The sequence below is a fragment of the Manacus vitellinus genome, unplaced genomic scaffold (genome assembly GCF_001715985.3).
Source record: "Manacus vitellinus isolate BGI_N305 unplaced genomic scaffold, ASM171598v3 scaffold_34_pilon, whole genome shotgun sequence".
NCBI classification, from domain to species: domain Eukaryota; kingdom Metazoa; phylum Chordata; class Aves; order Passeriformes; family Pipridae; genus Manacus; species Manacus vitellinus.
In genome coordinates, this window is record NW_021940488.1 from 2280470 (window position 1) to 2352558 (window position 72089).

At 37.4% G+C, this 72089-nt stretch overlaps 1 long non-coding RNA gene across 1 annotated transcript; it reads right to left on the reverse strand.

Moving 5' to 3' along the window:
* Positions 1 to 21115: 21115 nt before the first annotated feature.
* LOC108640469 lies at positions 21116 to 25133 on the reverse strand. Its single transcript, XR_001921203.1, has 3 exons — positions 25053 to 25133; positions 23248 to 23309; positions 21116 to 21126 (listed from the first exon to the last, which is right to left on the reverse strand). It is a non-coding gene; the product is annotated as an uncharacterized LOC108640469 (long non-coding RNA).
* Positions 25134 to 72089: the final 46956 nt, after the last annotated feature.

The window sequence follows — 72089 nt, forward strand, 5'->3', positions numbered from 1 at the left end:
TCAGTTCTTTAAAATAGAGTATCATCCTTCTTTTCTGTGTTAATACAGATGATGGTTCTAGATTACCTTAATACTGAATAACCATGTGGATTTGGTCATTTTGGTTGCATTTTGTGGGATTAGAAGGTCTGAGGAAACCCCATGCCCCTGTATTCAGTTATTGTGGCTTGAGATCCTGCAGATTCTTCTGCCGGTCAAATGCATCAAAATTTTTTTGTCACACTTTTCTAGATAGTGCATGAAAAGATAGGAAGTGTTTTTCCATTTCATTATAATGTTTTTATACTAACACTTCAATGAAACATAACATTTAAACATTGAGTTTTCTCCTGTGTGATAACAAGTATGTATACAGTTTTCACTCAGAGGAAAGTGTTTATCCCCGATTTACTCCTGATTTTGTCCTTCTTAAAACAGACAACATAAACATTTTGTTTGGGGAAAAGCCTAGAGATTTTCATATCCCATATTACTGCTCTCTGCCTTCTGATTAGTCCTGTGAACCAGTCCTCTGTGACCTACAGGTTTCTAGATCTCACCAGTAGTACTAAAATATAGCAAAATCAAGTTTGATGACAAATGAAAAAAAAAGAACCTGATTTAATAGCAGGGAAATCTTGACCAACTCTTTCTTTGTCCTAGCAATCACTTAATGTTACACAGCACTGCAAGGCACTGATCCTTTTGACCTTTCTCATTCTGAAGCAGAAAATATTTAGATCTTCATTGCATTTCCTGTCCAGATAATGACTGTCCATTTTATTTAATTGTATTATTTCAGACTACACTACCGTGCACATTTGTATATTTAGTGTGGCGTCCCTGAATCATCCATGACCGAGAAGTGTGAGGTCAGTTGCTGCAAAAATATTTGTCTTGAACATCTGGGAGCTGGGAAATCTGTGTCTGTGTTTTATTTGCTCTTTAAGGAGTTTCTGTTTATTTCCTGTGTTTAATGGTTACTGTACTTGACCTCATTATTGATAACACAGCCATGTTTGCAGTGATACCATTTTCATTCAAGCACAGATTTAAAATGTTCTTTTTCTCTTCAAATGAAAACAGTATTAAGGTCCATACAGATCATATATACATAAGCACATATATTCACATATATGCAGTAAATTCATATTTACTGAATGAGTGTATTGTATATCCAGAACACTGAGAGAAGTTTTACTGTAAAGGCAAAAATTGACACTATTTAAAATGAAAGGAAGGTCAGCATTGCACAGATTTTGTTTTCACTACTTCTAGTGTAAGGCGTTTGAACCCAGTCTACAGAAGTGGAAAGACTTTTACTTTTTTTAAATTCTAGTGTTTGTGATTAGATTAAGTCTGCCCAGTTTTCACTGATATAGCCATGTTTCACCAGGACACATCTAACATTGTAGTTCAAGCTTTAGGTATTTTCAGACATGTTCAGAGACACAATTTCCTGGGATAGAAATAACTTCATATTTCACAAAAAAGGGCAAAAATTGGTAGCAGGGAAGCCAATGAAAAATTCCTGTAAACTTCTCTGGGGACAGCATTTCAATCAGGGAAACTGTCTACAGTTATTTGGCCTTCCAATCGCAACTTGTATTCAGGGTTAATGTCACTTTTTTTTTTATCCCAGTAATAACTTAGGGAATCAATGTAGTTCCAAAAAATACATTAAAGTTCATGCATCACATTGATATTGAATGCTGCACAAGCAGTAGTCTTTGAAAAACTCCATTTTAGGAGTAGCAGTTGCTCTTCCATTGGACACTAATCAGCCTAGAAACATCAGAAGGCTCTGTAAGAGTCCCAGTGCTCTGGCAGTGCCCGTCATCAACTTCTTCACAATCCACGGGTATTGTTCCAGCTACCCCTTTAGGGAACTTTTTAAAGTGCTGCCCAGAAACTGTTGATATTTTCTGCTATGGGTGGCAGTGGGCTCAGGAACTGGCCACAGTATGAGAAATAAGAGCACATTGCAAGAGACTCTGGCTCTCTTGTCTTAGTCTGCCTCACAGTTTCCATGTTTTCGTGTGATGAATTAGAAGATTGAAAAGTAGCTGCTGAAGAGAGGGTGAAGGAGGATACAGAGTACTGTCTGCACAGTGTACTATTTCTGTGGGTAATGCTTTGTTTATAAAGTTGTTTGTCTAGAACTCTTTATTTAAATAAAACTAAACAAAACTTTCCAAAATATATGGGGCCTAATACTTTATTATTCTGCCAAGGGCATGTAAAACATATTGTAAGGCTGATGTAATCCTTCTGTAACTTACATGTACAATTACATCTTCCACCCAGTCAACAAACCACACCACTTTTAAATGAGCATCCTATTAGTATGTAATGCTATAATATAACATAAAGAACTGCCATTAGTCCATATTTTCACACTTAGATACGTAGAAATTCTTTCAGCTGGGAACGAGTACTACACCAAATGTTATCTTGCAAGCAAAATTCAATCAAGGATAGATTTAGAAATAATGTGAAAAAATATTTGAGACTTGTCTCTCACCCAGTACTTGGCGGATTGCAAATTAGGATTTTGTTACAAACTGAACAGAATATTGTGTGTATATCTGCTGGTTGAGAATTATGCCAGCTCCTCCAAAGTTAAGAATCACTGAAGAAAAATGTTCAGTATCCTCTACTGGCATATGTGTATTTGTCTCTCATCACCTCTTGAAATGTCTAAATTGTGAACAGTTTTGTTTTTCAATCCCTGTTTAGTAACTAGTTTCCACAACTCTGGCAGTCAATTTTGTAGCTAAATTGAGATCACTGGCAAAGTAGAAAGGAAAGAATTATTAAAAAGCTTGGCCTTTACCTTTAACTAAACACAGGCTCATAAACCTGTGATTAGGTGTCCTTCTGGTAGGATACAGAGTAATGCCCTTGAAAGTGAGGCAATTTATGGCAGCTGTACTGAACCCTACCAGTAAGGATTTGGTCTTTATTAAATCTGTTTCTCATCTTACGTTGGTAAGATTGTTGTGCAAACGTTCATTAGAACTATCTACAGTTTAGAAAAAGTAAAACACAAAATGCATTCAGAAATTTTTGGAAACATGGTGTGCTTCTTGGGGCTGTCCTGTGCAGAAACAGGAGTTGAACTTGATAATCCTTGTGAGTTCCTTCCAACTCAGGATATTCTATGAAATATGCCACTTGGAGTTTCAGAGCACATCTGAAATGTCTGCAAAAGTACCAGATTTGGAGCTTGTGTCTATGTGGCAGCTCTCTGAAAAGATCAGTGTCAACCTCTGAATATCTTTGTGGCATTTGCATCACTTTGAGGATACACAATGAGCAAAAAGTCTCAGGCTTGTGTGTGATGGAGGACCAGGTGCCAGGGAAGTTCCCCAGCTTCCTTGTGTAAGGGACTGAGTAGGCTGTGTTTCTGCAGAGGTCCTTTAGCAATCTGAGTAAGGCCTTATGGCCAAGCTGTTATATCCTTCTGCATGCTATTTCAGACACAGTCTATATGGCTACAGATCTTTTTCTGTGAAGACTGTAGCATCAGTTGTTATATCAGAAGATTCCTACAGCAGCTGCAACAAAATATGGAAAGTCTTGCAAAAACATATGTTGTTATTGTCTCCTTTTTTTCCTGAGATGAAAGTATACTTCAGCAAAATACAAGTATAGCATGTAGTAATTGGAATGGGATCAAGGGAAATATTTAAGAGTGTTCATATCTGGTATTCTGTTTCAGGCTTAACACAAATTTTCTTTTAAAATGTTTATGTGATTGCAGTTGGTATCAGATGACATGGTAAATATAACCCATAGTTTAAAAATAATATTTAGGAAGAGACTGAAAAAAAATAACTAAAGGAAACAGGATTGTAAGTATGTGAGCCAAAAGTTGAAACACTTTTTCAAGTATCACCTATAACAAGATTAATTGATGCTACATCTCCAAATGATGTCATTCTCTCTGTCATGTGTCAAAAAAGTACAGAATGTAAAGTATTCTAGAAATGGTAGGTGTTGCAAGAATTGCAATACCTGCTTAAAGATAACTATGTGGGGGCAGATTCACTAATTCTCACTAAAACAATCATACTTGCATTCATAATACCTTGGCATGTTACTGGTGCTTTGTGAAAAGCAATGCTTCCAGTAAAGTTTTTGCAATATTTTAAAGACAGAGTCTTGATAAGAGCTGGGGATGCATAATGGTTGGAGGGTTTAGTGGAATATATCTTGCCTTGAATTAAAGTTTCTGGGGTAAAGCTGACAGGAGAACCATATTTTTTCTATTTATTCTTTGACTAGTGCAGCGAAAATGTCATTAACCAAATGAACCTGCACTGTCTCTACACAGGGACATGGTCCAAGATTTTCTGAGCAGTTACTGAAGGAGAAGAGATGGTAGAAAAAGGTAGATTTGAAAGCCAATATCTATAGTATTTTTATTATTTTTTTTTTTGCACAAGGAGGCAAGCATCATCTCCAGTGCAATAGGAGAGTACTGTTACTATGCTCTTACTCAAACTCACGGGTAAAGTTGTCATAGGCTTCCTTTTCCCTAAAAAGACCCTTAAGGGTCATTTTGTTAGTTCCCTAGCCCTTTGGTCACTCAGAGAAAGTGTAGAAAATGCTGAGAAAAATAATTATGAGCAAAATAATTGCTCCTTAGATAGTCCTGTGGGCTTTGTTTCACCTAAAGCTCTTGTGGTGAACTTTTTGAGGGTTTAACATGTCCAGACAAATGCAGACTCTGAGCTACAGTGTGAGACCATGTGGAAAGATATCCATGCAGGATCCATCAGGGATCCTGCAACTGCTAGAACTGGTGGGTAGTACTGTAATTCCTTCCCATTTTTCCACTTATAGATTGCAAACCACGAATAATAGGAAGCTCATATGCACACACGTACAACAGGAACACTCCTGTGTCAAAGGCTACACTTATTTATTAATTCTTCACTTACCCATCTGAATTAAAATGGAAAGAAAATCCAACATGCGTTAGTATGTGAGGAGAATTTCACTTTATATAAAACTATTTGGAACAGTTTATATCCACTCATTCTGGAATCTGCGACCTGATCCATTTGTACACAATTCATCTGTATTTAGCTTGGACACAGCATGAGTGTGAAACATCTTGCAGGCTGCATATAATCATGACATCATCTAAGATTTCATTTTGGTTCAGATGCAACATTGCTGTGTCCTCTCTGGAGCCAGGGCAGGTTGAATACAATTCACTACATGACTGTCTAGTGTTTAATGCTGCAAGGCTTGTCCCATGGTAGTACTAGTGAGGATCTGAATGTTCTATTCCCTCCCCTGATCTGGCAGGAAAAGCACTGCAGACCTTATCTGGTCCAAGTAATTACACATGTTTTGCTAGGCAATAGTGAATCCCATTTCATTTGTGCGTAATTATTAGGACAGAGAATATTAAATGTGAAGAAATCAGTTATTTAACCAGCTGTGAAAATATGTCAAGAATAAAACTAAAGAAACAAATATTTTGGATGTGTGTCTTAGTCCATATGAGTTATTGCTGTGACAATCAACCTCCATGATGGGTGGATATTATTTTTTTAAGTATAGGAAAGTGCAATGTGGACTCCAGCGTGTGTATAACTTTTCTGAACAAGTTGTATCTGTAATGCTGGGGCCTGAAGAACTGGCCCTGAGCCTAAGATGAATTCTCCAAGCTAATATTATATTTTACCTACTACTATATGTAGCCATATATCTGCTTATTAACCAAGATGTTATATAATCCTTAGTAATGCTTTAAGAATACACATTTATGCTTGTTAGCACAGCATGTTATCAATAATTAGTAAGGCCTGTATGTGTTATAAATACATCTTTCTTTTCAGCCAAGGCCGTGAAAAACAATAAGGTCTCACATGGCCGGAGCTGGTTCATATTTGAGATATCAGCATAACCATAAGTTATGTATTTAGTGATTACTCAAGGCCATTTTCATTATTTTTTAAGGAATTTTATTTCTGAGCAATTATATGTCTGATATTTATAATTAGGGTCAAATAAAAATGCATTTCTGATGTCCACATTTGACATTGAGTGATGTACATATCACTCTCTAACACTGTCACAGGAATTGAGGTTCTGAACCAACCACCAGCTTGTCTTCATTCATTTGAGCATTCAACTGCAGTGCTGAGCTGTTTTCTGATCTGGATTATGATACAAGGACATAAATACCACCTTTCATATCAAACTATTTTCTTTGAGAATGAGAAGATGAAAACCAAACTTGTGCACCCCAAAGGAAATTGGAGTTTTGCACACAAAACCTCAGATCACCAGAATCAAGTCAGTATTACAAAGTGCTTGCCTGTTTCTGCTTTACATTAACCTTAAAACAGTGGTTTCTGGAAAACAATTATGATGGATCTCATTCTGTCTTCAGCTCTGAACCATCTGCACATTTCCAGAAACAGGCATTTGTTTATTATACTGATGCATGATTGCATCACAGAATAATTTAAATCTGTGCCATTGTTTCCGTTCTAACCTCTTATTTACAGTAGCTTCCAAAAGCAGATGTAAAACTTTGAGTTGAAATTTGCTGAAGAGTTAGCGGTTGAAAAAAGGCACTTTTCTCTACAGGAACACCTTTAGAAATTGTTGATATGCTCTAGCTCTGCAACACTTTTCATCAAATGAATTTTGATGTCCTGGGTAATAGATACATTTTTTTTCTCTACTCCTCAGCTTCCCTGGATAAGGGTCTGGAATCCTGTCATTAAATTTCCCATACAAGAAGAATAATGTAAAAGAACGTGTAGCCTAATCTCCTACTGTTTGCTTAAATATAATACAGTTTTCATGCTTCCACTTTATATGGACAAATTTAACCTAAAGCATTTAACCTAAATTTAACCTAACCAATTTTATTGGTGTTAATATACATTGAGAGCATGTGGCAATTACAGAATTTTCCATAAAAGCATCAAGTGGCTTCCATACTTCATGTGACCATACAGGCCCCATTGCTGGGGGTCTTGCCCAGCAGGCACCCCCAGCAAATGGTCTCATTGTGGTTTCCCCTGTTAAAATGCTGCCTCCTGTAATTGCTTGCCCATAGCATTACGTCTGCTAATAACAGATGAGAAGAAAGCATGTGGTGTTTTATACGCAGAAATCATAAGCAGTAGTGATTCCTGCCACGGAAACTGGACCAGGGAGGTGTAAGCTGGTGGGACAATGCCACACACATGCAAGAACAAGAGAAAGAAAGCTGAAATCACCTGACTGGGATTCCTTCGTAACAGTGCTGCTGTCTGCACAAACAGTTCTTTCTTAAAGGCATTTTTACCCTCTCCTCCAACAGCTTTGGTGCTTCATATAGGCCTTGCTATTTCACTGTGGGAAAGAATATTTGTGTTCCACTTCTTCCTTTGGCACCTCCAAACTGTCTTTTTTGTGTTGGGCACAATCCATGCAAAAAATGAAGACGCAGTCACAATCCTAACACTCTTGGGTCCCTAGGGAGTCTGGCCCTTGCACCAGTTTCACTTTCTTGGTTTCCCAAACCTTGCCTAGGATGTGTTTGTAGATGGTGGCCAGTGCACACCTAAATCTGGCAGGTATATCTGAGAGGCTGACTGTACCACATTAACAGACCATGATGATGATGTTTGTTCCTTTCACCTGGGCATAAGGAAACACTGTATTTGGACAGTCAGTCCCTACCTAAGTGCCAAAAGAGCCCTTCATGTGACAAAGTGAACTGACCTCATAATATCCTTTAAAGACATCCCCAGTACTCTGCACCTTGGGCTGGTGGGGCCAGACACAGTGCTGCTGAGAGACCCTGGTGTCCCCTGCCTGTCCCTCCCTGATTGGACTGGGACACATGGACATTGCAAAACAGAACCAGGGTGGAAAGGAAAGAGGTGTTGCTCTCTGCTGGACTTGGACGCCAATATGGAAATTAAATCTGGAAGTCACATTATGTCCCTCTGTGTCCCAGTAATGATTGTAACTAGGCAGCTGCAGTGGGACCCAGGCAGCGTGGAGGCAGTTCCCAAAGAAACCCCACATGGCTTTTAAACTGGTCCATATGTAATCTGTTAGCACTGGAAGGCGTGAAAAAGGCTCCCATCTGAAAGGAGCCATGGTGAACTCCAGCTGGATCTGTGGTTTTGCTCAGAGCTGATGGAGACTTTAATGGGAGTACTGACAGATGCTTTATTTAAACTGGGGTAATCAAGAGCTACTGAGGCACATGGTCAGGTAGACCACAGCACATCAGATGGGTGCTGTGGTGCAAAAAATAATATGACCTATCAAATCCCATGCTTTGTCTTAGTGTGTTTGCAAGTTGCCCTTCTCGTACACTTCTAAATCTCTATACCTTGAGATTTCTTTACATGAGGGTCTCAAATAAGGAAAAGGTTACATTAGTACCCATAGTAACCTTATCCTTCATCTTACAGCAGTTTCAAGAAAGTTGTAAGTAACATTCATTTTTGTCCGTTAAAGGTCTTTGTAATTTAAATGGATATTAAAACAGATTATTTACCATCTTATTGCTCTTCCACATCATTGTAGTGATTATAATTCAGGCTATTTTATTGTTATTACTCTTTTAAACAAATGTATCACACCAAAGAATCTGAAATATGGTCTTTTCTTTGCCAAAAGCTACCCACTTGTTTTCCTGCAGATTCTCAGACAGCTGTTAACACTCTATAGTCTTTTGGAGGAACATGCATTCATGCCACCATTTACATCCCTTTTGGCTTTGAGGCTTATTTTCTTTCACTGTATCCTGCAGGGAAGATCACCATGAATTCCTCTGTGAAGCTGCTCTACAAAACACGTCTCTCTGCCTGCAAGCCAAAGAAAGCAGCTTGCCCACTGGATTCCTTGCTATATGCAGAGTTACTACATTTTTGTTTGGCTATTCTAGCTATTTGAGCTAATTTTGCACTTTTGGACAGGATGAAACAGCTGCCACCTGCCAGGAATCAGGGGGGATCCTTCACTAGATAACATCACTAGCCTCAAAACTTCAGTGGGAAACTATTAGCAATGTGACTCCTTAGCTCAGTGTCTGGAGGGTAGGAAGAAATTTAAACCCACTTTCTTTTCAGTATTGCTTATTGATCTACTAAGGTGCCCTTTCTTAACTGTGCAGCCCATTTCACAGCACCTAGTTCTCCTCCCTCATTCTTTATAAAACATTAAGGTGACTGGAAGGGCTTTATGAAACTCCCACTAGAAATATGGGTCCTAGAAGGTAAAATTCTCCTTATTTAGATGATCTACCCACTCACCTAGTCCCTGATACACCACTGCTTTTGTTGCATAACTTGTATTAGGTGTGAGCAGGATGAAGATGATGTTTTTGATTCTTTTCTTGCAATTCTGTGTTGTCAGAGTTCTCTGATTGGATATAATGTCATGAAAATTTAAAGAAAGTGTCTATGACTGGGATTACCCCAAGTAAAATCTTTGAATTGAGCAATAAGAACATCGCGGAATTTATATTTTAGTTAACATTTGAGATTGTTCTATTTTTTTATATTCTGTTATCTGCTTTTGTAGGCCCAGTAACAATAACTCCACATTACTTCTGATATATCACGATACCCTGCTGCTGATTGAGGAAGCAGTTGAGAGAACTTCCAGCTCCAAGCAGATCAAAAAACCCAGTTGAAATTGGAGAGCTTGTTGTGAAATACGTTTCAAATTAGGAAGCTAGAACAGCAAGGAAGAAATTAGTTAAACAGCTCTGTATATATTGATTTTTAACAAAAAAATGCAAATCCTGAAAAAGTAATATTTAACTCTGTATGTGTGTATATATATGCATATTAGCATTTGGTTACGATTCATTTGCTGCAGTCTGTCATTAATTTATTCAATGTACCTTTTCATTAAGACCTGTTCATCTTTAGACAGTTTTCTCCCTCTCTACCATGCCTCATTCCCAGGATGGTGTCCCTCAGAGAGAGGATGGATGATTTTCCTCACTATTTTCATTACATCACTTTTTAGTATATTGATTAGGGATGCATCTGCCACTTGTGAAGAAAGCATTTCATCTGAAAGAGATTTCTTTGGCATAATAGCATTAGCGTGATGGCAAAGAGCTGTGAGATGGTATAAAGCTGATTCCATATGTATCATTACATGTTGAGGAGGGTATCCTAGCACCACAGTGTTAAAAAGTATAATTCTGAGGGACTGTAATAGATCCAGACATTCATTAACAACATAACATCTGTGGCTTGTAGTTGCTATAAAAGCCAAAGTAAATTAAAAATGTGTGACTCTAGGTGCTATGGTTAAGATTTTAAACAAGTTTTGCTTTAATTGTCAGTGATGAGTTTTATCATATCCTTGGTTCAATAAAACTGCATATGTCATATTTCTAGTGTATTAATCTATTTCAACCTCACTTTGCTTCAGCTGGAAAAAGTAGCTTCATCTTAAGTGCCTTTGCTAGTCTTTCTTCCCCACACATGCAAAAAAAAGTTAAAAGAACATTCACAACCTTAGATCTGCAAGAGAGGCTTCATGGACTCTTTTATTGCAGAATATTTGACAGTTGGATGTGAGGGTACAAATGCACCCTATGGTGCAAAGAAGGTCCAGCATAAAATTTTGCCAAAGGCTCTGTTCGTAATATACTAACACAACAGCAAAAAAGAGAAAAATAAACAAATCACTGCCTTAACTTAGCTTAAAAAAAAAAAAAAGAAAACAAACCCAAACCCTGTTTACTCACATCTGTATCTTATGGTTGGAATCCAGAGTGGAAGCAGAAATGTTGAAATATCATGTGAGTGGCTGTCACTTAGAAAGAGAAAGGCTTATTTCCAGTACATCTGGGTCCTTGGGCTAAACCCAATACATTTTGTTCCTCTCTGCCTAGTATGGCTAAGTGTGTCAGGCTACACAGCTCTCTTTCCTGTTCCACCAAGAGAGCACAGATCATTAACTTTATGAGCTAGAGCAGATGAAAGGTGATGTTTTAGCCTTGCTGACCTCGGTAGGGAAACTAATTTAACCTCTGGTTTTGCAAACAGGTTGGGCTTCATTCATTTTAATTTTGGTGATTCATTTATTATGTACTGCTGTGGCAGGCAAAACAACAAAAGCAGCAAAATGTTCTTTTTTTATGAGAAGACGTGTGACGAAGAGTGGCGTATCCTGCAGGAAGGGTGTGTGCCTACACAATTTTCTCCACCATCTGCAGTTGAACAAATGTGTCAGGATCTGCTCTGAAGAGGTTTGGGATGCTATGGTTTGTGCTAGGGGTGAGTCTAGTCTTCACAAAATGCACCAAGACATACAACTGCATGTCAAGCAATGTGAGCTCATCTAAGTGTTGAAATACAAACCAAAGCTAGTTTGAACGCAGTAAAAGTAAAATCTTTTCCAGTTCAGCTTCTAACCTGCATGACACAGCTGTCAGGGATAACAGAGAACTGGATGTGTGCACTATTGCCTGTTTATTTACATAGATCTGCATCACATAATTTATTAAACGGGTACTGGAAATAACAGTGTTGTATAACTGTTCATCTATATTCTATTGGCAGTGATTCCTCATTTTTACGATTTACCATTTTGTTTTCCCACTGCTTATGCTTCTGCTGTGAAAATGACTATATTTGCAAAATTAACAATTAAATTTTATGGGAACTGAAAAATGCTTTGAGGATTAAGCGGAGAATATGAAGGTCTGGGAGAGCAGAGTCATGTGATGGCTCCTAGAGTAACCCTATTTTATGTCTGACCTCTGATTCATTCTGTGCCAGCACCATTTGCTTACATCTCATTGATGCCTTTGCATTTCCAGTATCCAATTTATAACTGTTACAGTTGCTTTCCATTCAAACACCTCACATCTAGTAGTGGTGTCATAAAGACCTGTATTATCTCACTCCACAGGTTAAGTATGTCTCAGTTTCCAGTGACTGCCTAATTAAACTCTGGTCTTGGAACCTCATTTATGATTTGAAACTGAAGCATGGGAATTCATGATGCTGGCCAATCTATGGATTTGAAGAACACTGAATAAAAATCCCAACATACTGTTTCAGTTCTCTGTCTGGGTTTTTTTATTTGTTTGTTGTGTTTCAATTTATTTTGAGAAAGAGACGTTGTTAAGTATTTCCTCCCTCAATGTCAATATTTGAAACTTAAGCCCCTTGCTACTAGAAAGTGCATGCAAAGGAGCCCTCGTACTTTCACAAAATCAGAATCACAGAATCCTTTATGTTGGAAAAGACTTCCAAGATTATTGAGTCCAACCTTTGACAAATCACCTGGTCAACTAGACCAGAGCTGCAATATTGCTAATTTCAGGAAAGTGGTAATCTTGGGTACATAACTCGTTTTCCTTAAAAGCTGCAATTATAATGTGAAACATCCAGTTGCATTTCTTCTTGGTCAGTTTCATATCTGAAATGCAGCAGAAGCATTACAAAACTGAATTAAAGGAAGCAGATAAAGCACTAGTAAGAAAAAAAATCAACCTCAAAAAGTAATAATCCTACGCTGAAATATGGAAACCTTTTTTTGATTTTTTTTGGTTGATGGAAAGAATAATTTGACCTATTTGGTTGCTTAAGGAGGAACTATGTACATAGCTGAGGATCATCTGGAGTGTGTAGGTGGTTCCTGTCAGAGATGACACTTAAAGGCAGACAGAGGGTTTTTGCAGATGTGAATGGGAGGCAGAGGAAGGAGGGTTATTCATAGGACGTGAAGGTTACCAAAGTAAGGCCTCTTGTCCCTACTGAGTCAGGTTTCACAAAGTGGGCCAGCTGCTCCATTAACTGTATTAGCTATCTATAGCCAAACATATACTGCCATCAGCAGAGGAGAAACTAGAGAAAGGAATGCAATGAATGCTAAAACCCTTTGTTGGGAACAACTTTACTTATCAGTTTGCATCTATGGCGGATGAAAATCCGGATTATTTCCATTATTCACTACTTCCTCTTTGTACATATTTCATTACAGTATTTCTTACTCATAGTCTGTCTCAGGTTCGGGTTTTTAATGTTGCATTGTTTTGGTGTTGAATGCCTTTTTTTGAAATCTAAAATAACTCTTTTCTTTGGACTTCAGCGGAGTCCCGTGAAATCATTTCCACCAGTGTTTGATTTGATTAAGGCTTATTTCTTTGGAAGATTAAACATCTGACAAATTTAAATTAACTGCTCATTTGGTGCTTATCCGCAGATAGCCCAGTTTTGCATTGTGGTTCCTTCACACAAATTATGGACAGGGTAATTCTCCAGTGTATCATCACATGTATGTTAAGCACTGTTTTTTCAGAAATGCTCTACTGTTATCCTACATGAGCTTGCTCCTCTGCCATTGCGTAAGAAAAAAGAAGAGAATACAAAATATGCTGAAGAAAAACTGGCTGCATGTATGTGACCATGAAGTTTGTCTCACCAGAACATGTTAAGGCAATGCCTTTCTGTGCTCAGAAGTCTCCCATATGCTCTGTCCCCTCTAGGTAAAACATAGCATTTAGAAGGGTCTCTGGGATTTCCACTCTTCTTGATAAGTATTCAGCTGACATTTTCACAGGGCCCACAGGGCTTACAACTATCATAGAATCACCATAGAAAGGCCTGGGTTGGAAGGGTCCTTAAACGTCATGCAGTTCCAATCCCCCTGCCATGGGCAGGGACACCTTCCACTAGAGCAGGTTGCTCAGAGCTCCATCCAACCAAGCGTTGAACACTTCCAGAGATGGGGCAGCCACAGCTTCTCTGGGTAACCTGCTCCAGTACCTCACCATGCTCACAAGGAAGAATTTCTTCCTAATATCTAACCTAAGTTTACTCTCTTTCAGTTTGAACCCATTCCTCTTGTTCTGTCACTACATGTCCTTGTAAAATTGTCTCTTTCCAACTTCCTTGTAGGCTCCCTTCAGGTACTGGAAGGCCACAATTAGGTCACCCCAAAGCCTTCTCTTTTCCAGGCTGAACAATACCTATTCTCTCAGCCTTTCCTCACAGGTGCTCCATCCCTCTGATCAACCCAATGGCCTCCTCTGGACTCACTCCAACAGCTCCATGTCCTTCCTGTGCTGGGGACCCCAGAGCTGGACACAGTATTCCAGGTGGGGTCTCACCAGAGCAGAGCAGAGGGGTAGAATTCCTTCCCTCCCCTGCCGCCCATGGTGCTTTGGATGCAGCCCAGGATGCAATTGGCTTTCTGAGCTGCCAGTGCACGTGGTGGAGTTATGTCCAGCCTCTCACCCACCACAGTCCAACTGTGCTGATAAGAAGGACTCATTTTACTAGCCACCCTCACCCAGTTTGGCATCATAAAATAACCTTTCAAAACCACCAGACTGTTCAGAGGGACTGCTGGAGCCCTGACGAGAGTCAGTAATGTGCCTCACAAGCATATAATAAAAGAGCGTGACTGCTGGGTGAGATCTTGGAAATGTGGGGCTGCCACAGGCAGAAATCCCATCATCCAGGTCCATGCATCCAGTTATATTCAAGGTACAGGTGAGTAGACTTAGAATTGATCTGGGTGCTTGCACCTCACATCTGAATGTTTTAGAGAACTTCCAGACATCATTGGGAGAGATGCCAGTGGACAAATTAAGAGAATGATGAGTGTGAACTTCAGGTGTTTTTTATAGTTAATCATATGAGTGATTATAAGAAACAGTCTAAGTCACTATCAAAACTTTTTGGAGAGATGGCAACTGGTTAAGAGTGTTTATTAAGGTTTTTTCTGTATAATTCTCACAAAAATGAGAAATATTCAAATCCACCTGAATGTAACAGAGGCATGTTTGAAATTCTCAACTTTCAATATGGACTTTGGAAGAAAAAGTAACAACTTCTCAATAATAATTTAGATCCAGATTAATGCAGTATCTGTGATTGCACCTTAATACGTTTTCAGAGATTTTTAATTGTTGAATGTTGGTAGAGCATAGTTACACATCACTGGTTCTTCTCAGGCAACCTCTATGGCTTCTCTGCATCTTACCAAGGGGAAGTATTTGGATCCTTGATAGCTTTTTACCCTTCTGACTCTCAGGCAGGAAAAATAGGCAACTTGCATCAGCCTTCAGAAGTCACTGATGTTGGGTGATCTTGGATCACAACCACTTTTATTTGTGTCATGCCCACTTGAATAAAAACATCTGGCTGATGAGTATATTTAACACAAACACACTTCTAAATAAATATGTAAATACACAAGTACAAAAGAGTCTTTCACAACAGATGTATGCAAGTAACATAGAATCACAGAATGGTTTGGGTTGGAAGGCCATCTGATTCCAACCCCATACCATGGGTAGGGGCACCAGACCAGGTTACTCAAAGCCCCGTCCAGCCTGGCCTTGAACACCTCCAGAGATGGGGCAGCCACAGCTTCTCTGGGCAACCTGTGCCAGTGCCTCACAGTCAAGAATTTCTTCTGTATATCTAACCTAAATTTCCCGTTTCAGTTTGAACCCATTCCCCCTTGACCTGTCACTACAGTTCCTGATGAAGCTCCCTCTCCGGCTTCCTTGTAGGTCCCTTCACAGACTGAAATGTTGCCCTATGGTATTTTAAACACTAGCAATGCTGTGTTCCGGGGTTCTGTTTTAGTTTGATTTTTACTGTTGCATATTTGTTACAGTTCTTTTTAAATAAAGAATATATAATAAGGTTGTGATCATTCTTTGACTTGAAGTGGTTTAATACAGACAGCTTGCAATCTGACAGTGTCATTTTATGCATAAAGTTATACAGTGTCAGTGCTTAATTGTCCCATGACCCTTACTGGGCAATGTGGGAAACTGTGAAGCTTAGATTGGATATTAGGAAAAACTTCTTCACTGAAAGGATTGTCAAGCATTGGAACAGGTTGCCCAGGACATGTGAATGTGCCACTTAGGGACATGTTTTAGTGGTGGACTCAGCAGTGCTGGGGTGATGGTTGAACTTGATGATCTTAAAAGTCTTTTCCAATGTTAGTTGTTCTGTGATTCTATCTGCCCAAGGCAGTGGGTTGCCCTTTTGAATTCAGGGTAGAAAGTATAAAGGTTTGATATGATTCTTACCACCTTAGGGCCTCATTCCATAAATCCATAAATTTTGCTTCCCCAAAAAACCCTTTACTTCTAAACTGGATAGTGAGCTCTGCTGTACGTTTCTGATGCGTTAGAGAAACAAGAGATTAATACGGTGGTCTTGAGACACTAAAGACCTTGAAAGTAAAGAGCAGGACAATGAAACAGAGTTGAACTTTTACAGAAATGCAACGAAGACCAAACTGAGGTCTTTGCAGCATTGTGAGCAAAGCAACACCAGAGTCCTTAAATGCTACCAATACCATGGAAGACTTAAGCAGAGAATATTAAAGACAGACATTTACTTAGAATGGTAAAACTGAGAGAGAATCTGTCTGCACCCTTTCACCATAGCTAAAACTGACACAAAAAAAATAAAAAAAGAACCCATTCAAACAGAATTTATAATAATTTTTCTTCTTTGCAAGTTTGTGTGAATGAAAATAGTATGTGTGGAGATACTTGAATTCACGTTGACCAAAGGACTCTGTTTCATAGAAAAAAATCACCCACTTTATGTTAGAAACATCACATATACTAAAAAAACCTCCAAAATATAAAAAAACCCCAAAATCCCAAACCAACTTGCTTCCTTTTCTTGTACTAGTGATGGTGGTCACAAATTAAAACCACACATTTCCTTTTAACAGCAGTTGAGGGGAGTTCATTTGGGAAAGTTTCTAAGTCTTCCTGAATTCTGAGGTAATATTTTCAATTTTTAATATAATTATATTTTGGTCTTTATGAGAAATACTGCCAGCATTTGTAACCGGAAGTGTGTTTCAGCCAGGAAACTTTAGAAACCTTGAAATTTCCCAGTACTCTATTGAAATAATATGTAATATTTTTCTTTGTGTTGTTTCTTATTCTTCTAAAAAGTTGAAAGTCATGCTGAGTTTGGGATCCAAATATAACAAATTTATGCTACTCAAAGAGCAAAAAAGACCAAAATACAGTTATTGCATCCAGGAAATAAGAATTTCTCCCCATCAGGTTATGTATTTTGAACTATTTGTGCATTAATTTGTTTTCAGTGATGTACAGTTCATATTATGATTTATTGACCACATAAGTTTAATGTGGATTTAAACCTCACTGTTTTTTTTTATTATCTTCAGTAATATCCTGTGCTTGTGCCTGTCTCTGAACACACTTCAGAGTTTCAGGATTTAGAGATCCATGAGGGTAGTGCATTTCCTTCTTGCAAGCAGGAGAAACTTTGTGATGTCAGTTTGGTGATTGATGTGAACTTCTGCGCCATAGATACACCTTCACCAACTGGCATTTATCAGTTCTGGTGTGGGATTCTGATTACATTCAAACCAAGTTAAACTTGGCTAATCTTACAGAATCACAGAATTATTAGGGTTGGAAGGGACCTCTGGAGATCACCTAGTCCAACCTCCCTGACAAGGAAGTATTACCTAATAATAAAAAATGGTCTTACAATAATTAATCTCATAAGACCCTTGAAGTAAAATGGTGGCCCAACTGAATTTGGTGGTAAAACTGTGAGTGAAACCAATAGTTGAAAGAGATGAAAGAAAAAGTAGAAATCTCATTAACTGGAAACATGTAAAATTTGGTTCCAGTCTGAATGTGCTCCAGGAAAATCCCACAGTGCTGCCTGTGGTGTCTTTGCTCAACCAAGTGTCTGGAAATGCTGGGATCATCAGCCTTCTTTCCAAGCACTGTGTCAGAGCTCTGTAACAGGAAAGTTGGGGAATGACTGCAGAACTGAATATCCCACACATACTGATAGAGAAAATCAGCCGCTTTCCACAAATGGATACAAAGCTTCATGGAAACACTTCCTGAATGTTTGCACTTCACACAGCAAGTCAGGATTCCTAGTCATATTTGTTTTTCACTAACTAAAAGACTAGGTCTTCAGGTTGGACATTAGGAAGGATTTCTTCATGGAAAGATTTGTTAAACATTGGAATGGACTGACCAGGGAGGTACCCATGGACTGCCCATGGAGTCACCATCCCTAGAGGTGTTCAAGAGATGACTGGATGTGGCACTGAGTGCTCTGGTTTAGATGACAAGGTGATGATCAGTCAAAGTTAGACTCGATGATCTTGAAGGTCTTTTCCAACCTAAATGATTCTGTGATAATGCACCAAGAACCTCAAGCAAAGGTTCCTGAGGGTCTTACAGTTGTCAAAACAGAACATACTAAACATTAATAGTTTTCATATTTTAAAGAAAGGCAGTTACTGATATATTCACCTTCTAGATTGAAAAATATTTCTTAATTTATTTTTTTTCTTATTTGAGACAGTTGGGTTGTGATGATATATGCATCCAAAATTTGTTGCAGGGTGCATGATTGGAGTTTGCATACTGGAGTCTAGTTTTGGTGAAGGACATGAAGATTTTGTTTGGACCAGTCTGTCATAGATGTGAAGTCAGTGAATAAGAAAAAATCTGGTGTTTAGTGTGGCTAGATTGCTCTCCTTCATCACGTGGTTTAAGCTCAGGATATTATACAGCAGTCATTGTCTGAAAACTGGTTAGAGAGTGTCTTTTGTATTCTATTTTGTATTAAACCATCCCTGTTGGGCAAGGACTTGCTCTTGGGACTCCTAAGAATTGTTATAATATGAATAGTAATATTTCCCATCAAGCATCTTATATTTTCAGTAGTTTAGCTACCTTTGATACAGCAAAAAAATCTTTGTTTATATTACTTTCTGCTGATTAATACCCCAAGCAGCCTTTACTTTTGCAACTTTTAAGGACTTTCCACTGTCAGTAGAACAAAAATGCTTATGGTACAGTTTCCAGTGAAGAGTAAAGGCACATTATAAATATTTTTTAATTCATTATTCAATTAACACGTCATGAAAAGTGATAGCTTCCTTTAAAAGTTTAAATGAAACTGAAATAATTTTTCCCTTCATCTTTTCCCCACTTCTTTTCTCACCTTTTATTCCTCTTCTTTTCCCCAGTATGGAAACGAAAACCGGATACTTCATCTAAATTCAGCTGCTAGGAAGAAGCACTTGAAACTTGTGAAAGTCTGCTCTGGTGAGCTGTGACATTGTAAAGAAAAAAAACACCCCACATATAAGTGTAAAGGAATTTTTATATTGTACACATTTTAAACAAAAATGAGGGTGGTTTCTTCAAGAGGGTAAAAAAGTTCACCTCTTAGTCAAATAATACTGTTTCATTTCTCAGTCATAATGGATGGATATAATGAAAGAAACCAAGAAAATAAAAAGGCTTGAAAACTCTAACTTGGAAGGAAACTTAGGATTCGGGTCAGTGCCACAAATATTTCTGAACAATGCAGTGTACTAAATACCTTTTGTATTGAGAAGAGAGTTTATGCACTTTTAAAAGGCCATAAAATGTGCAACATCATGCAATATATATGTCAATGAAGTGCTAGAGGGATCTGTATTCTTTTCAGTTCTTTTTCTTCCCACTATATCCAGGATAAATTATACTGAGTAAAATAAATTATCTAAGTAAAATCTCGGGATTTTTTCACGATTTCATCTGCTTCGGAGACAAAGAGGATTAGAAAATTTATGGGCTTTCTAAGCAAATAGAGAATACTTCTCTTGAAATAGTCTATAGAAATAGATAAAATATCCATATAAAATATCTTGATAATTTAGCACACCGTAAAAGCAAAGAGAAAGAGAGGAAATATTATCATAATGAACTATTATTTCTCAAGATACAGTTGAGAAACTCTTGTGGTCCACTGGGACACTAATAGAGAAGTATATGACCTTTCCTGAGTTACTCACAGCCCTACTGTCACTACAAAGAATGAGACCAGACTTATGTGAGCATCAGAAGGGAATCATATTGAACTCAGCTTTTCCAAAAGACATTCTTCAGGAAATCTATGGGCATCATTTGGGCTCTAAAGTAAATGTTGTGAACACAACCTTGAATTGTCAGATCATCAATTCTTCAGGACCTGTAGTGGTAGGAAAAGGGGGAATGACTTCAAACTGAAAGAGGAGAATTTCAGGTTTGAAGAAATTCTGGACTATGAGGGTGGTGAGACACTGGAACAGGTTGCCCAGAGAAGCTGTGTCTGCCCCATTCCTAGAAGTGTTCAAGACCAAGTGGGACAGGGCTTTGAGCAATCTAGTCTAGTGGAAGGTGTCCCTGCCCATGGCAGGGGTTGAAACCCAATGGTCTTCCAACCTAAGCTATTCCAGTGATTTTCTAATATAACCATAGTTGAAGGCAAAGCAATAAGTCCAGGTAGGCAGAAAAGTGTGTCCAATTATGTGTATTCTGGAAGAATCATGAAGAAGAACAAGTTTCATTTTCTAAGCATACACAAAGAAGGCTATATGGCCTAAAGTGGGCAAAGCTTCCTATCTCCAAAAAAATGATGGTTTCAAATTAATTTTCAAATAAATGATGCCTGTTTTTCATTCTTATTTAAGTTGCAGCTGTGATTTCTCATGACTGAGTTGTGTGATTTGGTTAAAATCTCATTTTTTGAAGATAAAATGCTTGGCATGAAAAATATCTACATTACCTTGACAGATGTTTTGGAATACTTTTCTGATACTCTTCTTAGGGCACCAGTGGATGCACCTGCCTTTATTTTTCAAATATTTTCTAGAATTTACAAAAATATGAGATTATATAAGGGAAAAACTGTCCATGTGCTGACTAAAATGGAAGAAAAGAACTTTCTGGACAATATTAATGTAGATAAAGTAGGCAGAAGTCTTTAATTAAAGCACTTTAAGTCAGAATACACACAGAAGTGTACTATAATGTACAATACAACATTGGGCTTCTACAATTTTGTAGCTCTAACTAATTGTCATAATTAGTGGATATATATCCAACCCGAAAATTGTCCACCCCCTAGAACCTCCCTCAGGTCTGTCCCTTGGCACACCTTCCTGGAATTGAGTCGGAGGTCTCAGGACCCCTTTCTTCATCATCATCATCATCCTCAAGTCACATTCGATCTTTGGAGCTTCTCCAAGGTCTCCAGGCCTTCTAGGTTGCTTCATCTGCAATGGTATCTTTCCAGGTACATGTCCCAAACAAGAGGTACTCACTAAAATCTTTTCCTTGAAGAGAACATTAAACAAAACTGGAAGAATTTTGAAAATTTGATATGAAGTGTGAGAAAGGAGTTTTAGTTAACTGCTGTTCTCAAGTGTTAGAAACTATATAGCTATATTAAAAGTCTGTATGCTACAAATCTTAAGAATCCTAAGACATCACATACAGTATCTTATAGAGAATACAGAGTATTTCAGGGAAAAATAGAATAAACATTCCCTTATTTCTTATGCCAGCAGAAATTTTTTACATCATTCATTCATTGAGCATTTGAAAAAAAAAAAAGACTGAAATGATTTCTTATTGGCTTCTTTAATTCTGACAGGTTTTGGTGCAAAAACTTTTAATGCAAGTTTTCCATAAAACTAGTGGACCAAATATAGGGACTATGCTAAAAATTTTCGCAAGTGATTACCCAGTTAAGATAGAGATTTGGCATTCTCAAATATTCATCTATTTCACTGACATTTAGGTGAAGAAAATGGGCAGCCTGGAAACCTTAGTATATTACTAGAATTTAATGCATCTCTTCTTTTTTTTCCACCCCAAAAAATTTTAACTTTTTAACACATACAATTTTTGTTTTAATTTTTGTCTGAAAGTTGTATTTGCAATATTTGTCTCTCTGATATTTAATTGTTGTTTTTTCCTGTCATAGATTTTATCACAGGTGAAAACACTTGGACTTAAACATTGTTCGCTGGAATGGATCCTAAGAATGACAAGAAGCAGTTGTTCTATTTTTCTGTATTTGTTGCATGTGGGAGCCAAATCTTTGCCAAAAAAACAGTTTATAAAATAAATATGGAAAAAGCCTGTTTTCCATGCAGATGAATTACATGCATTTTAAAAATATTAAAAGAAATATATCTGATTTTGAGGGTTTTCCTTGTTTTATAACGTATCACTCCATAAATTCACTATTATGAATACATGAATTATGGTCATAATTCAAAAAAGTACAGAAATATAAGGAAATAAAAAAGAAATGTGATTAATTTAAAAATGGAAACATTGAGATTCCTAAAAGTTTGTAAATTGCTACAATTCTTATTAAAGTCACTAGCAGGTTTGAAGTTTAGAATCATAGAACATCCTGAATTGGAAGGGACCCACAAAGGTCATTAAGTTTAAAATGTCAGCCATTTTTTATATTGTACAATGTATATTACATAACTGATCCATAAGCTTCCTCAAGTTTACAATTCTAGCTAGAATTTTTACAAGTAGGTGATTGCTGAGTGTTCATAAAATACTGACAATAAAGAGATGAAGTAATCTTGTCCAGAGAAAAATAAGAGATCTTAAAACCCAATGAAAACAGAAAGAAAAGGGAACAGATGCTAACATAATGGAATGACCAAAAACTTGTAAAGAAGCTTGGAGCCTTTCTGCAGCTAGGTATATAGGAGACAAACTGTCCTCATATCCTTGTATGTGCTTTACTCTACTTTCATCTGGAAAAAAGCATCTCAGTACTTGTGACTTGATTATTTGTAAAATCTTGTTTTCTGGTCAGGCTGGAATTTGCAACAGATATGTTCTTAAGGTTGTGACTCATTAGAGCTTGTTGAGTCAATGGTAATAAACAGGATGCTGCTACAATTGTCCATTTAAAGTGGGTTTTGGTGTGTTTTGTTGTTGCTTTTGTTGTGGTGGGTTTGTTTGTTTGTTTGTTTTTAAAACTCGTTTTTCTTCCTTTCTAAGAAAAGAGATTGAAATATGTTAGAAAAAAAAAAAAGGAGGCAATCGTTTTAATGAAGTCAGGGTTTTTTCCTGCTATGCTGATAGTGATTTGAAAATTTCCATGTCTCTAAACATATTGAATATAAGACAGCTTTAAAAGACAGGGCCACATGTTACTTTTTCAACATTATAATTACTCCCTAACAGTTCTATGAGGTCTTGATATTATTTTGGAATTTTTAATTCCGCTGGCAAAGAAAACACTCCCTATGAAAGTTGTTCAGATCCATTATATTAAGAAGGCTTAACTGACTGAGAAAGAAGGATTGCAGCTCTTTGAACTGGAGGTAAGAGGGGACAGCATTAACAAAATAGTTGCTCACATTTTGAAAGAGTTGTTAATTTTGACTGTATTAAAACCAAAGGGGAAAGTTTCTTACCTCCTGTGGCAGAATGATTGAAATCCATCTGCTTGCACCATCTTTTGTCTGCTGTGTAGGCACTGTAATGTTAATATTTTATTCCACATTATCTGTACCAAGGTATCTTGGTAAATTTTGAGATATTCAGTGATGGTTTGATGCCTATTTTAATAACTCTTTGTGCACCAAGTGTCTTTCTTTTACCTTTCGGGAGTTTTATTTAAGAAGCAGACAATGAGAAATGCCTCACTTTTTCAGAGAAGTGGTTTTAAAATTTAACTAAAATTGAAAAATAAAAAAACCACTATAGCAAAAGCTTCTACTAATGTTCTTCAAACTATAAAGTCCAACCTTTCTCAGAGACTTTGTTCATCAAATTAACTGATGACTGTTGGTATTGTATATTCTTGGAACATGTAATAAGTAAGGTGAGTGTTTAGAAAAGTTTTAAAGCATATGTTCAGATACTTCCTCCTTCTCAGAGGATGAACTGGATATTGCTCAACACTTTTTTGGATTTATTTTTCTTAGAGAAGAACAAGTCTATGATGAAATAAACCCAAGAACAATTAGGACCACACTCTTGAAAAGGGAAGAGCTTGTGCAGCAGAGTTTATTTTTTGTGATTTTGGTTTAGACACAAAATATTCCACAAAAAAATTACTTTTAAAATAGTTTAAAGTTGGACAAAGGACAACTCAACTTTATATTGTGGATCAAGAAAAGATTGTACCTAAATATAACTTGTGTCATAAAATCTCCTCCCTTCATTCTAGTGTGTGTGCAGACTAACAGATCTAACTGCAACTGTGATCTGTAGTTAGTGTAAAGAAATATAATGCGAATGTGACTCAAGAATATTCAGCTCTTGATTGCACTAGAAATAGTTAATTTTAAGGTTTGGCTATTCCAGCAGCTGCAATCCTTATAACTACTGTTAATGTTGAATTTTGCTCCTGCAGTTTCTGAACTACTTTGCATAGAAGTGGAAAACTTTAAGCTCAAGATTTTGTGTATCTGAGGTTTCCAGTGATGGCAATATCATTCAACATTTTGGTGTTTTGAGATAACCTGATTTGATATAAATTGTGAAGACTATATTTTCTGTTATCTTCAGGGCTGTTAGATTTTCCTAGGAATAGGAAGAGTCCAAAACTTAATAAAATGTACTTGAAAGACATAATATTTAAATTATTTTTATGTAGGGCAGGTCCGGCAGAAAAATGGGCAAGAGTACTCATAATATTATGTTTTCATCAGTATTTGACAACACAGGCAAAATTTCATCAAACTTTCAAGTTGTTTATTCAGCTGATAATAATGGCATGTGTATCATGCTCCAGCTTCCCCAAAGATAAACTCTGCTTGGGTACATGCAAAGTTTTTCCCAAATTCCTTTGGGATTTTGACTAAACTACTTAATGCATTCAAATCAGCTCTTCAGCTTCACTCCTTTGAAATTCTAAGTGGCCTACCTTTTAACCTAAACAGAACTGAGGTGGTTAAGTCTCTTAAAGGTTACGTGTTGTTTTTGTAGATACTGGTAGAAACAAGCACTCCAAGTGTCCCCAAACTGCAGCTGCTTGGTAGTCCTCGAGATAACAAACAATAGTGTCCTGTGTGTACTATTTATTTCTTGATTCTACACAGCCTTTTCTTTTCCAGTGGCTCAGGGTAGGTACAGCATAAAAGTCAGAAAGCCAATATAAAAGTAGAATTCCCACAGCCCACTGTCATTTCCAACCTAAGCATGAAGGATGTGCTTGGTCTGTGATTGCTCTGCCAGCATTAAAGAGAGGTGTTGTGATCACCTCCATGCATACCTGGGACACGGTGGTAGTGCACTTTGTAACAGTTCTGGTCTCAAAAAAGGCTGCCCAGAGTATCTTCAGAGCCGTATTTTTGAACTCATGATATGCACACGTGCCAAGAGGGTCCAACACATCTCAGAACAATAGTCTCTGTAAGGCAAATAGCAAGTTTTTTTAATATTACATAATGTCATAAAAATCTCTAATCTGATTTCAATTATGTAAGTATAACTTGATTTTGGAGTGAGATCAGATTTTGACCCAAAATCCAATAGACTGCAATCATTCTTTCTGTTACAGATGAAAATCAAAACCCACGAGCTATAGACACATAAAGTACAGATCTCACTATCTTCTGGATGCTTGTATTTGTATGGATGTTTTAGCCTTTGACAGAAAAGGAAGCAAATAATTTATCTAAACTTTGAGGTCACATGTAGGACACAATTTCCTTCTACTTGAGTGGATCAGTGTACAAATAAGTAAAATCTGAACAGACCAGGAGGAAAAATTCTATGCTGTTTCTGCACTGAGACGTGTGAGTGTACGACTTTTAAACCTCAGGAAATTGTGTTGGGGGGGGGTGGAGGGGGAAGAGTGGCTTTATCTGTTTTTCAATGGTAAACTGCATGAATGCTTTCCAGAGGTCAGATGTAAAAGTTGTAAAACAACTTTTGCTCAGATACTACTGCTTAAAACCAGCGGAAAAATTTGCTAAAGGCAAAACCTACAAATTTGTACTTGAATTTTTAAATGGTAACACAGCAACAAAAGTATCTGAGAATGTCTTAAATGGCAACCTTTTAGAATGGAATGCAGTCTTCTTTCAACTGTTTTATAACGTAAAGTTGCTAAGACTTTATCTCAAAATAGGACAACCTACAGTCTGTTAAATATCCTAGTATGGCCTGATGTGAGCTTTTACTTATAAACAATATAAATACATGAGTTGGCTACAAAATTTTTAGACCCTGTAATCTACACCTTGCCTAATAATACTTGGCTTTGGATCCTTTTTTGATTTCTTTTCTGGTTCTTATTCATACAGAAATATATATACTTTCATAATAGTGATTGGGAAGTTGTTTAACTTAATCCACTGACATATGCACAAAAAACTTTAAGGAAAGTAGTATTATTAAGGTTATTTCCATATAAAACAAATTTTATTATATGAGTACAGTTTTAATTGGTTTCTACACTTTTATCTCTGTTTTATTTTTCACTTTGCATATCCAAAGATCCAACTTCTTCTTACATATATATGTGAGAGAAAAATACATACAGTATTCAAATGTGTGAAAGAATTGCATGTCAAAGGGTAGGATTTCAGTTATTATTCAATATTAGTGGAAATTGATTGTCAATAGCTACTGGGAGATGTTTAATTAGTAAAAAACTAAAGTGAGACAAGAGGAATAGTGAAGGATATGCCTTTTTCATTTTTAAAAGGCAATAGAAGTATTGGAAAGTGTTCTGAAAATTATTGAATTGTAGCACAAGAAGGGATATCAAGGTATCTTCAGGACCATCCCACTGCCTTGACTACAGGTGGGGTTAAGAAGTATTAGTTATCATTTAAAGATATTCCATAACACAAACTTTACATCCTTTCCAGAGAATCTGTTAAATTGCTTCATAATAAGTACTATGAAAATGTTACATTTCCTCTCCTTAGGTCTATATTGAATAACTCTTGCTGCAATATATGTTACACCAAATCCTAATTCCTTTAGACACGGGGGTTACCTTATTCTTTCTCTTCTTGCAATGTCACTTTATATATTTGAAAAAGAGTTGTGATGACCCTCCTCATCACTGAAAACTTTTCTCATGCACCTTTTTCTTGTTTCTCTCTTCATGTCAATGTATTTTTTATTCTGCACTTCGTTTTGCACAGAAATATAGAGACTTTTCCATGCTAATAATGAGAAACATAATTCATATTTCATTTTTTCTTGTAACTTCTTTACAGACCACTGCGTACATGCTCTTTTACACATTTGTTAGCCAGGAAAGGAGAAAAACAACAGTGTTCAATGCCTCTTGTTCTGTGATAGATGTGCTCTTCAGATTTAATTACAGGTGTTTATATAAATATGTGTATAATGGAGTGGTCTGTTCTTAAGAATCTGAAGAACGTGATCTTCACATCATTTGCAAAGCAAAACCAAAGGAAAGGCCTGAATTGGTTCTGCCTCAGCTCTGAGCAGCTGCTCCTTTTCAAAAGGTCAGAGAGGGAGGTCTATGGGTTGGTCAGGTACTGAAATGCGCACAGAGAAGCCAGTGTACTCCTTCATTTAAAACTGAGTTCCTAAATATTGACACCATTTCCAGAGATAGAGCCAGAACACTTAAAATCCTTGAAAGGCAAGAGTTTAGCATTGAAGGAAGAATGCTAATTGAAAACACTGTGTTCACAAGTCTTTCCTCCTACTCTTTCATATTATTTATAATCCCTCTCTAGTCTAAAGTATTTTTCCTCCTTAGAGCAAAACCACTCCTGATGTGGCCTGGCCTTCACCATCGTTTCTATCACTTTTGTTTTTTCAACACTTGTTTAGGCTTGGTCAGTCCTTTCACTTCCATATGTGTTTAATAGAGTTATAACTACCTTCCTGCCTTCTCTGTAGTTTCCTTTTATATTTAATTGTGCTTTAAAAAAAACATTTCTTGTTTTACTATCAGTTCAAAATGTAACCAAAACCTAGAGGGCCACCTACATGGTTTATAGAATATATATATATGTATATTGGCTGTATAGAATTTAACTTTTGGTACTGAATTGCACAGATTTCATCTGAAGTGGGATTCACTTAATGGGAGTTGGGGGAAACAGGAAGCTGAGAGCACTGTGGTTTCTATTGACTCACATTCAACAACAGTGACACAAATTTTGTGTCACTTATTTCTTGCAGTGAAGAACTCTGCTTGACAAAGAATTGAAAAATACCTCCCTGAGGTATATACCTCCAAATCATAGGAAAGAGAGAGATATAATGTGTTATTCATCTCTAGTCTTTTCCTCAAAACTTACACACAGGGATACTGAAGAATTCAAATAGCATGCCACTAATCCTGCTTTAGATATGCCCAAACATCTTCTCTGTCAGCTGAGGCTTGTGTTTTGCGCTTCTGATCCCACATTCTCCTGAATACAGGGCCTTCTGCACAATAGCAAAACTGCAGATTAACTTTACGCATCTGTGGCACAGAAAGAAGAGATGTGTCCCTGAAGCTCACTCCCTTTTGCTCTGTACTAGTTTCTCCAGAAATCTCTAGGCAGCTTATACTAGAACAGTGCTCTCTGGCATCCCTCTGCTGCACAGCATTTGGGTCTGACTGCCAAATTTACTCCAGTTTTGGAGTTTTTCGTATGCGGTTACTCTTGGGAAACCCCAATTAAACAATTGGCATGTAATTTTCTTGGCAATCATGAGCTCTATAATCCGATGCAGACTTCACCACTTTATTCAAAGTGGTGAGCTGTCCTTTATTGGAAATGTAATGCAAAAAACAAGAAGTAACTGTAAAATTTGATTCAGAAATTATATAAAATATTTGTTCATTTCGTTTCAGGGAAGGCGAAGGAGAGATCTGTCTTCCCCCGTTTTGTGGGAATTGGTATTGGAGAGTAGAGCTTATTTTGTCTCTGCTTAACATCACATGAATCATGCTCTTCCTTCCTTCGGGCAATATATCATAATCTCTACAATATTTGTGGAAAAAAAATTTGGAAATGTAGCTATGTTGGCAACTAAGCCTATGAAGTGAGCAGCAACACCAGTGCAGCATGGATATTTTCAAGGTTACACAGAAATTTCTTTTATTATTCTTATACCACTTAGCTACTATGTTTTGTTTTTTTTTTTTCCCCGGCATGCAATTTGTGTACTAAGGAAAGGGAAAGTGCCACAAGAGTTGTTGTATTTTATTTCCTTTTGTTATTGGATTTGGACTCATTGTGGCAGCTAATGTGTCCAATCAAAAGCCATCAAGATGCAACACAGCATTTTATCTTCTTTCAGTGGTTATCTCAAGCTCAGCATTTCTATCTATGTAGGCAGTGTTTTCCTCCCTTCCAATCTACTCCTTTAAACTAATTAATGGACTAACCCATAATTATATGTGCTTCCTATTCCAGTAAAGAGGAAGGAAACTTCCAAATCAGATGGACGTCAATTGGGCTGCCAATTCTGTTGAATAAATGAGTATCTACAGCAGGAAAATCTCTTCTGTAGCCAAAGCATGGATAGGAACTGGTCTTCCTCTCTTTAACGGGCAATCTAAAGGTCAGGAGCCTGTATGGAGACAAACGGTGAATTATGCCTGATGATTACTTTGTGGATTTGAAATGTAATAGAGGAAGTCACTGAAAGCTGCCTGCAAGCTGATTATTACTATTTCATTGCCCCCTGTATCATCGAAAATCAAGAACAGAAAGATATATTTGCCTGGAAAATAATAGTTATAATGGAAAAGAGCTAAAACCTCATTTTCCTACACCGTGAAGTGGATAAATTATTTTCCTTTCTATACAGCATTATATATATAAATTCATAAATATTTACAATAGACAGCAGTCAGAAAATTAAAAAAAAATTGTCATTATATTTGGATTATATACTCATGTAAATCTAGGGGCAACAGTAGAGGAAGTGATCACACTGGTTAGAATATTTAAATAAATTAATGTTCTGAAGCTTTTCCTTGGAAGAATACATTTGTAAAAGTTAATAAGAAAATTCTGTTTTCTGTAAAATAATGTTTAACTACATTTTATTCTGAAATAAAGAAAAAAGACAATTTGGTATCAAGATCTTTCCAGATTTAATCTATATTTATTCACTCTCTAGTCTGTATTAAGCTTTTGTATGAGTTGGCCCCATTAATTTAATTTGTGCTACACTGTGTGGCAGAAATTCTTTTTGACTTTTCACTTCTGCATTAGTTTTATTAGCTCACCAGGGAACCCCAGGAGTTTCAGTACTGCTTTGGGGGAACCATAATTTCAATAATTTACCACACTTTACTTGATGATGCTCTTCTTTGTAACCCCTCTTGTGCCTGAAAAATACTCACAATTTCCACATTTTCCTCACTTCCTGTTCTGATCGTGTAGAGTCCTGCATCCTGGATGCCTGGAACAAGTCACTGAAAAAATGTCTTCAAGTGCTTTTGATTTTCTTTCAAACCTCACTAAGGTTCAGTTGGAACTGCACTGTCATTCACATCAGGAAAATCAAGTACTGTAGGAAGACAAACTGCTATTGACCCAGTAACACCCTTTGTTAAGGGAGTAGTGGCCTTTATGAATGCAAATGAAACAGAAGACTTATGCATAAGATTGTCACAGGTGAATTAATTTTTCTTACCAAAGACCGACCCCTGCTCTTGGGTCACCTTGTAACATCACTTCTGTGCCCACTTCCTCTGGCTGACACTGGGTTTGAAAATGAGTAACAAAATTCCAATAATAAACTTTGTGTTTGAGTTGATGATAAAATGTATAAATGAGATGTACATGGAATGCTTTTCAATCCCTGGGCTTCCCACCCAAATTAAAAGCCAGGCATTCAATTATTTAGTGATTATTAGGAAAGTTCCAAAATATCACTTCTTTCACATGGAAAGGTTGGGAAAAGTGTGATACACATCAATGCTCCTTCTCCCTCACTCTAAATGAGCACTGTGTTTCAAGTTCCAATTCAGCACAGATGAATTTTTATGTTTAAAATACAAACTCCAGCCTTATAGACCAGAAAATTCAAGAAGCTTCCATATTTTGTGTCTATTTAATTATCTCATAATAATGTTGTATGTTTGATTAGTTTCCAGATGCGTGGTTTAAGTGTGCTAATAAAGTCTTCTCAGTTTGTTTTTGAGATGATAAAAAAAGGGGTCATACAGCTTTGAGACCTCTTGCCTTCACTTCGACCTTACAGAGCTCTTCAGTTAAATCTGATATTAAGCCTAAACAATAAACATCAACATGGCTCAGTGGGACATGCTGCTATACTCTGAAAAGGAGAGATGAGGCTCAGGGCTGCTAGAGAAAGCAGTTTCTTTCTGCAGGGGAGAGAGTAAATGAGGTACGGTTGTTTTATAGCTGTGATCTCGATGTACCTGTATTCTTTATGTACTTGGTTTGTATTCTGCTGGTGGGCCAGCTGACTGATTTGATGGGGCAATATCAGTTAGGAATGCAGCTCACTGAGAAGACAACCCTATACAATATTCTTGTCCCTAGAAGTTAAAACTCAGGAGGCTGGAATTTTGTAAGGTATTACTCTACAGGGAAGAAATGCCAGCATGCTAAAAATTTCCCTGTAGTAGAACTCTCAGGGTTCATATTTTGGCTGATCATGAAAGGCCAACAATTTTCAGAAAGAAAAACGAGTTAATAAATCCACTACCCACATTTATCTGTCAGAGTATTTCACAGCCTCTCTGCATGTCTCCCTCTCTGCATGTATTATGTCCTGGGAACTAACACAGGCCAAAGTATTGGGTCTGGCTGAGTGCCCTGGTCTCTCCTCTGAAAGGCTGCACTGTCTGGAGGGCAGAGGGCAATGTAGCACAACCATAGGAGTGGTTTTAACAACTAGGCAATGTTTTCCTGCTCTTTTTCTCTATCCAGAGAGCGCTCACAGTCTGGGGGTGTGTGAAATACAGATTGCAATTACAGTTAGACGCTATTTCCCACGATTTGGGATTTTGTTACCATTCATCATTTTGCATACTTGTTTGGCACTGATGAGCTGTTAATCAAAGGTGAGCTTTTAGTGCTGACGCTTTCAGGCAGTCTTGACACTATAAACATCTGTCTGTGCTTTAACACCTGTGCACTCACAATAACCCAGCACTTGCTGTTGTCCACACAGTGTGATTTATGGGGCTGGTTACAGGATCCTGAGAGCTTTCTGTGGTTCTGACTGGTGGTCCATGTGAGCTCCAGGGCACACCATAGTGCTAGGGTTTGGTTTGCACTTGGGCACTGCAGATAGATTTTCCAAAGCAATTTTCTTCTCTCGTCAGTGGTTTGCCATCCCTCTGGTGCTGTTGGTGCTGCGGAGTAAAGCCTGTTTTTAATGTTCCATGGTATTTGCTGAAGAGCTTGCCTTGCATCCATAGCTAAAGTGGCACCTCCAAACTTCAGACTACAGGACTCAAAAGACATTTGGGCATCCAGAATGTGCTGGTACATCTATATCTGCCTCTGTAGTCTGAGCCCTTGCTGACACACAGTGTTTTGAGATACACTGAAAAACTCGAGCCAGATACATATAAAGTTTTAAGTTAGTTTGCTATTGGTGGTATTTTAAATGGCATACATGGATATTTACAAACGAGGTGACTAATTATAGTGGCAATAAACAGATATTTTGCTACCTACATGCAGCTAGGCATTTCTCCTCGGTTATACTTGCATGGCAGAATCATGCTGGCAACAGGTTGTAGCCTTCTTTGTGAGAAATAGTTGCAGAAAGTCTGTTTTTTGTGATTTCAGCACACTTCAAGGCTCTTAATAATTTAAATTTATTATTTTTTAATTAATTAACCACTGATTTTATTTGGTATTAACAGTCATTTAGTTAGCATAAGAGCTGTGTGTGTGGTAGATTCTAATCTCAACACCCAGGAATTATTATTCACTGGCTTTTGTGAGTCTGTAATTTCTAAGGAATTATAAGATTTATTTTGTTTTATTATAGAAACGGCCATGAATCCTACTTATTTCAGCAAAGTCTGCCAAACTGTTTATATAGTTTATTTTTTGTGTTTTATTTTTTATGATCTGACACTAAGGAAACAATGCTTGAGAGACATTAATATCTAACTGGACTGTAAAACTACAAACTCCTCAGAACAGCCGTGAGAGAAATTCACCTGCTATTTTCTTTTAGGATCTTTGTTTTCCTAGATTTTCCTTTAAAGTTTGTATGACTCACTCCTTCTAAACAAGTAACCTTCTGATTTAGAATCAGAAAGCCAATCTGTCTCTTTCTTGCAAAACTAAAAAATCCAGAGGAGGAAACCAAGTTGAAGTTATTCTGGTAAGACTTGTAAAACCCTCTAAATGAAAGTTCAGTTAGGTGTCACTGAAGACTCTTAGACTGGGACTTGTCTAACATAACTCAGGCATCCAAAGTGAGAAATTTTTCAGCTAATAGAGCATCTTCAACCAGGGGCTGAAGGGCCGGGTATCAGTCCCCATCTGTCTCAGCTTAAATGGAGAATTTGTTTCGACTGTGTTGCCACTGGAATAGAAAGGACTGCCAGCGAGCTGTATTACTCTGCCTCAAGGTAAAACCTGTTCCAAGGAACCACTACCTGCCTTTCATGCTCACTTTGGGGAGAGATTGTGTCTCTGTGTCTTTTGAAGAAGCAGAGAAGACTGCAGAGTGGGTTTTATGGTGCCACTCAAAGACTGAGGCAAAAAAAACATGCAGACTGCAACTGGATAAAAACAAGCCATGTTTATCCCACCAAAGTGTTCTTCTTATCTAGACAGAACGGCTACATGCAGACTGCTGGGTGGGAATGGTCCTTGTCATCTTTTAACTATCAAACTCTGCCCAGAAATCCATTGATTTTTATCAGAGTACAAGCACACACTGACACTATGTTTCAGTTCCCAGGCAGATCGCCAGGCACTCCTGACTTTACTAACCATTGTGAGCAGTGGGAATAGAGGATGTGGGGGAAGGGAAGATGAATCTGTGAGATGTAGGAATGTAGGACTGGTTTAGGAAGCTAGTGTAGACAGGAAAATTCCATTCTTTACATTTCAGTGTACTCTGGTTAGTATTCATATACTAGAAAAACTATCCAAATAGGCTCTATGAAGGTCAGATCAATGTTTTAGTGCATTCAGAGAGCTGGAATTTTGGACAAGAGAGTGTTTGTACACTGCAGTTGCAGCATAACTATGTTAGAGAACAGCTATCCATCCATGAGACAGCTGTCTGCTTTGGGGATCAAGAAGGTTAGGCATGGAGAAATTTCTTTAAGAACTTTAAAAAACTTGAAGGGAAACAGATCAGCTTGTTTCCTTAGATAAGGAGTTTCCTGTTCAGTTTTCAAGAATTTTCAGTAGTGAAGATATTTGGCACTCCTGCATACCAACATTTCTATTGACCATTAGCTCAGAAAACTTAATCCTGATTCTCCTACCTCCAGAATTTTTGCTTTATTCTTTTTTGGGAGGTTAGGCTACAAATGTAAGAAATGTATTATATATTATATAGATATAAAATATATATTATATATTATATATAACATATTATATTTATAAAGCATGTGTTTAACTTACGTATAACTTCAAGGGTTATTTGGATGACACTTTCTAGTCATAAGATTTAGTTTTAGGTGATCCTGTGAGAAGCAGAGAGTGGGACTCAATAGTCCTTATGGATCCCTTCCAACTTGACATATTGTATAATTCTAACTGATCAGCACCTATCCCCGTTCCCAGTGCCATATGAAAATATAACAACATATTAAAAGAGTGTGAATGTATTCTAAATGTGAAGAGGCTAAATAAAACACATTAACAGATACTTAATATGACTGTTAAGTATCTAATGAATTGCTTTTCATCATCAAAATCACTTAAATGGCTAGGAAGTCTAATAGGACATATTTTCATCAAGTTGGAAAAGGGAGAGTGAGAGAATAATTGCTCCATTTCACAGTATTCCAGAACACTACTTGCTTTTCCTTTTTCCATTAACCCATGGGCTTTTTTTTCAGTGGAAGGCCCTGCAAAAGAGCTTCTGATCCTCTGGGGATCTGGTAGAGCAGCTGCTGTCACTGTGTGAGAAAACAATGCACAGGTGCTGGGAGTGTTTTCCAACTGGAAATTTAGAAGCAAATACAGACACCTCCCAAGAGGAATGAAGAATATTAGGGATTTTTTTTTTTTTTAATTCTTATTTCCCTTGCTTCCAGAAGCAATACTACAGAAAAGACTGTCCATGAAGGAAACTTATGTAAAGGATTTTAGTTTTTCTCCCATTTCCCCCCTTTTTGCTTTAATAAATGGTTTTCACACATTAGGTGATGTTAGTTGGGTTTTAGGGGGCTGTAGCTTGATAAAAATTTCCACAAGTGTACAGGCCAGCAGGTGGTGGTTAGCTCAGTCTAAAGGCCCCACCTCTGTTTAGCAGAGCCTATATTTTCTGTATTTTGGAGCACTTTCTGGCTTATTCAAGCATCTAGTTAAAAACTGAAAAAGTGAAGGAAGATATGAGATACAAGTGTGACTGGTACTTAATTGCATTTCTTATAAATGAAATCACTACAATTAAAGAAAATATCAGCATAGCCAACATTAACATCCTGAATAACCTCAGCTCATGTGGGTTACTGACTAAACATAATACCAAAACTCACTCAGATTGGGGAAGGACGTTTTATCTCTTCATAGTGTGTTTCTATTCAAATCCAATATAGAAACAACACAGCTCAGCAACCTGGAAGTCAATCAGTAGTCTGACTTTCAATTTCAGATTCTGGATGAAATCTTATCACTGGCTAATTACTGTCATGTTACTTTCATCTTAGAAAGTATGTGACTGAATACAAGATTTTAGATGTGGCTATTTTTTTTTAGTCATTGTACATAAATTTCGTCATTTCTCTTTGATCCTCCATGAATAATTTTTCTCTTGGCTCATGTGAAATAATGCAGAACAATATCAGTTTGAACAAAGCATTTAAGTGCACCTGAAGACCACTGAAATCAATAACTGCTCAAATACATGAGTTCAGGCAAACACTTTCAGACTTAAAATGAACTTTTGCTGGCATTCAGTTCTATTCCTTTTGGTTTTAGGAAGTTATTAACGATATTCCTAGCATGGGGAAAAGGTGAAAGAGAGACAGAGTTACAAGAAGAAAGGAATGAAATGGGAGTCAGAATTTCCATCCATGAGGTAGTGAAAATAAATAAAGGAAATTCTAAACTGAGGTATCTTTTGTTCAAGTTGCAGGTGAATTAAATACATCACCAATCAATTGAATGAAACAGAATCTTATTGTTCTGCATACAGGCGGCTTCTGTTTTTCCTTCTTTTTTTTCTTTTTAATATTAGCATTGGCTGGAATTTTCTGAATGAAGATAGCCTACTTTCTCCTAGCTACAAGACTGTCAAGTCACAAGACACTAAAGTTTCAAGAGAAATTTTTATTGTATTAGTAATATTAGTGACAGTCCAGATCTTATCACATAACCAAATTTCAACCTGTCTGTAAATGCATGTCCAACCAGCCTGAAAGTGTGTATATCGTTAGTGAATTGTGACCTATATGGTTCCTTTAGAGGTATCTGTAAAAAAAATAGCTTACTATTATAGTAATGTATCCATATATAACTTAAAATCATTTTCAGCTTAAGCATAATGTAATGGATGAGACAAGAAGTATAGTCTCAACTGGTGTGAACATTTGTATGACCTTTATCTAACAAATAAGCATTCTGCCCTCAGTTTTGTTGCTTGTGAAATAATTATTAATTCTTAAACTTTTGCGCAAAATATGTTGAACCATAATAAAAAGTATCCTTTCTATATTACTGAATGCTGTCCTTACCATCCCTGTAGCTGCTGTTAAGGTACCACTACATCTAAAGCAGGTTTTCAGTTAGATTTTGAAAAACTGATTCTGAGATTAGTGCATTCTCTAGTAACTCTCTGCCCAGAGTAGAGGGTAGAACCAGGAGCTTACAACTGTGAGAAACAGATTTTCAACTATGAGTTGAAAAATATTTCCCACTTCGACTACTAAGTAATCCAGTTTAGTTTCTGGGTTTGAAAAAGCCAAGTTTGGGCTTAAAAAACACCATAATATGTACTACAGAAGTATGCCTTTGAATATTAAAAATTCCCTCTGTTACTCTTAATTTTTATAAATACCCATGTAAACCTACATATTAAATATGCACAGACTGATAAGTAAATATGCCATTTTGCATAGTGGGTAATATTTGCATGTTTGTACCTTTTTTCTTGAAATACTCATCTCTCTGGCATTTCCACTGCACCATCTTCCTGCATGTCACAGAAGAGTGTGGACATATACCCAACTGAAATGGTACACCTCCCTTTTAACTTGTGCATCTTGCTGAGTTGGATAATAAGACTGTTTCCTGAGAGACTTGTTTTGAGTTTTGCCATAATTTAAGTTTACAGATGGCAACATTAGATATTTTCTGCCCATACTCCTCTAATTTCAACAGCTTGATTAGCATTGTTCAAACATGCCCAGTGGAGAGAGTACAAGATCATCTGCCTTCCATAAAATTATCAGGTGGACCTGTGGAAGGAATTAATGCTGTATTTTTTCAGAAAATTCATATGTAATTTCCATTCTAAGGGACCGAGTTATTGCAGTGTTTTTGGGGAGAAGGAGGTGAAAGAAGGGCTAGGATGCAAGAAATCCCAAAGTATCTGAGGTATTGAAATATAACGATATACACAGTATGTGACAGATTTCAGTGTCTGTGAGGTTTTGACTGTGCCTTATGCTAGATAGATAAAGCCTTGCTGGCTCTTTGTCAACACAAAGTTGACATTACACCAGTCTGTAATGCACAAGAGAGGAAATCTGGTTTCATGGACTTTGAAAGGTGAACAGGAAGTAAAACTGTTGTGTATCACATATGTCAACAGGCAAAGCATTTTATTGAAGATGGAGGTACACTTGAAATATTTGGCAATTCTTAGATCATTACCAAATCTGGAGGAAGGCAAGAGAAGGTTAATCATAACCGAGTTAAAATAGGTAAGTAAAAAAATTGGCTTGCTTAGAAAATAACTCGGAGTAAAAGTAAATTTGCAACAGTAGTTGTAGATGTTAGGGTCATAACATATCTCATCTCTATTCAAACAAAATAACATCTGTTTAGCAGAAATGTCTAAGGTATATGTTTATTGAGTGATTAGTTTGGAAGTCAGAAAACCTGTTAACTAATCCAAGGGATGCCAAAAGGACAAGCGTGAGAAAATTTGCATGGTAACACTTACAAGTTGTTGTATTTAATTTTCACTATATTTTAAAGAAATGTATTTATATTTTCCTCTCTCTCTTTCTCTCTTCCTATTTGCTGCCACCTGGTCTTTTGTCAGAAATAGCTATTTTGTAACCTGCTAAAAAATGAAGGGTGAAAGGGTGAAAATTCTCTTAACATTGAAATAAAGTTCCAACCAGATCCTATTTATAAAAATATCTTTGCAGAATGGTTATTAGAAAAAAAAAATACATTTCAAGCACAAAATCTCAATAATGACGACAATAAAATACCATTTTGCGCAGTTAAATAACTCAATATCTTCACTTCCCCTTGTTTGGAGTTTAGACCAGGTGTACATTCTAGCCCTATTATGTACAGAAACTGTAGATATAAACATTTTTGAAATTATTTTAAAATGTTCATATACGTGATGAGCTTGCATTGAGCTGGAGTTTGCAGTAGGTGACTTCCAGAGTTCCCTTTGAACCTAAAGTACCATATGATGCTAAGTCTGACTCATTAAAGGTTTAGTAATCAGAAAAGCTTTTATACATTTAGTTGCCTCTCTGGGTGATAAGTGTTCAAAGGTTTTTGGTTTTGTTTTGATTTTATTTTTTATTATTGATTAAAGGAGATTTTATTTTTTAATATCGATTAGGACAGAGAGCTTGCTGCACTTTTCATGGTGTGAAAACTAGAAGAAGAGTGATGTTCTTTTAAGTTTTTTGTAATAATGTTAGAGTTCACTAAGGAGACAGCTAGAAATATCACCAAGTAGAAAATTGCATGGGAAGACTTAAAAAGAGGGGGAAAGCTTATTTTCCCTTGTTGGAAGATAGACTACTGTAGAACAAGCCACATAGGAATCACTGACCTTAGAATCAGCCTGCAAATGTAATGTATTGCTATTGAGTTATTTCTCTATACACAGACTATTTACCTGGAGAGTGTCCCTAGCAAGATAAACATCAGTAGAGCAGTTAAGTCACTAGGGATTATTGTAACTCACACGCTGGAATAAAAACTGTAGTGCTTCAAACTGAAAGAGAAGAAACAGGCTTGTAATCCTGTATGCCAAAGTAATCTTGTTACTTCCACTTTGAACTTCTAGTCTCATTTTTATATAGGAAAAAGCTGTAATTCCTTGGCTAAAAAATGACAACCTCATTTCCAGCACCTATCCAAATCTAAACTAAGTCTTTTTTAGGTTTGATATTCCAAAGAATCCTTTGCTCTGAACTGAAAAGACCTTAAGGGGATGAGATACCAAGAAATATCTCATTATCTGTCTTAAACTACTGACGTCAGATATGATAAAAATTATATCCTGCTGTTCTGCATGCTTGTTATGTGACTAAGTATAGTAATGAAATGAAGTTAGTGCCAAATCTTTAAGTACACACTGACAAAATTCTCTTCTGCTCCAGTTTGCGTGATACTTTGCAGTGGTGCAATAATTCATTGGCAACACAACAGTGTCCAGCTTATTTATTTACATTACCTTGCACTGTCTTTTGTGCCATTACTGTACATAATTAATCAATAACTGTAGTTCTTTTGCCTTTTGATGCTTTTTTTACAATAACTAGGTCTACAGTAATTAGATATGTAACACCACTAGACAAATTAGTTTTGTATTTGAAAGAAATTTTAGTTCTGGAGTTTGCTATAACAACTCTAATATAGCTATCTGCCCCTCTGCTCCGCTCCGGTGAGACCCCAAATTAAATACTGGGGTCCCCAGTACAGGAAGGACCTGTTGGAGTGAGTCCAGAAAAAAGCCATCAAGATGATTGGAGGGATGGAGCATCTCTGCTATGAGGAAAGGCCAAGAGAATTGGGATTGTTCATCCTGGAAAATAGAAGGCTTTGAGGTGACCTAATTGCAGCCTTCCAGTACCTGAAGGGAACCTACCAGAAAGATGGAGAGAGACTATTCGCAAGAACACAGGTTTCCCAGAGAAACTGTGGGTGTCCCATCCCTGGCAGCGTTCAAGGCCAGGTTGGATGGAGCTCTGAGCCACCTGGTCTAGAGAAAAGTGTCCCTGTCAGCAACAAGGGGTTTGGAACTAGAGGATCTGTAAAGATCTTTCCAACTCAGACCATTCTATGATTGCATGATTCTATCCATATTTCTGAAAGCTATTAAGGTTCTAGAGAGGTTTTTATTTCTGAAGATTCCCAAGTATCGGTGAGAAGCATCATGTAAGGATTCTGATATAATTGTATAATGCTGTCAGTACCAGAAAAATTGCTCTTAGGAACTGGCACAAGCAACTTTTTCAATACTTCTCCATTCAGACAAGGCCACAAATCCTTTCTATTTCCTCAAGAGTAAGTAGAATCTCAACAAAATTTTACTAGCAGAGAAACTTAAACCACATAATTCATAATACTAAAGTGAGCTTACATTCTTTGATGATCATTAATGCACAAGGACTACCAGCCACACATGTGCCTCCTCTTTTTCATTTAAAGGTAGCACCCTGGAAGCAACATGTTACACGATAAGCCCTGGAGGTTCTTAGCTGTAGAATGAGCAAATTGCATGGTGGTAAAATCCAATTTTACCTACCATCACCCTACTCACAAGCAGAAACAAACAAATAAGACACAGTGTGGAACAAAATCCATATTTTTACACTGAAGGATAAAGATCTGTAGACTGCAGAGCTGTGAGAAGTCATGTCAGTATAATAATTTTGTAATCCCTCCTATAATCCAAACAAATGAATGTAGAAAGGAGATATCTCACCTGACTGTGAAATAAACTGTAGTTCCTGAGGTCTCTGTGTGTGATGTTCAAGGGTCTAAATTACCTGCAATTGAGGAACATATCATACTACTGCTATTACAGTGAAAGGTGTTTTGCCCATTCCCCAACTAAATGCTTTCCTTTTAAATTGTATAGAAGCAGAGCCTGCATCTTCAGCACACAAAGTGTAGTTCTGGTGTTTTCTAGTGATAAATGTGAGCTATCACCTGCTGCTGTCCTGTGTTTCATCAGAGCAAAGACTGATCACTAACACATAATAATTTAAGTGCTAATGTACTAAGCTCTTATCACACTTTATGCACCCTTCTCTACTTCACAATGCATAATCCTGAATTTACTAGTGTTTTGCTGAAACACTGAGATCTCTGTTCATTTTTTTTATAGTGTCACTCGTGTCTGGTTTGTTTTGATCTTTAAAAGTTCTACCATTGAACAGAGTGCTAGATTATTTGAATGGACTTCCAGGAAAAAATTGAAATCTCTTCAAAAAACTTGCTAATAACAGAATTATAAAGGTCTACTTTATCTAGGTTCAGAAACCTCTTTACAGTTACTGAATTAATAGCAATACAAGAGTAAGCATAATGCTAAAGGTAAGGAACTGAGAGTTTACTGTTTAAGATGGGATTTGTGGGTTTGTACACACACGCTTGCGTATCCATTATGTATGTACATGAAGAGTGTCACCACCAGGGTTTTGCCCAGGTGGAAAGAATGATATCTTGGGAGATAAACTGCTGATAAGAAACTCAGGAGCAGGCTCATTCACTTTGTGATCAAAATGTGTTACTCTGTCAATCTTTCCAAACTAGCCCTGGGATGCAAGTCCACGTAGTTTATTAATAGAACTGTTTGAAAAAATGTTGAGTCAATATCATCAAAACACTCTGTGGGAACCAGTTATTTTTTCTTACTTACTCTTGACAGAAACTAGACAGGTTTCCATGGAAACTTGTCTACCTCACCAACAGTTTGCCTGTCTAAAACCAGACTTCCAGCAATGGGATTAGTCTAAACTGGCTTTTAGGATTCTGAGAGGTTGTGGAACATCATCTCCAGTTTATTTTGAAAAGCCAAGCAAAAATATTACATCAATTGCTGCAAACAACATTTGAGGATTGTTGTCCTAAGAAATTATGAAGTCTTTTCCCAATACGCAACAATTTTTCCACGTCTCAGATTTTCACCCAGAAAAGGAATTTTGTGCCCTGACTACTAGTTTGTTGAAGAGCTACCATGTCTCATACTTCAGATATTGACCTACAAAACATTCCCACTGCTTTTACGAAAGCCACAAGCTAGCAAAAGGAAGTCCTAATAGTCGTCTGAGATGAACTGTAACTCATTGACATGGCATGGCTTCAAAGGTGTCAGTGTGGGGGAAGCACTGACTTGTGGTAAGACAGGTGTAAAGACAGTTTTTACTTAATAGACATGTATATTGTTTTTTATAAGTGCAAGTATTCGCGTGCTGTGAAAGAAAACTAGTCCTTCAGCTGGCTTTTAAAATTTACATGGAGATCAGTTTTTCTGAAAGTTTGAGATTTTTAAGGTTTTTCAAGAAACAAGCACCTGAAGGCAATATTTGACCTTGTTCTAAATTTAGGTTTATTAAAACATTAGAAAATAAATGCAAAGTGTCTTTTCTAAACACAGAAGGAGGTACTGAACTACTGATCCATGTACTAAGAGATGCAGACAAAATAACTTTAAAACCCCCTTAAAAGGAACACATTAAAAAATAAAGACATTTACACTTCATAGTTGTCTCACTCTCATCCTGCCTGATTTAAATTGTATGTTATTTGTTTGAGAGTTCTTTACAAGGAATGTTTTCATCATGTTCTTCCAGATGTAGTCTTTTCTTTACTTCTCATTGCTGAGAGCTGTTGTCACCATTTCAGTCATCCTCCTGTTTTGTAAGCTGGGTGTTTACAGTGTGGTGAGAATATTAAAACCATCGCTTGTGAGGCAAAAAAAGCAAACAGAAAAATCATACTTGCAGCTGTGGAGGAAGCAAAATTATGTCTGAACTTACATATTTTAAACCCTAAGTAACAGCAAAGCGTTGCACATCTTCGTGATACACACGGCCTCATGCGGGAGAGCCAACAATTGTTCAGGAGTAGTAAGGAGTTGTTAAGCAGCCAAACAAGCACAATGCACGTGTCTTTATTCAGCAGACAAATACAACTGAATGTACAAATCTGAACACAGGTGGTTCTTGCCCCGTAGGTGATCTGTTACATCCTGAAGACTTATGTAAAGCTCTGAGCCTTCAAGTCACTGCTCTCACAAAGTACTTTCAAACAAACTCATTTAAATAATCATGATTCATTAGTCCTTACTGGCCTTCTTTGTTTTACTGCTTCCAGTCTTCCCTTTCCCCCTTTTTCTGCAACACAGACATCTTTTCACTAGAAAGGTAGGATTTCTTAAATTTCTGAGTACTTACTCTAACAGGTCTTAGCTGGGCCTACCTGCCATGCTAATATCCTACCCCAATATTTACCTTTACAACCAAAACTAAATAACTAACATTTGATGGGTGTTTCTGTTGCATGTGCTAAAGAACTGACTACTGTCAATTTTATGTGACTATTGCCATTTCTCCCCTTTATAGCTTTAATATTTTACCTATTTTCATTCTTAAACTCATGTAAATGGCATGTGATTCCACTCCTATTTTTCAGCTCTGATCATATGATTTTTTTCAGGGCCCCACCCTTCTGATGTAATTAGATAGAACTTTGCCATTAGATGTTGGTTAAATTCCTTCAACCATTATACCTGAAGGAGCTCTCAGCTTTCTGGTCTCTCTCCTGAGGATCTCACTAAGCACAAAGCCACTGCTTTACTCATTTTTAGATCTGCCTTTGAGAAGAAACAGTTCAATGCCCTTCTCTATCATCACTTATGTTTAATGATAAGGAGATATCCATTTTTTAGGTGGTGACTGATGTTTTTACCTTCCAAATTTTCACATTATTGTTTCCTTACTGCCATAAATTGTCTCCTGTTCTGTTTGTCTCATCTCCTTATTGTGTGCTGAGTAATGAGACTGGATTTCTTGGGGCCAGGTGTTATTTCTTTTACCACATCTAACACAAAACACACCTTTTCCCAAGCCTTTTAACATTTAATATAGTCTGATACCTGACAAAGAGTCCAAAGTCTTGTATGTTATCTCAACTTTTAGTTTATTCATTTGGGACAGTCTACCTAAATGAAGGGGAAGAGAAAATAAGAAGACTCTTCTTACTTTCTAGGATATACGCGTGTGGAAAAGATTGGACGTTCAAAATACTGGTTATAAAATGAGACTGCCTTTGACAAATTGAGTGCCAATGCCCTCAGGAAAACACAAAAATGGAATAATACGTCAGTTATTAGCTGGCAGAAAATCTTAGGTACATTTTTACACCCTTTGTTATTTAACTGTGGAGGCCGTCACTACATGTATAGTGGGCTAGATTATTTCATGTTCTTACCTGTGTGAAATCCTCTGGAGTGGTATCAGGAGCTATATCTATCCAGCAGATTATTCCCTAGATACCTGACATACGCTCACACACTCTGCTTTAGTTTGGGTTGGCAAAAATTTGGGCACTTCTAAATGTTTGCTGTCAGATACAGGTCAGAAATGCTCAGGATCCCCACTCTACATCGTGGGGCAGGTTCTTGATAATAGCCTCATATCTGTGATGTGTTTCCTGATGATTCCTATCCATTGCACTAAGAAGGTACAGAAGTAACAGCTATATTAATGCAACAACTTTCAACGATCAAAAATCAAACTATAATACCAATTCTTCTTTTTCTTCTGGTAGGCTGTATAGCTGTGCTCTTACACAAATGAAAGCATGCAGCCTAAAGGCTGTTATCACATGTTGTGTTTTGGCTTAGAAGAAGAAAACTGACATTTTAATCAGCATTTGATAACCTGTTTGTCAGAGCTATAGTTTTGTTTAACTGTGGCCTATCCAGTTTATAACAATGCATCATACCAAAATCAATTTGCTATTTTAGTACCTTTGGGTTATCAAGTTCTTCATATTAACAAATTTATTGTTCAAAAAGTTGAGTCACAAAGTGGTAAATTAAGGAAAACTTACAGTGTATTATACAGAAAGCTAAAATGAGAAACTAATTTTTCAGTAGAGACCAGACATGGGAAAGACACCAAGAAGGGAAAAAACCCTAAAATCTTGTCCTAACTATTTAATATCACAGTAAAACAACAGTTTTATTTTCTATGGGGAAATTATGCAGATAAATGAGGTGAATTTAAGAATCTCGTGTGTTGTGGCCTGGAAGGGAAAGAGAAAATTCTCTTTTGGGGGGTTTGTTGAGTTTGAAGAGTTAGATTCATTGTTTGTGGCAAATAACCAAAAGTCACACAAATAGATCCATAAGCATTTAACACTTTTGCCAGACAAATCTCTTCTACAAATCTGCATATCTGTGTTTAGAAAACAAAATATTTTATGTACTCTATAATTAATTTCTTACATGTGTGTGTTTCTCAGACTATGCAATAGGAAGCAATTATAAATAAATGTTTTAGAGAAAGCATTCATTTGAATATAGGACTGAAATACAGTTATCTTCACTGTGTGGTTCAATGATTTTCAGGATTTATCTACAGTGGATTTGGTTTGGTGGATATGATATTAGCTGTGGTGGTATCATTGCAACTCTTGATTGACTGGGATAGATTGATAGATAAACTGACACATTTTTGTTCATTGCTTTTGTGTCATACTCTGAATTGTGTTAAATATTACCACATCATTCTGTCACAAAAATTAATTTTCTTTCAAACCTTGTGGTTGGGTACTAATGTTGTAAAGTCTTGCCTCATCTAGACCTTCCTAAACTATTGCAGATGGTGTAGGTAGATTAGGAATGTTGTTAAGATGTAGGTTCATATGTACAACCTGTTGAACAGAAGATTCCTAATGCTGATGGAAAACTGTTTCTCAGCAGTGTGACCACGTAACAAATATCTTTGGGAGTGACCAAATTACTCTTCTTGTTTCAGGCCCCATTAACCTTCGTGCATCTTTGAAAGTATTCACTCCAATACTATTGGTTCATTTTCCAACAGGGTAATTAATCTCCTGGGGAGAAAAAAGAGAATGCTGAAGGATGGCAGGAAAAATATTTAAAAATAGCAACTAGTGGAAACAAAGCAGGGTCATTGCTTTCTCATTAGAATTGTCTTACATCTACCTCTTTTAAAAGAAATATCTATTACAGTCCTTCTTAGAGTGGCTTTGATTTTGCATCATTTTTTATCTGGTCCTGGAACATATATGGATCATGTCACTAGGAGTTTGTTCCTTGATCTGTTTTACCAAGCACCACACTAATATTTGGACTGGCAGAAGAGATAAGGTGATGTTTGCAGGGAAGGTAGATAGGGAAGAAACAATTGGCTCAAGCAGCTGCTTAAACCACAACTGCTGAGATATGAGATATTGGGGTTTGCAGACTTGTAATTAATTCCCTGTTCTGCCACAGATCTTCTTTTTAATTCTTTGCTGAGTTGTTTAGGCTCATACTGACAGTTATTTTAATACATAGTTGTCATAAATTTTTGTGAACATTAAAAGAATAAGTAGTAATTTGTCGTCTGGATTTAGACCCTTGTAGATTTTTTAGGTATTTCTAAAGGTTTCAAAATAAAGAGGAAAGAAATCAAAATTATGATGAGCTTGGATGCTAGAAATATGATAACGTTGCCAAATAAAAGGTCTCTCACATGTAACTATACCTCTGTTGACATGTACTTGAATAGGGAGGTTGACTTTACTGGGATTAGGGAGTGCAATTTATCTTCTCTGAGGCAATATGACAAAACGAGATTTTCTTATTCTGGCAAAGGAAATTTCAAAGGGTAAAACCTGATTTGCCTTTTCTTTGGAATAAAATGCTGGTGGATCCTTTTCCAAGTTCCTTCAGAAAAGAGTGAATGAGCCAGCAAGCAAGGTTTTTGAATGACACTTTCTCATAAGACTGTTTGAGGTCAATGAGATATGTAAAACTTCCTCTAGCATGTTCAGGCTTAGCACTCCCTTTCCCTGGAATAGTATCAGGAATGAATAACTTTTCCTGTGTGAAGTTTATTGTTTGAGACCTACTTCTCACCTTAGAAAAAGATAACACCCCTTCCCCCTCCTCCCCCCAGCTAGAGCAGAAGTTTCCATGTCCGGCTTTGTCCCGACACATCCTCTGAAATAATAAGTGGAAGTCACAGGTCTTCACAACTGCTTTCGTCACAGCAAAAATGTCACAGCAGAAGTCTGGGAAAATAAAAGTGACCAAGTAGCAAAGTTTCACTTACGGTGGTATTTTTTGAATGCTAGCAATCTAAAATGCTATTTGTTGATCAAATTAAGATGAGTGAGTGATCAAAGCATTCATCTTCTGCAAGCCAACTTCAGTGGATGTTAAGCATGGAGAAACTGGGATAATGTGAACTGAATTAGAAGAGGCCAATAATTTATAATCAGAAGAGGCTGATAATTTGTAATTTTTTGATGGGGACTTGAGTGGATGGTAAACTGTCATTTGACCATGTGGGAGAGCTTTACATAACATGACTAGAAAACTTATTTCCAAATATCAGAATTTGCCTAGCATAAATCAGTATCTTTTTTTCCTAAACAAGAACCACGAGAACAGCAAACCTGTTATATTTGAATAAGATCACACTTGGTTTGTATTTATTTTGGGTCTCTGCAACTGTTTAATTGTGTAATTATTTTTCTCCATTGTTACTTAAGATTCAGTTCTCTCGCAGCATATAGGTAGCAACATTTTTTAGTAAGTAGGTACCCAAAATACTTCCAAATAAATGAATGCATGTAAGAAGGAATTTGCCCTAGAACTGAGGACAAACATTTATCCACTTAAAAAATACCTTTTTCTAGGAAACTTTTGAGGGATTTTTCACATCCTCAGAGGTCAAATTCAGAGAAAATGTATTCACATCATCCTTTCTCTTCCCAAACACGAAATGGGTTCTTCAATAGAAATACCGGAAAAAAGCATTCTTAAGCTGTTTCCATTCCCTCCATATTGTACAGGTATTATAGAAATAGAGGGAAGAAAGAGAAGGGGGAATAGTTGTATCAGTATTGTTTTCTTTCCCCTCTGTACACCCTCTACCATGTGTTCAATCTATTGCAACTGTCAAACCTACAGGGAATAATTTTTAGAATAATAAGTCTATTCTAAGGTAGGAAAGGATGGAGCTTGCTTCTCAGAAATAGGAAGACTACAATATGAAACTTTCCCAGAACATGTGTCTATTTTACAGCTCAAATCACAAGTAATTTCACTATTACATGATTATTATATTGTAAAAATATTAGCCTTACCCAAATGGATACTGTGTTGGCATTCCCTCCAGTACATTTGTGACAACTCCATGGTCTGTAGACAAAACATCAAACCATTTTAACAGCAAATCCTGTGAGTTTCATATGACCTAATTTATTTTCCATCTTTGGAATGAATGAGAGATGCTAGTGATAAATCCCAAATGGAAATAGGTGGAGTCCCCTTTGCCCACATTAAAATATATAATATACCCTCCTATTTTTATGGTGGGTAGATAGCATTTGACTATTTTATGGAATAACCTCTGTAATGTTGAGTTTTCATGGAATCTGCCTGTACAGCTGATAGTTCCTCTGAATAACAGGGGTGAATGGGCAACATTTAATTGAAAGCATGAAGAAGAATTGTGAAGTTTCACAATAAACTGACTTCACTGAGGGGCAAAGTTATGCTTTTTATATCTCTGTATATAATATGCCTAACTATTTACCACAGAAATCAAAGATTTATGGTCAGATATCAAGGGTGGAGTTTATCCATGTGCCTTTTGGTAGAGGGCATGATTTTAAGTACTTTTTTTTTTTCACTTTTTTTTCCAGTGTTGAAAAGACTGATATTGAAAACCAAGGGGTTATTTATGATTCAGAAGGGTGTGAGGAACAATAACAACCAACACTTCTTGGGATGGGAAAACTCCTCTCTTCCCTAGTGAGCAAGGAAGTCTATCCACACCCAGTATTTTCCAGAGACCATTCACCACAGAGGAGAGTAAAAGAGGGCAGAGGAAACTGAATTCAGTATAGTGTAGGGATAAGATAAAGAGTGATAAAACAGATGAAGTAATGTTTCTAAAGGTGTGCTCCTAACTCATTTGGAACTTTTTAAATGTATATTCACTACCGATAGATACTTTGTCAAGGCATGGTATTAAATGAGCAAGAATTCAAAATAAAATTTCCCTTAATACATCTTCAGTGTAAACTGTCTGGTTTATGTATGTTTTTATGTAATGTCTGAAAATATGGAAGCAGAAGAAAAGTGTGGTTAAGGAGGGAGTATATTTCTGCAAATTGCAATCAGTTCTGTGTTTTACTGAGGGGTTTATAATCTCATAGTCATATCCAAAAACATAGAAAAACCTCAACTACTCAGCCCTTTAACATAATTCATAGCACTGGTCACGAGATATGATTGGGTCCATGATATCAAATTCTTACTTCAAGGTTCTGAGCAGCACCACTGATATATTAGTGGCTTAGCCAAAGAATATTTGTTCACAAGCTGCTTAAACTAGCTTTGAACAAGTTAGCTCAGATGCTTTTCAAGTGGCTGATGAATCAGATTCCTAAACAAAAACAACACCTGACTGACTTGAAGCTCTTGGCATTCTCATGATTTTACTCTTTCCTTTCATTGATCAGGCAAACAAACTCAGGCTGACTACAAAGTGCAAGTTATCTTGACAGATGAAGTCAAGGTCTTCCTAGGAAACACACCAGGCTGTTTTGTCTGCTAGATATGGATCCAATACGGGAGCTGCAATGGAAAACAGTCCAACAGAAAGTTGTTGGACCTGGTAGCAAGGAAGATATTCAAGTTCTTGAAAAAGCATAGGTTTTCCCCAGGAATACCAGCTAGATTACCCAAGTAAACTCTGACACTCCTCAGCAATCGGTGTATACAAGTGGTAAATTTGACCTGAAATTCACTCCTGAGGCAATAGCTGCACATCGGTACAAATGCATCAGGAGTCACCAACTAGGAATTGTAGGATTGCTAATTGTGGACATCTGTTTTGAATCTGCCACTGACTGGTGATCACACATGGAATATATAGAAAAGAAAATATTTTTCTGTAGACAGGAGCCTTGTGAAATCTCTCTGGATAGTCTCTCATAACTTGCTAATGGCTCAAATTTGTTTTTGTTTCAGTTGACACAGTGAAAACATAAAACATTTTTAACCTTCTGTTTTCAAGAATCAGTTCAGAAGGGTAAAAAAATGTGAATCTGACTGAAATGTGATCTGAAAAAAATACAATACCTGTACTTCTTTTACAAAGAGACTGGATTCTCTTAAAGTCAAAATAAAACACTTCAGATATCAACATTTAAAGATCTGATTCCAACTACGGCCAAAAAACCCAAACAAACACACAAACATCTTAGCTGGTAAAGAAACAATGGACACATATGTAATCATCATTCTTGATTCCTGTGAAACCCGTAATCCCATTTATTTACCTGTGACTCACCTCACAGGGCTTCCAGGATGAGTTTTAGGGGTCTGATTGCATATAATTTCATTCATATCAAGTATTAAAATCCCTTTTCCAATAATATTATTTTAGACAAATAGGTACCTTCAAGTGTCTTATCATCCAGGGAATATTTCTCCTGAAAAAATCATGGGGTTTTGAGCCACATGGAAGCAGTAAATCTTGAACAAAAGTTAACTCAAACACAGGCTTTTTCCTGAACACCCACCTATTCAAGTGAACAGGCCTCCCACACGCGACATCCTCCACCCCAAACCAAATAAACAAACAAAGGAACCCCCTCCAAAAAAAGTAACAAACTCAAGTAATGTTAACTGCCAATCCTTAATGAATTATTTATTCTCCCAAAAGCTAAAGTGTATCTCCAAATGTAAAGTGTGAGGTACATACATGTGTTTGTTAGTTTTTAAGCCTAAGGAAGAAATGAGAATCCTATCCCGGGACTATTTCTTCACTTCCAGTTTTCAGTGGAAATACATAATGCAAATGTGGGTTGTTCTGTTATGTTGGTTTTTTCTGCTTCATTCAAAGGAAGGGAAATTATATATATTATATTAAAATATATATATATATTTTAGTTAACAAGAATGCAGCCCTCAAATGCAGATTGGGCAAGGTTTTTACAGTTGTGATTCTTAATTACAAAGAGGCCTTTTCTGCTTGTTAAATGTAACAGTTAAAACAAAGAAAAAGTAAAAGGAAAAAATACTGATAATCCAAGGAATTTGAGTTCATCTCTATGATACTGGGAGATAACTATTTCTGGACACAGGATTTTGCATGTGAATACTTTCCACTGAAATATCATTCCTGCTAACATTCGTCATCAATACATAATTTGTTTTGCTACTGAGGCCAGTAAAAATTAAGAAGGCTGTCTACTATTCCAAGAACTCAATGCAGTTGATTAATGATATACTTGACGCTGAGTTACGTGTGCAGGGGGTTTAGTATCTTTGTAGTCTAAGCTCATTTCACTGCTACTCCTATCAGCAGTAGCACTTCCTGAACTAGCCCACTGCATTCTGAATTACAGCCTAAGCTAATTCTGAAAAAAAAAATAACCTGAAGATTTACTGTCAATTTTAGCTGGCACTGAACTGCCTATCATTATGACAGCAAAGAACTGATCCCTGTTTTTTTATACTTTAAAGAAAAGTGCAGATGTTATATAAGAATAGGTTTTCTGACTCAATTTTCATGAGGCATACACTATGCCCTTTCTCAATATAATTTTCCTCCTAAATGGTGCTTTGAAAAGTCCCGGCAGTCAGGTGAAGTCCCAGGTGACAGGAAAAAAGGAATCATTATACTCATCTTTAAGAAGGGTAGAAAGGAGGACCCTGGGAACTACTGACCTGTAAACCTTGCCTCTGTGCCTGGGAAGATCATGGAACAGATCCTCCTAGAAGCTGTGCTAAGGCATACAGAGGACAGGGAGGTGATTTGAAACAGCCAGCATGGCTTCACGAAGGGCAAGTCCTGCCTGACCAGCCCAGTGGCCTTCTATGATGGAGTGACAACATCACTGGACAAGGGAAGGGCTACAGATATCATTTATCTGGATTTCTGTAAGGCCTTTCACATGTCCCCCACAACATCCTTCTCTCTAAAGATGGATTTGATGGGTGGACTGTTAGTTGGATAAGGTGGTTGGATGGTCACATCCAGGGGGTGTTGGTCAACAGTTCAGAGTCCCAATGCACATCAGTGACAAGTGATGTCCCTCAGGAGTCTGTACTGGCGCCAGTGTTATTTAATATCTTCATTAAGGACATAGACAAAAGGGATCAAGTGGACCCTGAGTAAATTTGCAGATGACACTAAGCTGAGTGGTACAGTTGACACACCTGAAGGATGAGGTGCCTCCAGAGGAACCTGGGAAGTTTGAGAAATGGGACAATGGGAGTCTCATGTGGTTTAACAAGACCAAGTCCAAGGTGCTGCACCTGGTCAGGGCGAACCCCAACAGGCTGGGGATGAACAGATCAGTAGCAGCTCTGTCGAGGAGGGCTTGGTGGTGCTGGTGGATGAGAGGCTGGACATGACCCACCATGTGCACTGGGAGCCCAGAAACCCCCTGTGTCCTGGGCTGCATCCAAAGCGGTGTGGGCAGCAGGGGAGGGAGGGGATTCTGCCCCTCTGCTCTGCTCTGGTGAGACCCCACCTGCAGTGGCTTTGTCACATATTGTTTTGTAACAATAGTGAGACCAATATAATCTTATTAGCGTTTTGTTTTAATGTAACTTTCAAATTTGAGACTTTACTTTGCATCTCATTAAGAGAGATTTTGTTCTGTGATGTTACCACTTGTATGACAAACATTTTAAGATAATTGCTCCACAACCACTGTAGAAACATTACCCTTCTTTGGAGGTAGAAGATAATATTTCCAATCCTGCTACACAGACTTTAATCATGCTTCACCTGATCATGTGCTTTCTGTGCTTTTCCAAGGATTTCTTCCTAGGATTTATGTGCATGAAAAACACAAATATGAGCCCTAGAAGATGAAAGTCTATGAGCCATGAGAGAAATCAAACTACATTCCTTGCACACAAACTCATGCATATCAAGCTGTGTTTAAACATAAGGATTTCTTTCCTCCCATTACTTGATGCAACTAGTTTGATAAAAGTAGACTACAAATAATAAATTGAAATGTCTTTTTCTCAGAGCTAAGTAAAACTGAGGAACATACAGAAGTGATTTCAGATAGTCTGAGAGAAACAAAACCACCTATTTGGTAGATTGGAAATATGTTCTTTAGGCATTAATATTGATTACAAAAAAATGTCCTCAAAATGTTTCCTTGGGGATTTGATACAGAAAACCGCTTGAAGTTTAAGACAAACTTACACAGTTTATCAGTGTATTTACATAGAGTGTTATGTATGATCTACCATAAATATCGACCTGATTTTACTAGTGATTTGCTACTTCTGTTTGCTTTGTCAGCAGCTGTTGATTCTGTTTGTTTTCCTGTTGGCCTGTGATTTTCTTGTTGAAGTAAATCTTCAGTTGTTTTGTCTCCTTTCTCATTAGAGTGAAGAATGTAGGGGACAAAGCCTTATCTGCAAGGTCTTGGCTCTTGACTCCTTAAGCTCTTAAAAGCCACAGAGCACTCTGGAATATATCTTTATCAGATAACTGAGGCTCAGGATTACGATTTGAGAATCCAGGAATAATTACAAGTGGTTTTCTTGTGATCTTGATAGGAAAGGTTTCTGCTTTTATAAAGGAAGTTAAATTACTTCAAAAATCTTGACAAAGCTGACCAGCTGATACCTATCCTGAACCAGAAAGCACTGGTAAAAATTACAGGCAAGCAAAGAATTACCTTAGTGTCTCTAACTGGAGAGATTTCTGAACCTGGTCAATTGGCATAGAGAAATCCAGAAAAAAAAAAACAACACCCAAACCCAACAAACCAACCCATCAAGCCCAAACAAAATCCAAACAGTTTTGTAATTACCCTCCAAAAAGCTGGCTTCTTAAACACAGAAAAGAAGTGTGACTAAGATAATGTGGAAAAACAAAGGGTCTACAGAAGTCTATGCTCACTGTGTCCATGATGGTACAGATTTTCTAACAGACTTTAGAACCACCTGTAGTGCCAAATAAATGTATTCCATTTCTTCCAAGGCTTGGTTATCCACTTTCTGCTCCTTGTTGAAATGTGTACATTTAAGCTTCAGGCTTTTAACCCCAAACCATGTCTTTTGTCTTATAGACATCTCTGAAACTATATTGTAATAGTTGGACAATTTAAGAAACTCTTCTTTGAAAAAAATTAGAAAAATGTCACTAAAATATACTGTCCTCCAAATATATAAGATATATATTTTAATGAATAATAACTCCACATACATACAGTGTTTATTAGAATCATAGAATGGTTTGGGTTGGAAGGGACCATAAAATCATCTCATTCCAACCCCTTGCCATGGACAAGGACACCTTCCATTGTATCAGATTGCTCGAAGCCCCATACAACCTGGCCTGGAACACTGCCGGGGATGGGGCATCCACCACTTCTCTGGTCAAACTGTTTCAGTGCCTCACGACCCTCACAGGGAATAATATCTTCCAAATATCTGATCTAACCCTATTTTATTTCAGTTTGAACCCATTCCTCCTGGTCCTGTCCTCGTCCATTTCCTGATGAAGAGCCCCTCTCCAGATTCCCTTTAGCCCCCTTCACAGACTGGAAGGTTGCTCTGAGGTCTCCACACAACCTTCTCTTCTCCAGGCTGAACAGCCCCAACTTTCTCAGCTTGTCTTCATAGGAGAGTGCTCTAGTCACCTTTGCAACTTTGTGACCTCCTCTGGACTTGCTCAAACAGTTCCATGGCTGCTTTATGTTGGGGACAGCGGAGCTGTAGCCAGCATTCCAGGTGGGATATCATGACAGAAAATTTCTTTTGAAATTATTGTTGTAGTCTAATTAATGGCTGCACTCTTTTAATACAGCCCAGCATGTAGTTGGCCTTCACCAGACCAGCACACTGCTGAATTTTGCTCACCTTTAGGACACCCCAGTTATTTTCTGCAAAGCTACTTTCTATCTCACCTCTCAGTTTCAGAGGGTTACTCTGTAAAAGAAGAGGAACTGCAATGCCAATAGCTGTTATCTGTTTGGTTTTAATATGAGCAGGAGCAAACAGGGGTTTGATCAGTTTAATCATCCTGACTTACTGTAGCTCAGCAATCTGAAGTTTAACAAGGAACGTCATAAGTAATGTGATTCTAGAACTCTCTGCCAGCTGGTGAAATTCATTGTCTACTTCCAGAAAAAGGGGCAAAATGTAATAGATTAGCAGCAGGACAGGCTTTGGAGGAGGTACTCCAGCTGTTGAAGGCAGATATTGTAAAATTCAAGCTACTGGCTATAGCATTCTCAGATAATGCATTTGACAAGTAAATTGCAGCTAACCTGATGCCACTTAATTTGGAAGGTGTAGCTTCAAAATTTGTAAGTTTTTAAAATATGTGCGAATCATAAGATTGCACATGATTTTGTAACTCTTTTTTTTCTGAGTTTGTTGAAATATGCTGGAAGAGTACAGCAGTCTTTCTTGATTACCACTGTTTCTGTCAGTTGAATGAATCCTGAAAGTTTGCAGCAGTCTGAGCTCCTGGTTCATATTTCAAGAAAATATCCTAGAGTAAAAAAAATGCACCAGCTGGACATTATGCCTACACCCTTGTTTGAGTCAGAAGATGTAATTTGTTTTCTGTTAAAGAAGGCCTATCAAGTGATGGATGTTTGAACATCAAATTCCATTTGGCAAGAATCTGTTTCCAAAACCGAGTTGCTTTATAGGTTTTAAACCGTCTTTCTACAGATAAGTGGATTCTCCAGTTCTTAAAAGACTTGTCATGGATTGTAAAGTCATTACAAAAAATGTTTTCTTAGTTCCATGAGATGACTGAATTATTTTTTTCTTTTTCCTGGGGCTCCTGTTGAAGCTACTAACTCAGAATTTTGCAGTCATTTCATAGACTGGAAATGAGGGCAGCATGTTATATTTAATTGCCTTTTTCCTGCTAGAGTTGCCAAAAAGTGGCATAAATCAAATTAATAGACTTTTTAAAGAGTCTATGCTCAAGAAAAGACTGACAACTTGACTCAAATACAAGAAGAAGGCAATATGATATTCACATCATCTCCTAGCTTCTGCCTGAAGATAAATCTCTTAGTTCTCCACTTGTACTGAATACAATAACTAAGAAATTTGTAGGCAGAAGGTAAAGACATCAGGTTTGATAATATGTTAATACATTGCAGGGCCTTCTTAGAACCATGTGAACACCAGGAAAGTCAGAATCCTTTCTACCATAAGCCTCTATTTTCATTTGTCCTGGTTTTAGCTGGGATAGAGTTCATTTTCTTCTCAGTAACTGGTACAGTTCTGTGTTTTGGATTACGGTATGAGACAGCACTATATATAAATGTAAGAAGGTCAGAAGTTCAGCTGTATAAAGAAATAATTTTTGAGGTGGTTTTTGTTGTCCCTATTCATATTGTTACTATTTTCTTTATGCCGAAGCTGTTGCAAAGGAGTAATAATATCTAAGGAAATTTTTACTATAACAAAACATTAGGTGAAATTATGTATTCTCACTGCTTTCAATAGATCATTAGAGCCTGGAAGTTCCTATATATGCAACTTTCAGTGCTAGTGAAGGAGTCTATAGTTTCAGATAATCAGTATAGAAAGCCCAGAAATCATTCTTTAGTGCCTGAAATGTGTGTTATATAAAAATATTTTGCATAACCCAAACAACTGCATCATTAACCTGAGCATAAAAAGTGTTTCTGCACAATATTTAGTAGTTCACATCTCACAAAATAAAAAGTGTTGCAAAACACAAAAATATTGTAATGCTCCTCTCCATTTCATACTCTAAAGATGAGCAAACAGCTTTAATGTTATTCTAGTGTTCTTGGACAATATGTTTATTTATCAATTTTTGCAAGTAGAACTCAAAAGGAGAAAATTCCCTGCAGATATGTTTTCCAGTGTCTTTAAGTGGTATTCATTAAATCTGATGACTTACTGATTTTCTTCAAAATCAGAAACATTTTGTGTGATTTCATTTTCCCATCTGGGATAACATCGTGCATAACAATCTAGTGATACTTAATTGCTACCCTAATTGTGAAACATATTTTAAGTACACGGCAAGCAAAAATGTCCCCAGCTTCTCTTGTCACATTCCTACCATTTAAAACATCTCTGGAATGTTATGTAAATACTTTGTTTTAACCTTAACTGTAAAAGAGGAAAACAGAAACTAAGAATGAATCATGAAACCCAAACAAATTTGTTCCCCTCCCTCTGCAACATACAACAGCCTCAACAATTTCCAATACTGATTTTTTCACCATTAATTTCTTTCTACAACTCCAGAGCAAATTGTTTGTATTTATTGTAATAAAACCCAACAAATCCAACAGCCTTAATTCTGTATAAATATTATTTGGTTTTCCTTGTTTTCTCTTTTTATCTCTCTAGAAATCTCAGCAAAAAAAGAAAGTTCATTTAACCAAATATTGTTGGTTTTTCAAGTGCAGTTATTTCTTGCCTGAAAAAGCAAACAAACAAGCTTACGCTATCTAACCATGTGGATGTGTGATTGAAATGTTGAAATATTTTGGCATTCTAGTAAATAATTAATTTCATCCAAGATTCTACAAAACACATAAGTATGTCTTTTTCTGTAGACACATACCAAATAATACAAAGTATTGCTAAGCTTAAGTACATATGTAAATTTAGGCATGTATCTATACAGGCAAATCTGAAATGAAAGGCCATACAGTCCTTGAGAGAATGTATATTAGACCATCTTAAAATGTGTTGAATATCAGAGTTTTCCTAGTATAATCATTGTTGAAGTGTGAATAGACCTATTTTGTACACCACCAGAAGAAGTCCTAATTTGTCCCTTTTTTTCATTGAATGAAAATCTGAATTTAATTTACATGAAAGAGTTACTTACTTACACCATTGAAGACTGAAATTCCCTGTCCAAGATCGGCCCGGTTCAGGTGGGTGCTGCTACACCTGCTCCTTGGTTTCCTTTTGGAGCAGAATTTGCCATTTATCACTGTCTCTGGAAGTCAACATGAACAGTAGCTTTTGAATTTCATTAGTTGTCCAAAGGCCACTTAGTGGTCACCACTTGGCTCAGCCATAAACTGCATCAGGTAATACAGAATCACAGAATGGCCTGTTTTGGAAGTGACTTTAAAGATCACTCATTTCCAAGCCCTCTGCTGTGGGCAGGGACACCTTTCGCTATACCAGGTTGCTCAGAACGCCATCCAACCTGGCTTGAACACTTCCAGGGATGGGGCAGCCACAGATTCTCTGGGCAACCTGTGCCAGGGCCTCACCACCCTCACAGGGAAGAATTGTTTCCTCCTATCTAATCTAAACTTTGTCAGTTTGAAGCCATTCCCTCTTGTTCTGTCACTACACACCTTTGTAAATAGTCTCTCTCCATCTTTCTTTTGGGACTCCCTTCAGGTACTGGAAGGCCACAATTAAGTCACCACAAAGCCTTCTCTTCTCCAGGCTGAACAATCCCAATTCTCTCAGCCTTTCAACATAGCAGAGGTGCTCCATCTCTCTGATCATCTTGGTGGCTTCCTCTGGACTTTCTCCAACAGGTCCATATCCTTCCTGTGCTGGGGACTCCAGAGCTGGAGGCAGCACTGCAGGTGGGGTCTCACCAGAGCAGAGCAGAGGGGCAGAATCCCCTCCCTCCCCTGCTGCCCACACTGCTTTGGATGCAGCCCAGGACACGGGGGGTTTCTGGGCTGCAAGGCAGTCTTAATAATCAAAAAACAGTTTGCTCTTCCTATCTTTCCCCTACACCCCTGTCATTTCTGAAAAGAACCTCATTATTCCTAAACTTCAGAAGATGAACAGTCTGATTTCTCTGTTTCATGAAGATTAGTTGGTGTAAAAGGACATTAAAGTTGCCACATTATAGCTGAGGAAGAAACACCAGGTGCTGCATGACACTCTTCTGACATTGTCATAAGCAGCTGCCAGATGTTATAAATAAAATCTGTACTGAAGATCAGCAAAAGAAACTGTGCAAGTAATGAATCACTTCAGTAATAAGTAGATGGACAAAATGAGAGAAGAGAGGGGGAAATAATCTAATTGTAGGCTGTGGTCTTTGCCTTTCTTCTCCTAGCAGGTGACACTCCACTATCCCATACTCTCCTTGCACTTCCCATTCATAAGCAGATAAAAGGAAAGCAAGCATAAACCTAGGCTGTGCACCCAGTCAGTGGAAACAGAGATTCCATTTTGAACCCCACATGGATGGCATTTTTTGGAAGAAAAGCAATAATGCTGCTAGAAAACTCACCTCCTGCACTCCTGGAAATACTGGGACAACCCTATTCAAAGTGTCTTATACACTTTTGGAAAGTTTTCCCTGACAGTGCATGGAGCTTCATGCTTCTTTACTTACCTGCTGGTCACGCCAATATTTATGACTCAACTTGTGTCTGTTGAAAATCCCATATCAGTACTATAAAGTTCTCTTACAGCATAACTGAAGCATATTAAATCACTATGACACGACCTTTATTTTGTTGTTGTTGTTCTTGGGATTTTTTTGAAAATATTATTGCATACAGAGATAGACTTCTATTTATACAAGGAGGAATGAGCATTGTATAAGCATTCATCCCATTAAGACTGTATTTCCTTTCAGAACAGTGATGACCATCTTACATACAATCCTGTTCCATGGTTACCATGTATAGAAATGCATGTTTTATCATTAATAGGCTGAGAGTACAGGGAAGTATTTCATTCCTACGTGATCTTGTATGGCTCCTTGTATTAAACCACTCTTTGTATACTTGACTATCAGGATATCTTCCCTGAAACCACAGTAAAGTGGCTAGGCCAGGTTCAGCAGCTAGTCAGGAAGGTGATGGTTGATTTTGATGACATTTAAGGTATCATATATCTAGATTTGATAATGAGTTTATTGCCATGGAATGTATACGAAATACGATCTGACCAAATCTGATGGCAAAAAGTGTCAATCTTCCCTTTGAAAGAAAGTGTATGAGATTGCAAGTTTGGGAGCTTGCAGATGGTCCAGTAAATTAAGAAAGGGAATATTTTAACAAATTTTGAGTAGTGCAGAAGTACTGCATGTCCACACTGGACAAATGGACCTATGAAAACTTACATTGTTTACATTGGTATCTAAGGCAGTAGGTTTTTTTTCCTGTTAAAATATAATTTATCATTAATAAAATGAAATACCACTTTACTGCTGTACAGTAGAGGTTGCTTGAATATATCCATACGTTTTAAAGGAATCCTTAACTATTCTTTCAGATAGTTTGATAAAGTGACGCTTTGTAGCAGATTGCAGCTCAGAAGAGCATTGAGTAAGTAGCCCCACAACTTTCTGTCTGCAGAACCTGGTGGTGAGGTGAACCTGGTGGTGAGGTAAACCTGGCTCCCACACCACTGGGAAGAAATGGGTAAATGTTACTGTGTCTGAGATGCAGATTCATTCATCTCAGCTTCCTATATATGTCTCTGTGGTTCTTCTTCAACATGTGCAGCTACAGACAAAAGAAAGCAGTATTTTTTCCTGTTGGAGGAATATAAAACGATAGATCTCTTTGAATTACATCATACTAACTTTTCTTAAGAAAAAGCTGGAAGACTTGTTAATGTTGTTTGTGAGTCATTGGTTGTAGATAACAGACTGGGGGAATGCAGGGCAGAGGGAATTCTAAAGAGATACAGGTGGTAATTGGAGAAAAATGTAAATGAATATTCTTACAGACCGATAGTGAAATGAGGCTCTGGATTGTAAACAATCCTCTGATTGTATGGTATTTGTGACCATTTGTTTGGAAAAAGTGAAATAAGAGGATCCCTTGCCTGAATTCCCATTTATTTTTTGACCTTGCCATTCTAGTTAAGTGCATGTCTAGTGGTAAACTGCAGCAAAACCTCAGAGGACAAAACTATTCACAATCATTATGATAAAGTGCTTTAACTGGAAAATGTGTGGACGTAGCATGGGAAGCAAGGGGGTTGTTGTAGCATGATTAGTATGAATAAATACATATGCTGTGGTGGTGTAAATCAGTATAAATTTGCTGACCCTCATTCTCTAATCCTTTAGCTCAGATTATAATCCTTTTGAACATTAGCCCAGACCACTGGCTCACTGATACCCAGTGAACTGTCTCAGCAAATCTGTAGTGTACAGTCTGGCTCCAGTGGCTAGATGCAATCCAAAGGTTGAAAATAAACTTGAACACTGCTTAAGATTGCACTCTCTCTTTTCCCTCAACCATAACTGTCATATCGATATTCTGTCATAACTCTTTCTGGAACACTTTATCCCTTCCAAAAGCAGTTTCCATTTTCTTTACCTTTTCAGTGGGGTAACAGAGTGATAAATATAAGGCAAAAAACCCCAAACAGCTTGACCTCCTGTCTCTCTCTTGTTCATTAAGCACTTGAGCAACAAAATTATAATTTGTAAACTGCTGCTGTATTCAGGAACTCCCCATGAACATGTTAGAAATGTAAGATATTGCACTTTTAGGCCACAAGTTCCCAGAACCATAGAGAGGGGCAAATATCATTCATCTTTCCTGTAGGGGACATAAGGGAGGAAGAGCAGATATTTGCTATGAGAAGAACAGTTGTCATAATGTAACCCTGACTCATTTTTTCTACCTCATCATCTATCTCTTGTGCTTTGGATAGTTTGCAAGTACAAAGCTTCTTATATCAGAAAAATTAAATGCTCCTCATATTAAGTCCTTCTGTGTGGGGGACACCTGTCTTTGTGTCACACTGTCAACATGACATGAAAAAAACCATACTGTGCTGAACATTATACAAATGCACTATATCAATAAATCATCTAAGAGATTGTCTAGAATTAATCAGACTGATGCACCAAATAAACTAGTTTGCAGAGTAGAGGAATCCAAGAAAATGAGGAGAAACACTAGTCAGTGTTCAGTTTAGTTTAGAAAAAATTAACACCTGGGCCCTCATCCCAAGACTGGTATAAAAAAAGCCCCCTGTCCCTCAGGAATCTGACTGAAAAGATGGGCAGGTGTCATATTGAACTGCATGGGTGCAGGGGATGAGAAGGGTAACCTCTGCCTGTCCAAAGCTTCACACTACATACAAAGTTCAGAACTATTTGGTTGGGCATCTTCAAATTTTCAACCTTCACAGAGTTTTGAAGGTAGGTGCTAAAGTCTGCCTGGTTTTCCTCGCGCATTTTCTCTAATGTATCAAAGGCAAGGTCGGGTGGAAGTGGACAAAAAGCTACTTGCTAAGACAAATGTTAGGTAAATTGTGCTGGAAACGCTTAAAAATGGTCTGTGATCCTGAGAGTGATACTTTTTGAACTGTTCAGTGCATTCCCATTTCTCCTCCATTTGCTGTGACCGTAATATCTCTTTCCACTCTTTTGCTTGCCCAGCTGAAACCACTGGAAGTATCCATTCTGATCCTGACAGAGAGCAAGTTAAATCTATCACACCAAGTCTAACTACAAGAGAGATGTTTGTTTAAACAAAGGTCACTGTTGACTGTGGCAGTAGCAGCATGTCTCGTGTAATTTAATTTTTGGTTTTAAAGTAAACAAGACATATTCTGGCAAGTCTACTAAGAAGTAAGAACTATTTTTGTTTCATTTTGCAATACATACTGATACTTTGAAAATTCTTCCTGTTTTGAGATGGAACAAAATATATATTTTCATGGAAGATACATGGTGTAAAAAACAATAATCAGGGTTACTTAAACACACAAATTTTTAACCCTTGGAACAGAATCTTGTTTTATGTGGTCAAAGACAAGAAAATCAAACATCTACTTCAATAAGAAAATTAATTGTTCTTAATAGTTGAAGTGTTCAGATAAAAATATTTTAATCTTTCAATTTGTTTTTAATGTTCAACTGCAAAATATATAATTTATCAAAACATTTTAAGTCAATTTATATTTTTGATAGTTAATTCAAACAGAAAATATCAGTGCTTGTCAAGGTTTTCTAACCTATTCTCTATTTTAAATCACTTAGACTGGGTTGGTTTGTTAATTCATCATTGTACCAAAAAAGCCACTCAAAAATGACTCTGATATTATTGAAATGACATGAGACAGCAGGTCCCCTTTAACAGGTCACAAGAGCAGCAGTTTTCATTCTGAAAGTTGTCTTTACTCTATGAATGCTATAAGCAGATGTTAATTGTCATTTAAAAAAAAAAAAAAAAACAAATTAAAAATCAGGGAGTGGTCCTACAGTCACAGGCCAACAAGCACTTGCACCTGTAGTAAAATCTACTGTTTGTTTGTGTGTGTAACATTTTTTGCCTTCAGCCTCCCTGTAAAGAACTTTGGGTTTATCTAGGGTTTTTTGAACTTTGAGAAGGTGACAAAATAATGCATGCAGAAAATATGAAAATGTTGTTTGTCACATGCAAAGACTGGTGATGAATAGGTCACCATATATTACTTTTAGTACTTTTATTACTTTAGTACTTCTTTTTGTCATATTACAGTCTTTTCATTATTCTGATTTCACTCAGAATTTAGTTTCCTACAATCAATCATAACTCCAGCCTGAAAGTTAAACCTCTAACAAGATCATAAGAAAGGGGCAGAAGGTGGAAGGGAGCAGGACTTTAAATCTGGTTATAACAATATTTGCACTAACTGTGTGAACAATGCTAATTGCTAAAAAACTAAGATCATTTGAGCTTAATGGAAGGATACAAAGTCATTAAAAAGAAGTAAAACACTATTCTAAGTCTGACTGTTTCAGTGCCAGAACTGAAACATATAAATCTATACTTTTAGAGGTTTGTGACTTCTCATCTGGGATAAACCAGTGCTCTAATGTTGATGGAGTAATTCTCACCCTATAATACATTGGTCCTACATCTGGTCTTTGAACTTTAAATTAATTCTATTTGACCACCTGAAGAAAGGCCCAAATGTGATACGTAGTATCTTAAGTGCGAGTTATTCTGCAGGTAAGCTCTAAGAGAAGAAAGTTTTGGTTACAAGATGGTGCTAAGTCTTCACTTAATAACTGGGGAGCTCAGTCAAACTCCGTGAAAAGATTTATCAGAAGGACATAAAACTACAAGAGCAAATTAGAAGAAATATTCAGGATGTATAGCTGTACAGACTAAAAGTCAAATTTTTGGAGAAGGATGAACAGAGAATGCTTTAGGTTTTCCCTGAAAATTCACTCAGGTATACACGTTTCCTTCCTGTTATTTGCTATGATTATGCACCTCTGTACATTCGGATTTCTGCTGGAAATTTATATTACTGAGATATAGCCATATTCTCACGTGCTGTAGCATTTCCATTGTGATTAGAAAGAAAGGTATGTTCTGGTTGACAGCCCTGGTATATGTGTGGATAAGCAAGATTTTAAATAGGATCTGGTTTAAGTATCTTGTCTCTTATTCTTGCTGTTGGAAGAGGGAGTTGGTTTTGAAAGGTCTGTCTCAATTTTTTAAAATTCACTTTATACTTAAGACACATTGGAAAAATTATGAAATTAAACAAAACTTTATGGACTGGTAGCATTTTATGACTTATTATAACTTGATTTTGCATGAAATAAAAAAAAAATAAAAAGAAAAACTTTTGGAAAATAAAATTCAAATTTAAGTTAGCTCTTTGGAATGCAAGGACATAAGTGTAGCTGATGAGAGAACTGTTTGGAGACCTTATGCTTCTGTCATAAGAAACAATGTTCTCCAATACAGCTACGGATATCTATGGCACAGAAGTTTCTTGCTACATCAGAAAGGAAAGTAATGAAAGCAAGGGAAAATTCTGTCCTATCACTTGGCACAGCATTAGTTGTCTGCTCACTCTTCTGAAGTATATATCATGGCTTTTGAAACTAGAGAGACAGCAGCTATCTGTGGAGGAAACACTAGCTCAGCAATGAAGCTTTCAAATCAGATATAAAATATCTGGAGTTAAGACATGTTCCATAAAGTTTCCTGCCTTGGAATGGCATACCTCACCAAAAAGTCTCTTCTTTCTGAAATGATGGGGTTTCACTGCTCCTAGGAGAAGGGTAATTTGCATCTGCATTTTTTCTTACGATATATGGGAATGATGAAGATTCTTCCTGTTAGACAATCCATGCAATCCCATAACATGAAAAAGCCTTTACTTGAACCATGCAAACACAAAGATTGATTTATATAGTGCTGTTAGGTAAGTCACCTGAACATTTGTTGTGTTACTGTATCTTTTATAGAGTTATAAAGACTGATTCAGCTGTTTTATTGGCATATATATCACAGTTCACATATTATTTATTAAGTCTTAAGAGGATTTTTGGCGAGTCCATTTGGCTTACAGTTGGGAAATCTGTGCTACAACTGCTTAAACTATATTTGGCTTACTTATAGTACAGTAACATCATTACCTGTGTTGCCAGGGTCTCGTTCCAGAGACTCACATGTGGGGTGATGACATCACTGTGGTTGTTTAAAATTTACACCTCATCTGCTGAATCATTCTGGAATAAGAAATGGACCTTTAATGTAAAACTCTCAATTACACACCATTTGCCTCCCATATGACAAGAAAGGAGTCAGCTTATAGGATTGTTCATGATGATCTCCTGGAATCTTTAAAACACCTCACACTAGCATATGCATAGCATGTCATCATCATGGTGCTTTATCATCTAATAGCATTAATGATTGCTTAAGAAGACCAACTCTGTTGAAGGTGAGTTGGAGAGTGATCCAGAATTTTAGACTTCTAAACTTGTGTTAGCTCATAATTTTGTTACTTTCTACCTGGAGTGATACAGAGGGGAATTAGAGAGCTCTGGTTTGTATCTGTGATATATGCAGCCTAGCAACATTTCAATGTGTGTAATGAGTCACACTGCATTTGACATGGTTTAATAACTTTGGTCTGTTTTTCACAAAATGTATCCATTTCAGAAAACAACACTTCGTATAGGAACCACTGACAAATTTTTTGGCCTTCTGCGATGGGGTTACAGCATTGGTGGACAAGGGAAGAGCCACTAATGTCATCTTCCTGACATGTGCAAAACATTTGACACTATCCCACATGGCATCCTTGTCTCTAACCTGGAGAAACATGGAGCTGATGAATGAACAACTCAGTGGATAAGGAATTGACTGAATGGTTGCACTGAAAGAACTGTGGTCAACAGCTTGATGTCCAAGCAGAGACCAGTGACAAGTCGTGTTCCTCAGGGGACGGTACTGGGACTGACACTGTTTAATGTCTTTGTTGGCCACATGGACTGCTAGATCAAGAGCATCCTCAGCAAGTTCACCAATGACACCAAGCTGTGTGGTGCAATCAACACACTGGAGACAAGGGATGGCATCCAGAGGGATCTGGACAGTCTTGAGAGCTGGGCTGGTGCAAACTTCGTGAAGGACTTGAAGGAATACTAATTAAGTTTGCTGACAACACTAAACTGGGAGGAGCTGTCAACTCCCTCAAGGGCAGAGAGGTACTGCAGAGAGACCTCGACAAACTAGAGAGGTGGGCAATCATCAACCATATGGAGTTTAACAAGGACAAGTGCCAGATTCTGCACCTGGAAAGGGGTAACCCCAGATGTATGGACAGACTGGGGAATGAGACGCTGGAAAGCAGTGCTGGGAAAGGGACCTGGGGGTCCTGGTCAATGGCAAGTTGAATGTGAGTCAGCAATGCCCTGGCAGCCGGAGGCATCAGGCAAAACATTGCCAACTGGTTGAGGGAGGGGATTGTCCCACTCTGCTCTGCACTGGGGTAGCCTCAACTTGAATATTGTGTGTGGGTTTGGGCATCACAATATAAGAAAGATATTAAGCTATTAGAGAGTGTCCAAAGGGGGGCAACAAAGGTAGTGAAGGGTCTAAAGGGAAGTGTCTGAGGTCACTTGACTTGCTCAGCCTGGAGAAGAGGAGACTACAGGGAGGCCTTGTTGTGATCTTCAACATCCTCACAAGAGGAAGAGGGGGGGCAAGTACTGGTCTCTTCACTCTCATGACCAGTGACAAGACTCAGGAAAACAACAGGAAACTGAGTCGGGGAGGTTTAGGTTGGATATCAGGAAAAGGTTCTTCACCCAGAGGGTAGCTGGGCACTGGAACAGGCTCCCCAGGGAAGTGGTCACAGCCCCAAGACTGGCAGAGTTCAAGGACTGTTTGCACAACACTCTCAGGTGCATAGTGTGATTCTTGGGGATGGTCCTGTGCAGGGCCAGGAGTTGGACTTTATGGTTCTGATGGGTCCCTTCCAACTCAGCATATTCTATGATTCTATGATTCTATGATTCTATGATTCTATGATGCTAAGTTCAACAAGGCCTAGTTCATGGTCCTGCACTTAGGTCGGGGCAATTCCAAGAACAAATACAGACTGGGCAGAAAATGGATTAAGAGCAACCCTGGGGAGGATTTGGGAGTGCTGGTGGATGACACACTGGATGTGACTAAGCAATGTTCACTTGCTTGTGACCTAGCTGGGGCCTTCCAGCACCTGGAGGGAGCCTGCAAGAAAGATGGAGAAAGACTATTTACAAGAGCCTGTAGTGACAGGACACGGGGGAATGGCTTCAAACTGAGAGTAGGTTTAGACGAGATATTAGAAAAAAAATCTTCACTGTGAAAGTGGTGAGGCACTGGCACAGGTTACCCAGAGAAGTTGTGGATGACCCATGCCTGGAAGTGTTCAAGACTAGATTGGATGGGACTCTGAGGTCTACTGGAAGGTGTCCTTGCCCACAGCAGAGGATCTGGAACTAGATGATTTTTAAGGCCCCTTCCACCCTAGGCCATTCTATAATTCTATGATTCATTGAGGAATAGGGAATGTGAATTATTTGATGGTTTTTATTACTTGAATTCCAAGAACAGGCATCACTGAGTTAAGCAAAATACAGAGTCAGGTATAACAGATTTGCTGTACCTTCCAGACTATACTTCAATGTACGATCAAAGCTTTAGAACATCAAGCACCACAGTGTAAACAGGTCATGTTTTCAACTATTCAGGACTTTAAATTTTGCTTTTCTACTGTATCATATGTTGTTGCATATACTTTTCCTTCAACCACTTTGATTTGTTTTATGGTTCAGAATCAACACAATATTCTTAATATTCTTTTTTTAAAAAAAATATTGAAAAATTGTGGGTTTCAAATAGCTTTGAATGTCACCAAACAAATTTTTCTCAAGTCTGTCCAGCATCACCTATCTTCACATCCAAACAGTGAGAAACCCACAGGTTTTTGGTTTTCCTTGTTACAAAACCATAAGCTAGTTCATGCTTATTTGAACCATGGACATGTGGTATTAAAAGATGATCAAAACTGGCCAAAATTCTTTGCTGTTTTAAGAGGTTTATGACTTTCAGTGCCTATACACAGAAACTTGTCACTAACTGCAGATGATCATGTGGTTTGGTCTATAAATCCACAGGTCTTATTCTTGTTTTAATTTTAGGGGTGTAACTCAAAGTAATTCTTGGGATTTCAGTGGGATTAATACCAAGGAAGAAAGTAAATGAGAACAAACTGTGAGCCATAGTTACAAATCTGTTGTTTAATGACTAGTTCTTCTAATTCCAATATAACTCATCTGAATCATTTCCAATTAGCTTCCCTTTCTTTAGAAAAAGGGGTAGTGAGAGGAAAAGTTGGGGGCAAGAGTGATAAGATAAACGTCAAAGGCTTATCAGGGCAAATGAAACCTTTTAATGTTACTTAATTAACAAATTAATATTAAAAATTCTTATTTATTTAAAAAAATTGTGGCTCCACTGCTTTCAGACTTATCTGACACTGACAGCAACAGAAATACAAATTTTTAACATGAAATATTTATGTAAGCTTTTCTTCCATCATGTCTACCAATATATAATAAAAGGAGGTTTTGTTGTTGTTGTTTCTATATTTTAGGAGACTTGGGGTTTTTAGGTAAGGACCTTCAGACTCCTTATGTTCCTCTCACATTGAATTTTTAATAATAGAAAAAGCAGCAATTTAGGCCTGTCAAGAGTTTTCTAGTTGTTAAGCAAAAGCTAATAAATATAATAGTTGTGCTGATTACAGGTCTATAGATAACACATCAAACTCTCCTGTTACATCGCTTTGTGGTCCAGTTTGAAACATAACACTCCATATTGTGGTTTGCATTCAGTTACACAACCAACACTCCTGAGCGTTGTGAGCTTTCTATTTTCAGATTGGCTTGATTACTGTGAAACTCCCAGCAAATAAAACTGTTGTAATAATAAAACCATATCTTCTCCTTAGTCCGGTTGACAAGGTTATGTCCTTGTCCTCACTAATCTGGGTCTAGACTAGCAGACTAGCACTAAGACACTTTCCAGTTGACTATCACTTCCTTCATCTGATCCAGTGGCCCAAATGGGTTTGGTGCAGATAAGAACAATGTTTTATATTTCTTGTATATTTGCTGATACAGTTACATTTCTTTGATTTCTTATCCTTAAGGAAACAAGTCAGTCTTCATCTAATAACTCCACTGTAAAACAAGCTTGGATTAGTTTGTCCTTCCTCAGTATTCTCTCTTTGAGCTCCAGAGACAACATTGAGGTGAAAAAATGCTATATGTATGTAGAGAAAAAGCCTTTTGACAATTGCTTTGTTAATAGACTCATGGTTTCAAGCTTTTCAGCCTGTTCCCAATGAGAATAGTTAGAAGAGATCGTAAGTCAGAACATTATACTTTGAGCACTAATGTTTGTCAGATCAAACGCCACAACACTTCACTTACATTTATTATTTTTCTCATTCTGGAAGGCCAAATCACATAGTCTTTTCCAGTATTTTCTCTTCAGAGCTTCGTAAAGAGAAATAGCTAAGCTAAATAGTGAAATACAACTGTAAACAAAATCCAGTATTTTTATCTCTAAAACAGATAGTAAATGTATTTCTAGTGGATTGTTTACCATCTGGAATAGCCACAATCACAGTCATCCTCTGAATTCAGCTCTGCCCAGGGGTTATACAAAAATGTACCTCCCAATTAAACTCTTGAAATAGAAAGATGGGATATCCTTTGATATAAAGGCTCTGTAGCATTAATTGAATTGGTAATTCACATATCTGTTATTATTTTCACATTGGTTCTATGGCAGATGTAAGGAACAAAGTAAATTCTTTAGCTCCTGCAGTTTACTCAGTAGGTGCCCATGTAAAATTTTTGGGCTTAAGCTGTGCTCAAATATGCTGAGATGTAGCCCTTCACTTTTGCACTCTGTACAGTAACTTTATAAATAGTTTGTGCCCCTATTCAACTTCTCATAATTCATTCAGAGCTCCTATTTCTGACCCACTAGTAGTTTTTACAGGCATTGACCTACAATGTCTTCTGCAGAAATACGCATGCAGTGCTTTCTGAAGTTTGTATTAATGTTTGTGTCTGTGATTTTAATTTCCCTCATACAATTGCATAAAACAGGAAATTACTCAAATGTGTTACACTGAAAGGGCTAATGCCTGATATATCTTGTGCAGGACAACCTGTGATGGACACAACAAAACCCTGTAATGCCCACGAAGTATAATGTAGGAACTGTAGAAAGAAAAATTAATTTGGGAAGAAAGAATAACATTAGTATTTTTCAGGGAATTGGAGACCTTTTCCTCTATGTCTCCTTGCTATGTTTTGTTCAATCAAGTTTCTTCCAGAAAGCGGACAGCTTCAGAAAAAACATAAAGTGAAGGTCTTTGATTGGATCCTATGGTATCAGTATGATCTTCATAAAAACCTCTGTGTTCCCTTTTGTTTTTAACTGCATTTTCATAGTGCTTCTTGATTTTTCCACTTTTACCATGTTGTCTCAACTGAGTCAGAGAACGCTATGGTTAGATTTCCACCACCCCCCCCACACACACAAATGCATTTACAAAATATTAATTTGCCATTGAAAATACAGGGAGGGAAGCAGTTACTGGAGAAAAATGGCACGTAAATCAGGACCTTTTTTGTAAGTTTGTCTTTGCAGTAGAAATATCATGAGGGGAAACTACTAAGTTAGCCAGTATGAATTGGATTGGGCAAGTTCCAGTGGAGCAATCTGGAATAAAAGGCAACACAACCAAGAATGTATTTAATCTGGATGTATCCCAGGTTTACATAAGCATACAGAAAACTGCTGTATGAGAGGAACAGGATAATTGATGTCACAGTGATATAAAGAACATCCTTGACTTTCTGCATATTTAGCTGTATTTATCCAAGTTATCTTACAGTGCAGTGTCTTTCTTTTAAACAAATGCAAACCACTGCAAGAGAGCATGTTGTTTTGTTCACCCCTATCTTCGACTCAGAGCTTTCAACAACCAAAAATGTTCTGGCAGAATCACAGCACCAGTCTATCTACTGACGTGATGAGCCAATGTTTTAGAGGTACATAAATCTTCCATTAAAAAAATGAAAAAGTGTGGATCGATACAATGTTCCAAGAGCTTTTGGAAGCCAACAAGGTTTGCCTGAACCTATTCAGTTGCCATCTACACGAACCACTGTTCACGCAGTGAAAACTGGCTTATCCTTGACTCCAGTGTTGCTTAACTCAGAGGAGGACAGATGGATATTTTCAAAAGATTGGTGTACATGGCCTCATACAGTATTTTTTTCCTTAGGAATATGCATCCAAAGGGCTGGTCTAAGCTGCAGAACACAGAGGTGTCTGAGTTTCTATATGTACAAACACAGAGACCAGAGAAGAGGTTGAGAGGTTGAGAGGCCAAATTCTACCATCCCCTGGGAGTTTTTCCAGCAACCACAACCACTGGGATTTATAATCTGGGATTTATATATGATTTATATATTTTTATTTGACTGGAATTTATAATCCCAGACACTGCTGAATTGTAAAACAGATCTAATCATGAATCAGTGTGACCAAAATACTAAGAATGATAAATGCCAGAATTCCCTGTCAGATTCCTAAGCCTCTAATCTTGATCTTATCTTTAACCTAGGCCTATGTTTGGTAGATATGAACTGCTGGCTGCTTCCACTCACTCTTTTGCCTAATCA